Here is a 70946-nt window from a genome sequence, read left to right as displayed (position 1 = left end):
TTGCGCTGTGACAGAGCAGGCTGCGGTGTAATTTTTTCTTCATCTTCTCACATGCTGGAAACAACAGCCTTTTCCAATTGGAGTTACGGGATCCGTTATGGGATCATTATGTTCAAGGGGAGAAAGATTAGGTCTGTCAAAAGTGGAGGAGGGAGGAAAGGGAAGACAAGAGTTCATCTGCACTTTACCTACCCTTGAAAACCAGTTTTCTCTTTTTTTTCTCTTTCTTAAACACTTTAAAAAAAAAAAAAAGAGAGAGACAGACAGAATAGAAAAGGCTTCCTGCTTCATTCAGTCATTCTTCCTTCAGTGCTACAATTAATGTAAATTAATGTAATTCAGTAAAGAGTACCCTTCCTTTTCAGTTCTTAACCACTGTCGACAAGCAGGGGCCCCAGCGCTGGAGCTGGGTCTGCACTGGTATGTGCAGAGACAAGCTCTTCTCTCCACTCCAGGCTATGAGCTGGCGAGACAAGAGCCCACCTCGGGCCTGATGACGGTAACGCGGCACCGTGCCATGCGCCTGCTCGGGGCCGGAGGCTGCGGTGGCTTCCCCAGAGCTGGCCTGGGCAGCGGGCAGAGGGGCTCTCATCCCTCTGCACCTCTCGGTGTAGACGTAGTCTGAAATTACTGCTGCTCCCCTGGGCAGGAATCATCTGTCTGGTTGGACTCTGTCCGGGAGAATCACCTTTCTGGTTTGGCCATGTGCGGTGCAGCCATGGCACCCTCAGCCGCGGCCAGGTGGTGACTGATGGCTGCAGCCCACTGCCAGGGCCAGGCTGAGTGCTGCTGTGATTTGCCCCCACTCAAATCTGGCATGATTCTATGGCTTCAGTAGTAGTTGTTCTTAATTTAAGCCGAGGCAAGCAAGAACGTCCTTTAGAGGCAAGATGAAATCGTTTTGGGGCTTGTCAGAAGAGTCGAGACTTCAGCAGTGGAACCTTACCTGCTTGGCTCATTGGCATTCCCAGGGCTTTTGCTGTAGTGATTCAGCTAATTAAAATTCCTTTTACCTACATTTTCCTTTACAGCTTCAGGTGGTTATAAGAACCTTCATTTCATGTCCCAAACTATTATAATGTGCAAAACAGATGCTCCGTTCCACTGTGAAGTGGCAGCATTTCAACAGTAGATCAAGTAATCCTCCTGCATAACACCTATTACTGCTTGTGCCTTCTAAGATCGTAGAGAGAATTTTAATCGAATGTCTAAAAAGAATGTCAAGTTTTCAGGTGACAAGCATTTGTGAAGTATGAAGTGCTGGTTTTATTTGCTTTTACCTCCTTTCCATTCCACATGTACGTGTGCATGTGTGTTTGTGTGTGCGTATCCACGGATTAAATCAGGAGCTCTTTCTAAGTATCTGGCTGGTTGATTCACACATGAAAAACAGACAATCCCAAACATGTGAGCTGTTAGTTACCATAAGATTATGAGCCCAACCTTATTCCCAGGGAGGCTGGTTTAAAGCAAGGCCTACGTCCTTAATGTTTTCCACAGAAAAGCCTGAGACAGTAACCTTAGGAGAATGAAACGTGAGACCCCCAGGGCAATTTAAGTAGGGCCGCAGTTGCAAAGCAGCAAGAACAGGTTCCCTTTGTACTTCTCCAAGCTCCACTTGGCATCCCTTGGGGCACATCGGGAGAATTTCAGCCTGCAGCGTCTACACAATCCCTCATTTTTCAGGAGCAGAGGCTTGTTACAGAAGAATGCTCTCTGTTCCCTGTAAGCCTAGAGTGGAAGGAGATCACTGATTAAAGCAGAGGCATTTGATTAAATGATGAGGCTATTTCCAGTGATTAAACAGAAAAAGGTATTTTAGGGGCCACTTTCTGCAGAAGCTCAGGCTAAAGTAGCCAGCTATTAAAGCACACAAAAAAGCAAGCAGGTCAATAGTCATTTTGGAGGTTGGGAAGGTGCATAGCATGGAGGGGGAAATAACAATTTCAGGATTATGCTAGTATTCATCTGTAATTGGATCTCTGTTTATTTTTGTTTCTTGAGATGCTGTCACAGACATGTATTGTATTTACCTTACTAACTCAAGACACACAATGCTGTGTCACTCAGCACAGATAAAAGGCTTCAGTGTCCTCAGATAATTATGGAAATTTTATTAGCTATGATGGAGCAATGATAAAAGGTATCAGGGCTTTGATTTCATCTTTTGGAAGTCAGCCTATTTTTTAGTCTGTATCTTCCATTTATTGGAACAACTTTTAAAGCGCTGGTGATCTTTTAAAAGAGTCAAACTACCCACTTCTATGAAGCTTTTACCTACATTCCCAAGGCACTGGCTCCTATAATCATAATACTTAGTATTACACACAGCCCCACTGCTGCAAAATGATTCATTAGCGGGCCAGGACTGAAATCTCATCTTCCTTCGTCTTAGTCCATAGAGTCACCGTCTGTCTGTTCACCCAGGACAGGAATGCTCTGGTTTAGATGTAACTCTGCTTCGGTTTGCGTGTGCAATCCCAGATCTGTGGAACTCCTATAAAAATGTGGAAAAGGTTGTTCTGTTAACATTTGTTTCTATGTTATTTCACAAGAGTTGCTATGCTTGCATTTTTTAGTGTTTACATGCTGCAGTCATGTAAAAAGCAGAATGTTATGGGGAAAAGGGCAGGGCTTGCTTCAAATTATCATTGAAAGACATAAAAAAATGCAGAGAAATGTCAGGAGATCTTGATGAACATGTTTCTGCGGGAACTGGAAAAGAGACCAAGCCACAAAATTAGGAACTAGATCCAGATTCCATATCCTTCAGCCTCACCCCTAAGGGGATGGAAAATTCAGAACTGAAATACCACAAGTCTGGATTAAGTTTTTAATTTCAACCTATCCCTCCACAGCCTGGTTATACTGATAATCTTTTATTCAATGTTAATAGGAGCAATACTTATATCTGATTGTTACACCTAAGCATAACAATAGCATTTGCAATCAGACTACTCATAAATGCAATTCCTTCCTATTTTTTTCCATTATTTTAATGCATTGTTTGAAACTGGAAGTTCTGCTAAATATTACTGAGCTGCTTACAAAAACATTGTGAGATGTTCCCTGCTTTTCAATTAAATCTAAGAAAATCATTGAACTTGCTTCCACTCCAGCCCTTAAACTGATAAAAAATAAATTACTGGTTGCAAGAGATGGGCAAACACGTCGACTTTTGGACTGAAATGTAGAGGTTTTTCAGTTTGAAAAACTGATCTGATTCCAAACCAAACCAACCGCAGGTTAATACCAGAAGCTACATTTAAGTAAATAATCCAACCCTTCATCCTCACTATTTAGATTTCTGTAACAATTAGTATTTATGTTAGAAACCTGTGATACTGCTTTTTATTTCTAAATATCACAATGACATTAGGTGAGAGCAAGTTGTAACGTATCTCTTTGGACTACCACAGTATTTCCCCTTCCTGCACATCAACTTTTAAGATAAAATTAAAAAATTCTTCCCGTGAATTGTAAGATTCACGTTAGTATTCTTACAACAATTAAATGAAAGCAGTTATCAGTGGCAATATATCCTGCCTGTCTTGAGTTGGCAAGAAGTATATGCACTATATAAGAAACTGTGTTTATGCCAGAGGTATCCGTTCGTGATACAACTCCGGTTACCTGTTGTGATTTAAGTAGTGTGATTAAAACACAGAGAGATTTACACGTTCTTGTCCCTCAGTATTATTGTAAGCAAAACTGTCTGCCACTGAGCACTTAGTGTTCTGCTGGGTCGGTCACCTTTTAACTAAGGCTTTCAAAAGCTTTAGTCATTTAATTTATTATGTAAAACTGTGCTAATTATCTTCAAATTCAGAATGTTCTCCTTCCTGTTTCCTCTCTCCTGGCAAAATTCCTCTGATAAAATAGAAGCAGTACATCAATTTAAACTATATGATGATGGGAAGGAGGAGCCACATTTGTTAGTGTAAAGGCAGCCAAGATATAAAGGATGAGATAAAAAGACTCACGCAGAAGAATGCATCACATCAGCCTGAATCTTAGAATCTGGCTTTCTTCCTTGTGTCTTTTATTCTCACTCCTTTACCACATTGGTACCTCCTTGCCTCTCCTGATCTTTTTTAAGTCAGAAGTACTATATCATTGTTCTTCTGCCAGCTCAGCTATGATGGAAGATGGCTTTCTTTGTGTAAAGAGAAAGTAACTATTGAACAGGCAAAATTACATATTTTAGAAAAATAAATTTTATAGAGAATATTTTTATCAGAATTATATGGTGGTTGTTACACTATTTCAGTTGCTTCAACCATAGCTAGCCATTGTAACTGCCCTACCTTGGCATTATAAGTGGCTTTCAATAACAAGTATTTGTTAAAATGAATCCTAGTTCATCACCTTGACATAGGTCAATTAATTTATCGAATAGGACTAGGAATATTATAGCCTTTGAGAAAAAGACTGTACCTTGCAATGTTTTTGCTCTGTTCCAGTTTTGCAATGCATTTAGAAGGACCAAGGCATCATCTAGCAGATAAGGCAGGTAAATTGAGCCTGATTCGAGTTAGGCAAACTACCTTGTCTTCTCAATCATTTTGTCAATCTCAAAGCAGGAATACAAAACTGTCGTTGCATCAGACCAGCAGCAATTGAATTCTGAAACACGTGAGAATGGTAATTACCTCCTATCTCTTTCTGCAGATTGTCTGTATTTTGACAGGACTCCCACTAATATACGGAAGCTTTCCCCTAGTGATGAAAAATGATCAGGATTTGTAAAGGAATTTTGGGGTTTTAGTGATGTCTGGTTTGGTTTTGTATTCTATTAGAACTGGCAGATGGGACAGTCAATGGAAGTATGCCCTTCTACTTCTGTGTTCAGAAGACCCCCAAGGCAGAATGTCCGAGATGTAGGCTCCAGGCTATAGGCTTTGTGCAGCAGGAGGATACCATTTAGATTGGACTGTGTGAAGTGTAGCTAATTCCGAAGTTAACCCATCAGAACTACATAAATTTTAAGCATCTTGCGGTGCCAAATATTGCTCTCGGGGGAAGGCTGGCCCCTGCCTGCTAAGGTATCGTGCCACTGTTGACACTGAATGTCACCCGCCAGAACCTATCTCTTCTTCTGGCTGTTGGCTCTGCCACAAGCCCATCCACTGCCGCCAGTCCCTGCCTCCTCTCTCAAGGCAGGACCAGCACCAGGGGCACAGGCACATCAGGCTGGCACCTCTGCTTTGGCTTGGTGGTGGCAGCCAGGGAAGTGGCAGCAGGAGGCAGGAGGGAAGAAGGACAAAATGCAGCAATCTGGGAGCAGGCAGGAGAAGGCTGCTGGAGGAAGAGCACGCTGGAGAGGCAAGCAGGACAGGGGCAGAGACGACGGGCTTGCTGCTCTTAGCAGCAGCCAAGAGAGAAGAGTAAGATCCAGTTGGTGGGGCACAGGAAGTGAAACGGCTAAAGGTGTTCGGAGAGTTAAATCATCACAGCTGCCTTTTTCCATCCGTTTTTGTTTTGCCTTTTCTGAATTCCGACACCTACACAATACTCTGTCTTTTAAAAACAATGTTGGAGTTCCCGACATTGAACTCTGCAAACAAGTGTGTTCTCAATTAAAGGAAGAACTTCTCCTGCCCCCCCCTCACTCGATACGAGTGCTTGGCTCAGATGTGCTGGCCTCTAGAGGAATCACACGAGCACATTTTTCAGAAGGTTTCCCCCTCCCAAAGTCCCATCGAATGGCTGTTTCTTATAAACCAATGGAGATAATTTCATGGCTTTTCCCTTTCAAGGCCACCCACCTCCTCTTCCCAGCTAGCTTTGATATAAAAAGACAAATCCTTTCCTATTCACATCAAAAGCAGGAGGGTCGCTCCGTGTCACCTACCCTGGGATTTTGACTCAAGCTATTCGGAAAAAAAATAATGGAAAGAGCAGCTTGGTTTTAACTCAACCGCAGTGCGTGTCACTGAGAGTTTTCAGGGTCATTGACAGATCAGTTTCATAGACCAAACAGATAAATAGGCACAAGTTATTCTTTATTATTATTGTTCATAATTTGTTCATGCCATAAGTGTGCTGAGTGCACTACAGAGGATACCAGCCCTTCCTCAGGGAACGTAGGGTCTAAGTTAGACATATGTTTTGTATATTTTCAATGTGTATTCAAGCACCTCCAGCACTGGAGAGGCACTTTTAAAAACAAATTTCAAGTAATAACAATAACATGCTGAGTGATAACAACAGGCATGGGGGTGAGAAGAGGACGAGGGTTACAAAAATAAAGATCATGTGAATTGTTTTCTTTATGGCACACATGAGGCTTGGGATTTCTCTGTTTTTCTTTCTCTTTGAATACTTTTGTCATTCCTTTCTCTTTGGCAAGAAAAGATGACAGACTTCAGAGGCAGAGGAATTGCTGCTGGAGTAAAGGAGGAATGAGGCAGAGGAAAGGGGCTGTTCCTGGTGGTACCTGAGAAACCCCTGGCCCATCAGGGAGAAGCATTGCTGCAGGCAAAAGGACTGGCTTAAAGAGGGGAAAGAAGCAAACCTGTTACAACTGCACAAAATTCCTGCCATCTCTGGTACGCGAGGCTGTGCCTAGTAGAAGGCTTAACACTGGTTTTCTGAGGGTTAGATCTTGAAAAGCCTTTCTTAATTCTAAGTCCATCTGTCTTGAACCATAGCAGAAGTTTGTGAAAGCAAGAGGAAAATGGAGTGAAGTTCCCAGGCCTCAGCACTTAGTGGAATGAGATTTCTATTTAGTTTAGTGCTCATTCGCGTCAGCACATTTCCCTGGCTCTACGTGTACCTGGTGCCTTTCCCTTAAACCGCTTGGTGGACCCCTCAATGCTTGGAGCAATTGCTACGGACGGTGGATGTTGCTGTAGCGCCTTTCTGCAACACCTTTAGCCCCCAACAACTGTTTGAGCTTCCTGCTCTTCTGAATAGTTTGATTTTTATCAGCTCTACTCTCGAGCATCCTTTCTGGTGAATCATACCAGAACCATTGTGTAAGCTCCTGGTTGTTACAGTTTGCTCGGGTGTTGTTTATTGGAAACTTGCTGAAAGGAAACCGCAGTAGGCTTACTGTTACACCGAGGACTTGGGTGATGTCTCAAGTATTACACAGCAACCAGGCTTCTAAAACCAATTCAGCAGCAGACTTCATTTTAGCGCAGTGTAAAGAAGATTCACTGTGAGAGTGCTCCAGATTTGAAGCAGTCCTTCTGAGAACACAGTTTGTAGTGCCTGAAAACTTCCTGTTCTAGGGAGAACCCAAGGGGTTTTAGACCCTCTCACCCTGTGTGGCATATGGGGTCAAGAGACTGAAGAACTGCCTACAAATTGGAGATCTTGTGAGGAGCATGAACCTGGCATGGCCAGCTTCACACTTACCCACCTCCTGGCCAGTGCCAGAGGGAAGGCTGGACACGAGCACAAATTTGGGCTTGCATCTGCCTTTGCCCTGGCTGCTGGAGCAGCCCTTCGGGTGACACCGCTGGCTGCCCGAGTTAAGGAGAACCAGAAGTTAGTGGGACTTATGGTAGGAGTCACTGGCTCTTGTTTTATCTCCAGAAGTGGGGTGCAAATTTACTACTTTCTTCGATCTAAATGTAGAGCGATGAATAGTTTGAACTTAGAACATGGCCTCTTCGGCGCTGTCAGTGCATCTCACAGCAGCCCGACAGCAAGGCTTTCATTAGCACAAGTGCCTTCTCGCCTGTGTTTCACATCCTGCAAATCCCTTCTACTTCACTGTATTTCTACCCCTGCATTCCCAGTGCCACATTCTGTGCCTGCCAGGAGATGTGGTCTATATGTGCTTTCGTTTCCAGTTAAATCTTTTTCTTTCCTGGTAAGCACTGGAGAAATGCTGTGGCCTGCAGAGATAGAACAGATTTTTGCATTTTCTCCATTGTGTGGATAAGTTGGTTGTTAATAAAGCCAATTCCTTTATCAGATGCTGTTTGCAAAAATATTTATTACACGTGCTGGAACTGATTTTTCATCAGTTATTTATTTCGTGTGAGGATTACAGTGGGCTGCGTTTCATCTGATAACTTTTGCAGCTTATTAGATGTGAATTTACTAGCTGTGAACAGTTGAATAATACGAAAGTCACAGAAGAAACAAGCTGCACCATCCATAGTGTAACGATCTTTCTAAATTAGCTCTGGCCAAAGTTCGTATTTCACAATCCACTAAATAGCTTTCTTATGGATTATAAGATGAACATATACTGAGTGAGGCAACTGAGTTTATAATATCTTCGGTATAAGGTGAACACTTTCTAACAGATCATGACATTATCAAAGTGCTATTTGAAATTAGCTCCATATGCTGCAGCAGTGCTGTAAGATTTCACCCAGAATTTCATTTTCAAATGTTTTTCATTCTAGTTCACTGAGGGTAAATTGGAAACACTTGGGTATACCCCAGTTACAGATCTGTTAAGACCCACCTAATTTTAACATGTGGATGTGTGGAGAGAGAGGAAGGTGAGGAGAGCTGTAGGATGGGCTGAGCAGGAATAACTCTATCTACTGGATCTTCTGAGAAGCTGAACAGTGTGTGTTTGCTAGTGATTGTACAAATACTGCTGTGCAACTCGCACTCTCCAGTCCGTAACTTTTTATGAAAGATGAGATTTTCCTATCGAGACGGTGAGAGTCAGCCTTTCGACTCTGCCTGCTTGTAGCAGAGGGTTAAGCGAAGGAGCTCAGGCTCTGCCTTGCGGTGGTGCGGGGAGCCAGCTGGCAGAGGCCACAGCAGAAGAGCCAGTCTAGAAAGGCACTGGGTCTGCACCACTGCTGGGAGGCTCCTGGCTGGTTTGAGAACCTGCCTTGCCAGAGGAGTTCTGCTCAGGGTGGTTTGGGAGTCTGGGGGGGAGTCACTCACTTTGCTTTATCAGGCTCTGCAAGACAAACATGGTGGGGGTTTTGTTTTGTTTTGCGGGTTGGGGGTGGTGGTGGTTGTGATTGTTGGGTAATACGTGCATCAGAAATTCTGATTGGCTTTAAATTCTTTCCTCCCTTTAAAAGAAACTATATGAGGGAACCGGATGTGGCAGTGAGGGATTCATGTTTCTTTCTTTAACGACTTGAGGAGCTGGGTAAGGGATCAAACTGCTTCAGCTCTCGCTGGCTGCAAGCGATGAGGATGTTCCTGGGAGCTTTGTTACACTTGACTTGTAGGCTAATAGTATCCCTTGTGTAAACATAACTGCATCTGCTACTAGGAATGTACAAAAAAAATGGGGTTTAGTTGTACTAAGTAGTCTTCTTAACTATTTGTAAAAGATATTATAAAATACTTTAATTCAGATTGTGATAATAAATCCAAATCAATGGGTCATTTGGAATAATGTCTGGAGGGGAAAAATGCAATTTTCTTAATCCTAGTTCAGTTCTGCATTTACATTTATCTATAAATATTTAATTATGGGCAGAAACACTAACTATATTACTTGTGTTAAGTGTCTTGGTACCCTTCTGATCCTATTAAATATACTCAATTTAGTGGTGCTGGTAGTATTTTTGTAGGTTAACCAAGTTCTCAAAACCTGTGGGTTTTATCACACTATTTCTAGCAGGTTTTCTGTGCTAGACAGGGTATCTGTCTCCGAAGGGGGAACTGTAGGAGAGAGCTAGCTGCGTTGGGAAGCCCCAGGAAACGGTATGCAACAGCGCTCACAGTTCCAACAACACATCAACTGGCAGAAACAAGAATGTCAGGGGAACTGATTGCATAGCTTATCCGTGTCTAGAAAGATATGGTTTTCATTTTGAAAATGCTATTCATCTAAAATCTCAAATTCTTATGCCCACAGCGTGAGTGTTTCTGAGTTTTGCATCAGAGCCTGGAGTTAAGAAACACACGTGCACACCTTTACATCTGGTGCTTTTATGAATCGTTTTGAGGAACTGTTACTGAGCAGCAGCTATATCGGGGCTCCATTTTATAAAGAGGAAGGGCTGTGTTACTCATTTTGTTTCCAAAAAATTCATTTGTTTTGCATTCCCAGAAGGTACTTTTATTCTCCCAGAAAGGTCAAGCAGAAACATTGATGTAAGTCCTGTTTATGGCAATTTTGTTAGATTTCCAGCAATTGCAATGGAACATATTTATAACAAGTATGTTTCTCTCTAGGGTGACACCATTAGTCAAAATATGCTTTCTCATATTTCTACTACATAAACACAAATATCTTCTAAGATTCAAACTTACTGGGCTTGAGGATTCCCACAGCCTCATCTCATTAGTGGTTCAGAAGGCTGCGCTAGCCATGGTTTCAATTTGGGATGAAAAGGTTTTGTTAGGAGAAAGAACTTCAACCAAACTAGAAGGTTGAACAACGGGGTAATATTCCATGTGTGGGCTGTTGTCCTGAACAAAACAGCAACTACAAGAAGTCGGATACAACTTGTGATTCAACGTGTTAGGGACCCAGGCAGGGCTGCCTTTGGTGCCCAGGTCTCAGCTGGGCTATCGCACTGTGTCCGTGGTAGCTACCAGCATCATACAAACTTAATTACACGCAATGTGCTAATAATCTATCTGTCATCCCTGATGCAATCTAACAGTGTAACCACTGACTCTGTGTATGGTTCTCTACAATTATTCCAAAATGCAGTGTTATCCTTGCAGAAACTGTATAGAACCAGACTCTCCAGTGACACAAATGTCAGGAACAGGCTCGACAAATAAAACTGCATTGCTGGGAAAACAGCCGGCAGGGAGCTGTAGGTAACACAGCCATGGTGATACACGAGGGTTGCACCCCCACTTTCATTTCATTTCTTCATTTGCAAGACAACTGCTGAAATAACGTAACGGTGTTAATCTAGAGAACTTCCAGATAGAGGCAAATGTCAGTCAACTTGAAATGACATTTTAGATCTCAACATAATAATGAACTCGCTATGAACTAATTATTAAAAGAAAAGCAACAGGCTCCTGGCTTTGTGTGAAGCCTTAGGACTACAGTGTGTTTCAGCTGTCTTCTGCCACATCCATCTCGGTACGAACACAGCTTGGTACAGACACAAAACCTGGTTTTATAAGAATTCTGTAAATAGGATACCTTGAATGCTACGTTGATATACATGGAACAAAAGTGAATAAAACTTGGAAGTACGAAAATTAGTTTTCTTCGTCCTGCTACAGTTGAAATGCAGCTGTTTGAAATGCAGGGCACCCCCCCCAACCCCCCCTTCTTGGGGTCTATCAGCAATTTCATTAAATATTTTTTTGGCAGCAATATCACTAGTTGATCTATATGTTCTAGGACCTAAGTGAGTTGAAACAGAATTTCAGGACGAGGTTCCAAGGAATAGAATTAAGGGCGTTGTTATGTATCACTATGTTAAAAACACCAACTACAGTTTAGCAGGGAAAAAACTGGCAAAATACTACCTACTTCAGTCTGCCAATATTTATGAGTACTCTTGGGGCTCATCGGCATTACAAGAGAAGAGCGAATCTAGTGGTTATATTATGTTCCGAAAATTTTGGGCCAAAACTTGTTTTTCACACGGCATTTCAAGAAAAGTATTTTGTTTTTCCCACAGATTATAATGGACAATTGACAATAAATTGCATTTTTCTCAGGGCCATCAGCTATAATTCACAACCCCCATTACATCCTTAGCCGTCAGAATCTAGACTAGCTGAATCTTGTATAGGGCAAGTGAAAACAGACGTGGACTGTCAAAGGTGGGTTTAACCAGCAGCAGTCACTACATCTTTTTTTTTTTTCTTCTTTTTTGTACATTGAAGACTAAAAGTGACAATTGTAGGTATTTTAAAGTGTCCTAGTTTTGTATGAAATGGATTTATTGGAGATTCATAACAATACGAACAGAACATCCATCTCTGATGGACTCTGTTGTATCCCAGTGAATAGAATTTGCTGTTACTCACGGCTAAAGCTAAAACAGGTTATGTGCCAGATTAGAAGAGAGGAATAGTCTCTGCTAGGAATAGAGAACAAATTGAATTACGCAATACCCACCAAATCTTCTGTACTACCTGATTATCAACGGGGCGGTGGTGGGGTGGTGGTGAATGATGGAGAAACAGAGGTGAAGAATTAAAATCATGATTTTGGAAATCGCTTTCAGTGCAACCAGACTTTCATCAATATTTTTGGCACTTGAAAATAAGTTTAGGAATAAAGCCATGTGGATAACACGGTCTTCTCTTCTGATTGCTTTAATTACATCTCATCATAGACTTCTCTGTACCTCCAGCTTCTCTAACCCAAAGTCTCTATCAGGTAATGAAAGCAAAGGAAACGTACACTGGAACTGAAGGCCAAATAGTAATGAAGAAAATTGATGTTATCTCTAAAACATGGTAAAATTACCAATTTTATCCATTAGAATAGTATGTAGAGAGCAATGCAGTGAACTGAAGGAGTCTGTTAAAGAGAGCTGAGAAGACACGTCTCTAGATGAGTACTAGAAAATGATTCCCTGAATCTATCCCAGCTCTGCTGGAGTCTGTCACTGCTGAGGTGGTTGAACATTGTGAAAAGAAAAACAGTAAGGAAGAGCTCAGGACTGACTTTTGAAAAGAGATTAAAGGATTAAATAATTATAACTTGGATAAATTACAATTAATGATGAGAAAACCTTCGAAAAGTAGTTGACGTTGAGCTCTGGAGAGGGACTGGAACTATTCAGTGTATTCTATGGAGCCACAGGTAGGAAACAGAAGAAGAACTCGAGGGTAAAAACTGAAATTTGGTCCAGTTGTTCTAGTTAAGGTGGCACAAGCTTCATCACTGAGTCCTTTATATTTCAATGTTACATATTTTTTATGCTGTAGAGGATGATTTGTTACTATCGGACGTACAAACTATATATAAGATACTTAATAGATGTTTATTGTCCTCTGTGTGTGCAATGCCTTCTGTATATATGCAGCTCAGATCGGCTAACAGAGGAAAAAGATCATGGAAGTAAACATTCCTCAGCTATAACATGCTTCTTTTTAGGAATATATGCGATAGACATATTAGTAGATTCCTGTGGGGTTTTCCATACTTCTGAGTCAAGAATTAATATATTACTTATATATGAGAGCACCAAAAAATTGTTCATAGGACCAACTAAACTTTCGTATATCTTGGATTTAGAAAGGCAAATATTTTAATAGATTTTTTTTTCCAAAGAATAAACAATTCCAGTATCCTAGCAACAGTTACATAGCTGATTACAAATATCAGACTTCCCAGGGTATTATGGAATTCATTCTAGCAATCCAATTTAGTTAATTCTGTCTTCAGACTAACACAGGTTCTGAAGTTTGGAAGAAACATCAGATATAAATGAGGCTGGAGCATCCTTCAGGAGATGGGTATGCCTCAGTGGAGAAAAGAGTAAGAAAATACATCCAGTCAGTAATTATGGCACTGATTTTAAAAAAAAAAAATGCCTAAAAATTAAGGGTTTTTTTCTTACAAAGCCTCTGTTGGCAGCTTGTGGAGGAGGTAGCAGTATGTTTGAGAAACTTCTACAGCACTGGTATTTATCATGTATTTGAATGCAGTGGAAGATTTGAGGCAGTTAGCTGAAGTACGTACGCTACTGCTCAAGAGGAGTCTCTTAGGAGTGCAAAACCTGAAAAATCTTTCCAGCTCAGAAGGTTCAGTTTGTGTTTTACTTTCAGAGGCTGAACACCAGTGCACTGCTGGGGTCACACCAGATCTGTTCTGTGGGATATGTAGGGGTTTCATCTCTCTGAAACCATTTAAAAGAAAAAAAAAGGGGGGGGGGGGGGAATCCTCCAGTAAGATAGACAAAATTACATGAATAGAAAAAGACAGTTGCTTTTTCCATGTGAGTGGTTCTGTAGGCAAGAGAACATTGACTTGAAAGTTGAAAATGCTTCCCTCTCAGTTCATTAAAGACCACTCCTTGCAGTGATTAGTCCAAATCAGTGTGCATTCTGTGCCAGTGATCGTTAATGGGTCCTCATCAGAAAGACCTTTCAAAATGTTGGATTTCTGGTACCTTGATCCTGTGCAAGTGACAGGCTCTTCTTCAAGCACTGGCTGGTAAACACAGTGCTTTTGATGAGCTGCCCCTGGACTAAGCTTTCATCGTGAGAGTGCAGGTGCTCCTGACTGACATAAACTTACCTTCCGTTATTTTGCAAAGGAAAATAATGCAAGGACCGTGAAGAGTGTTTTCAAGACCATACCTTCAGCAGGAACTAAAAGCACAGTCATGCCGTTCTTCCTATTTCTTTGAGATGTGTCCTCTTTAAGTGCCTCAGGGATGAAACCAGTAATTTGAAATTTGCATCCATATTATCTGTTGCCTTCCCCATCCATATGCACCGTCTCCAAGAGCCCAGGGCAAAGATGCCATCATACTCAAGTCACTAACAAACCAGGTGCAGTCAAGAGATCTAACAGAATGTTAATAAAAGGTCTGATGAAGAACAAAAAATAAACAAACCTGCTATTGTGCCTGTAAGAACTGCTGCTACCAGGAAATTAAAAAATTACACATGGCATATGCTGCCTGCCTACACTCAGCACTGCTGTTCAGCTTTGAAATCACGTCCACCAGGTACAAAGAAAATCAAGTAAATTGATGGCAAAAAATGAATTTGCAAAATCGGGTTTTACAGATTACAAAACTGTCATTCTCTTGTGTGCATCTCTAAGACTACATGGTTATTTTTATGGTTTAAAACAAAACTTTAAAGAATCACATAATGGTGTACATTTCATTCTTGAAAGATGGTATGGACTTAAATTAAAAGAAAACTGAGTTTTGCTGAAGCTTCACCATGGTCAGAGGAATCAAAGCTCCACAATGTGTTGTTTTAAAAGATAAGGAAATAATGAATTGGCTAGAAGTGTGTTTATCTGGTTTCAAAGTTCAGTAGTGGGAGGGAAGGAAGATACTGGACAGCGATTGAAAAAGACATAGTTTTTTATAAAAGTAATCACAGAACACAGCTATTTTAGGAACCAGAATCTGTGTATCCTGCTACACTACCTACATAAGCGTTAAGAACTGGATCCACACAAGAACTGGGGATCAAAAAGGCCATACTCCCGTTCAGAGATCTGCTCTGTCTGTTGTTCCCACATCTGTCTGCACGTCAGAGGACAGACCTGGGCTGAGGTGTGCAGGGCCACCAGCCAGGGTCGCGTGGGCCGGTCCAGCATGGGATGCTGGACCTGCTGGGCATGTTCGCTGTCTGCAGCAGGGCTCTGGCTGGTGAAGCCTTCTGCCTTGGGAACTGCTTCTGTGCTGTTTTAGAGAGCTGCGCTGACCCTTAGCTGATTCAAACCACCAAAAAGCAGCATTTTCTTTTATTTGTCTTCCCCTCGTGAAATCTGCTGTGCTGCAACCGTCCCGCGCACACGCGTTTTGAAGACAGAGGTTTGCGCAGCGCCAAAGGAGCAGCAGCATGTGCTGCAGGTGGGATTGCCCCCCGCCGCTTGGCCGAGGCAAAAGGAAAAGGCCAACCCATCTGGTTAGCACACTGAGTTACTGCCAGCTAACCTGGTCAGTCCAGCAGCAAACAGCAAATGGCTGTGACAAACGTTCAGGATTCACCTGATAGTTGCAGCAGAGGAGCAGGGATGGGGAAGACAGGTTTGCTGTAGGTGTACAGAATGAAGTTTGTTTTCATGTTTTCCCTTTAAAAGACATGGGAAGATATATATCGATTGTCTAATTAGAAGGATGTTATTTAGGGTGCCAAATGAAGAACTCAGAAAATAGAAAATGTCACGTTTATGGTACTTGGTGTGACTTTTTACCCAGGTCTGCACTGTAAGTGCATTGGATCAGACTTCCAGTCTCTCTGGAGTATATGGAGACAACGGTTGTGGGGAAATATTTCGAACAGTATTTGGGCAGGGGTCTACATGTGACAAAACAAGATTATGGGACCTACCAGCACTGAGACTTGCCTCCTGTCCCTACAGGGACTGAGCAGCTCCTGAGCTGGGTGGGCTGGGATGCAGACCAGCATTGTGCGGGCTCCAGCACCCTCTAATGGCGCAAGCACTTGCTCACCATATGGTCCTTTACCCTTACAAACTGCTGCATTTGCAATAACGAGACAAATTCTGCTGCAAATGGCCACTTTTTCACTTGGTGGCAATTAAAAGTTTCGTAATATTCTAAACAGCTTTGCTTGCAATCTGTGCTGACAGACCTTGCTACATACTCCATATACCCTGCCCGTATTTCCACATGAAGTTATGATAACATTTGAAATTGGGGGATGGGACGACCAAGAAATGTGAGTGAGCAGGAAGCAGGTGATGACTGTGGGCGATAACACCGTGCATGCAGGTTGCAGTTAAAGGCAAGGCAGGTACTACCCTATAGGACAAAGAAAGCTGGGAAACCTATTGGGGGGGGGGAAGTCAATCCACTCCAGTTTCAATATTAGGTAGGATAATTGTTTAAATCTAACTTTTGTCCCAGAGTTGTAGAGAGAGATCTTAAATCTGCTACGTACAAACACAGCTCTACTCACTTGGTTAGAGTTTGGGGTTTTTTTTCTTGGGGTTTTTTTTTGCATCAGGTGATTTTTTTATTTTTTTTTTTTTGCATCAGGTGAGTATGTTCTAGCAGTTTCCTTAATTTACTTTATCCACTGCAAGATAGTATCATGATGTTGTATGCAGATTATGTGGATAAACGTATGATCGGACCACAACTCATGTAAAACGCAGGAGTCCCAGTACAGAGCTGCAAAGTCCTGCTGAAAGTAATGAAAAATAGGTTTTCTTAGGGTTTCTGGGAAGGTGCTAATGTGCAAATGTGACAGCTTATCACATGTAGTGAAGAGTTCTTACTGAATATAACAAAAATACAGCTCGCTTGTAGGTTAGTACTGGTCAATCCTCATTATGCTTTCACCATCTCCCAGAACTTAGCTGGAAAAACAGGGAAGAGGAGGGAAAGCTTTTATAAACTATGACTCTGAGAAATCACCAGTAAAAATAACAGGATCTCTTGCGAAGTCTGAAGATGATCAGTTGCATCTTTTTCTTTTCAAAAGTATTCCCTAATCCTGATTCTTTGGCTTGTTAGTCCTTTGAACTAGCTAACATGACAGCAGTGAAACAAAATTGCTGAATTCCAGCCTGTTGGAAACTAACCATGAAGGCTACCGAACCGCTCCGGCTACAGCAAAAACTGCCACTGCCATTGAAAGCTGTGTCAGCTGCGGTTCATGCTGCAGGAACGACACAGAAAAATCTGGAAGATGGCCAAGATGTTAATCAGTAGTCAGTAGTTACAAAGCTGTGCATGACCAGTCTCTGGACCAGCTCTCTCTTTTTTTCTTTTTTTTTTTTTTTTTTTTCTCACCTGCAATCAACTGCTTAATTTCCATTTTTCTGAAGAAGCTTGGGCTAACTCCTCTGCATGAGCTGGGCGCAGCATTTTTGATACCAAGCCCAAATCTGATATGATTAGATTTAGCATGTGTTGTAAGATTTATCTACTTACCTACAAGTATGGTATGTGATAGGCCAAGATATGATCAAGGTGGGGAGGGCTGCTGTGTTTTCCTAGAATAAGTGACAAAACGGGCCAGCCTTCAGGCCCACAAGCCTTTTTCACATCAGCAGGGAGGTCGGAAGGCAGGGCGCTCAGCTGGCGGCCGGCGTTGCTTTGGGTTCTCTGTTTAGGTCATGGATTATCACATCTTCTTGGATATCTGTCACTGATAAGTAAAACCATGTGTAACCTACCCAGACATAAATATGTCTGACAATTTAAAAAAAAAAAAAAAAAAAAAAAAAAGGTTACACCTTTATTTTACACACAGTAGGTTAAAAGTAGTTTGAAAAGTTAGATCTTCAGAAGGTTTGGCTCACTGCTGTTTACGGCTGCTTTGTAGCCGTCTTCCCACATACCTTCAGGGCTTGCATATATTACAAGCTTAAGCAAGATTTGGAAATGAACAGTAGGGAAAGTAACTTGTGCAACTTTGATTTTCTTAATTAGAATATAATTTCAAAATGCATACTGTGGTGTGTGCACAGTTTCATGTCCAGCACTGGAAATACAAACTGCATTTTCCAGTTGTGTCCTTTAACAGGAAGACACAATTAAGCCATTTTCTACCACGTGTCATTTTTTAAGAACTTTTTCTCAAATGAGAGACAGCATTTCAGTGAAATTGGTACATGTGGTTCTTTGGGGATTTCTGCAATAGGTAAATCGTCGTAAAAGCTGGCACTTGTTTCCTGAGTTTATATTGTTTCCTGATGTATTTTAGCTATTTTTTGGACCAAAGCTAGTGCCATCTTAGCTGGTGTCAGTCTTGCTCCAGTCTGCAGACTACAGCTCTTTGTAAAGATGGGTTTCCTGATGCCCTGGGTCTCTATGGCACTGGTGAGTCACCACCACCTTCCTTTCTTGGAGCACCCAAAAAGTTGTGTTTTGAGAAAAAGCCAATGATTATGATGATAAGTCTTATTTAAATTACCCTAAAGCTGCTAGTACTTGATTTTCTTATCTGCCTGCCTTAGTGCTGTATGTAGTCTTTGCCAACAGTTTTATTAAACAGTCTAGTTACAGGTGTAGATGAAATCACAGCTTTCTGATTTCAGAAGGTTGCTGCTTTGTTTGAAGAGTTGTGTGTGATGTGAATTAGCAGGAAACTGCTCATGGTCAGAATGAAACTTAAAAAGATACAGATACTGCTTAGGATCATCCCATGTCTTCCTAAACCACTCTCTTTAAGTGTTGTAGTTGCAACACCTGTGTGTAGCACAAGTGCTGTCGCCGCTATGGAGCCCAGCAAGGCTATGCATCCAGAGAGGAATCTCTTTACTTTGTAAAACTGGCTGAAGCTCAACTTGAGATTCAACACTGATTTTGAGTAACAGCTGTAGTGTTATTTTCTGAAAAGGATACAAGGTACCTTATACCAGTTATACCTAACTCCACCTGGCAATTTCAAATGGGGAGCTACCATTTGAACCACAAGTGCAAAAAATACCTTATAAGAATCACAAGATTTCAAGGTCGCACGATTATTTTTGTTTTAAAGAGCTGTATTTAGGAATCTCTTACCTCAGATGAGCTCATGTTTATATGACTAAGTCTCCCCTGGAAACCCATGAAACAAAAGAATTTTGAAGATAATCCATGTGGATCTCAGAACACAAAGGAAAACTGGCAGTTGAACAAAAAAAATAGTCTTAGAATTATTTACAGAGGTAGTATCTGAAAATGTCTGCTCAGTTTTAGTGTTCCATTGCTGCATGTCAGATCCTGCTTTATATACACGCATGCAGGAAAGATGTGTCATGGCTGTGCTGTGCCTCCCATCTATACCATTAGCACTCTTGAGATTTGAGGAGAGGAGATCCTCTGAGTTGTTTCAAGTAGTGATTTAGCTTGCAAGAATAATTTAAATCTTACTGTTTGTAAAACATATTGCTGGCAAAAATGTCGGCTTCTCAGCTCTACACAGTGTGGGGAGGGAGAAAGCAAGCAGGCATTTCCATCTTCCACTTCCAAATCCTCAAAACATCGAGTGTACGTGTCCTGAATCCCCTCCCTGAACGCCCCAGCACGGGGCATTTCTCGTTCCATATATACCTGTATATAAAAGACAGACTGTGGATCTCACAGTCGAAGTCAGACATCTGAGATTTTGTGTTTAGGGTTACAGGCAGCTCAAGCCAACACATGTTGTGGTATCTGCAAAGCACTTCTGCTACAGCAGGGCCTATCCAAAAGCTTGGTTAAGCTGGACCACACAGAGAAAATTAAAACTAGTGCCAGAAATGTCAGGTTTTGTATTAAAGAAAGAGTTTAGTAGCCTGAAGGAGAACAATGACTGCATAGACACTGAGCAGGGTAGGGAAGAGGCTGAGCGAGCCGCTGCTTCATTAGTCTACAATTTTTTTTGAGACAATCAGAGGTTGTAGACCATCTCCATTTTAAAATATTGGAAGAACTAAAGATGGAGTTACAGGTGCGGCCTAAGGATTTGTAGGTGATGCTTGAATTCAGGGGCTTGGGCAGGAGAAGGGCCAGTGTGGTACCCGCACTCATGAAGAGACGGGCGGCTAGGGGCAGTACTGCCTGCAGGCTGGCACCGACAGGGAAAGTTCTAGAACAAATTCTGAGGGGAAAAAACTGATGGACCAAGAGGTGACTTGGAAGCGCGGTGAGTTACACCAGGGTTTCATCAGAAGTACGTTCTGTTAAATATAGCGAATAATCTGCTAGATAAATTGTTCTCTTGATGAGAAAACTAATTGCCTTAACAGAGGCAATCTAGTGGATTTAATTAACTGAAGCCTTAACTCAAAACACGTTACTGAATTGGAAATGAGGGAGGTTCCTACGGGAATTCACAGGGGGTTGTGAGCAGGCCCGAGGGAGCGGGGTGGCCGTTCCCCCCTTCATGTTTGACATTAGGTACCCCGTTATCAGCGGAGGGGGGCGGGAGGGGTGGGGGTGGTGTCGCTCCGCTGCACCGGGGCTCCCAAACCTGGCCCCCCCGAATACACCCACCGGGGCCGCGGCCTTGGGGCGAACCCGGGCGCTGCCAGCGCAGGGACAGGCTGGGCCTACGAGGCGAACGAGGCCGGCTTAACGGAACGGTGCGAGATCTCCCAGAAAAACACTTTTCGTATAAGGCTTCCCCAGCCGGCGGGGACGCGGGGCAGGGCACACGGGGCCCTCAGACGGGTGAGGTGCCCGGGGCGCTGCCGCGGGCGGGGGGGGGCCTGGATCGGGTGTGGGCAGCACCGCGGGATGCCGGCCTGCGCCCACCGGACGGGGGCTGCGGAGCGCCCTGCAGCAGGCGGGCACGCCGCCCTGGGGCAGCGCCTGCGCCGGGCCGAGGGGGCTGTGCGAGGCCCGCCCGGTGCGGCGGGGCCCGGCCGCTGTGCCCGGGCCGAAGCGGGAGGGCGGGGACCACCCCCGCCGCGCTGCGGGGGGCCCGGCCCGCCAGGGGGCGCCGCCGCGCCGCGCCCAGTCCCGCCGCCCGCCAGGCCGCTCAGCCGCGCTCCGAGACGCGCCCAGCCCCGCCGCCGAGCGCCGAGCCGCGCCGCCGCCCGCCAGGCCGCTCAGCCGCGCTCCGAGCCGCGCCCAGCCCCGCCGCCGCCCAGCAGGCCGCTTAGCCGAGCGCCGAACCCGCCTCTCAGCCCCGCGCAGGCGGTGCCCGCCGCGGCCGCGATGCGGTGAGGGATGGCTTTGTCGCGGGGGCTGCGGTGCTGCCAGCGGGCCTTCGCCTGGCTGCCCGTCCTCATCATCGCCCTCGTCGTCCTCTGGTCCTACTACGCCTACGTCTGCGAGCTGTGCCTGGGTGAGCGCCCCGGCCGGGCGGCGGGTGGGGCCGGGGGAGCGGGGCCCGGGCCCTCAGCGCCGCCCGCCAGAGCCCGCGGCCCCGGGGCCTGGAACCCCGCGACCTCCGCGGCGGGCGCCTCCTGCCCTCGCCCCCCTCCTCCTCCTCCTCCTCCTCCTCCCCTGCACACTAGCGGCAGGGCCACCCCCCCACCCCGGCCGCCTTCTGCCCCCACACGCTGGGTGCCCGGCGGGCGCCGCGGGCTCCCTCAGGCGCTGCCCCGGTGCCGTGTCCCGGCCCAGCCGCCCTGCCCGGGGCGGGGGATGCGCCCCGCAGCGAAGGCCCTTTGCTGCCCCGCGGGAGCGTCCAGGGGTGGTTTCTCCTGTAAGCGGACACATAAAATCAGCGTGTGCCCCAGACACCCATTTCTTTATAGTCTGAAAAGAAGGCGGGAAAAAACAGGTTACGTTAAATCGCATTCATGAGTCAGGTAACTTGTTATAGTAGCGTGGAAAGCTCTAAAGTTTAGACAGAAAATTTTTGGTATTGGCTGGTAATTGTGTAGTTTAATGTAGCGATTGAACCGTACAGTAGTTGCGAACTTGTGTCTGTCATGTCCCGCTGTAGCCGGTGTGCACAGCCCCTGCGCCCCGCGGGGGGGGGGGGGGGGGGGAGCAGTGCCCACCCAGGGCAGGTGTGGGGGGGGGGGGGCAGTGCCCACCCAGGGCGGGTATGTGGGGGGCAGGTGTGGTGTCCCCCCCCCGGGCAGGGCCGGCCGGGCACAGGCGGACGGGGTCTTCAGGATGGTGGTCTGAGGCGTTTCTGTGGAAAGCGCTGCCTCTTGGATCTGCACGGCACACTTAAATCACATTTTTTGTTAGGGGTGCCAGTGCAGTAAGATGTATTGCTTTTTCTCGATAGGGACTAAAATGAAACACAGCTTCTTTGATCTGTTTTAACTGGCAGCTAGGCAAAAACCCCAAATAATTAATAACATTTTATTCTGTCTCTGAGATCATGGGCTGCTGCTTTCTAGAATTCACACGGAACGGTATCTCCAATGTGCGTGTAACTGTCAGTTACACCGCATGACAAAAAATTGTTTTTGTGAAATGCTGTTAATCTTTTGAAATACGCTTTGTTTGCAGTGCTGTGCAAAGTCAGTAACATTTAACACTGATTAATTCCAAGTCTCCGTGCAGGTCTCAGAAGAGACTGCTGATTTCAGTGAGGGTTGGATGGGGCCTGTGTTGCTCTGCAAATGCTGGTTAAGCTGGCAGGAGCTTGCCTTACTGCCTAAAATCACAGCTTAAAATCACTCCTTTGCCCACACCCTTCTATTTTTTTGCCTTATTTTTTTCTCACATGCGTTTTATTTGTGTGTGGAGGCGTTTATCCGTACAGAAGTTGAAACGACTAGATTAATTATTTTAGGATTTGAATATGAAGTGTTGGCATATGCAGTTACTTGAAAACCAGCTCTCGGGACATTCTGTCTTGCCCAGATTTCTAATGTAGCAAGGCTTTATGTGTTGGCTTTGCTTTTTTTTTCTCATGTTTCCATTGTGTATTGCCATTTTGGCTGTTCCAACGTAAATAGTAGATGCTTTGTTTGGATTCTTGATTTTTATCTTTAGTTGTGCAGACTGCTGATGATTAAAAGTAGCGTGGGACTGATGTCCTAGAGCTATCTCATGATACTGGGTTTTAAATGTTCAGTGACTGGTATGGCCAACAAGTCATACTCCAGAGGAGGCCTTGGTTTCACGTCTGGTTGGTGGTTGCTGCTGCAGTGGGAGCAATGGCCCAGTGTTATTCGATAAAACCTTTTATATAATCTTTCTTTAGGAGTGTGCTCTTTTCTCAAGTAAAATCCTTAGAAGGGCTATGCTGCAAGTCCAGCGTACTTCAGGAGGAAACCAAGGAGTATTTGTGAAAAGCTGATGTACTTTTCATAGTTTGATTCACAGCAAACCAAAGGGAAACCTAAAGGTTTCCTAACAGTCTTGTTCGTCTGAAATTGAGTGTGTAGAGACACAGCAAATACTTGGTCTCTTTTTTCATCTACGTTGTTGTGTGTCACAGAGCTTGCAGATCAAATTTTTTTGTTAGCGTGGTTTTTTAAGAAATGCTACTTTCATTAGTAAAAGCAGAACCTCTCGGTTTCTACTCTGATTGTCGTTTTCCAAGTTTGTTATTCAAGTAAGATGATAAAATGAATCCTGGAAGAGCAGAGTCTCTTTTCAGGCGCTGGCTGTAGGCTAGAAGTAAAAGGCTCCAATCCTTCAATTGCTGCTTCTTCTGTACAGCCTTAACAGAGTCACTTAAGGGGTGACCACTGGTACGTGTAATCTCTCAAATCTTTTGAGAGTCTTCCAACAATATGATCGTACTGTTGTAAGGTTACTGTGCCTCTGGGAGATGATCTGTGGCCACTAGTTTCCTTTCATTCCTCTGTTCTTCCAAGGAGCAACACGTTTCAGTTGCAACCGTTAGGTTGAAGACTATGAACTCGATATAAGGGGCTCCCACCCCATGAACACCTTTGTCCTCCAAGCAGTGTTCTGCCAAGATATCACAGAACTGCTCTGTTTTCAGTTAACAAAAGATGTCTTTATCATTTTCTGTTAAACTTGGATGACGGCTTTTAAAATAATGAATGTATTTTAAAATAATCTGTAGAAGATGGTGTTAAGCAATGTACCTTTTGCAGGTTCTTCTAAGTGGTTCTGTTAGTAGGGACTGCTCCTATGGTAAAGTAAGGAGGGGTTGTAAAAGCTCTGCTAGTAGAAAGTGTAAAAATAATTGAGTCATTGCAGTGTATTCCATCTTGCTGACTAGGCCAAAGCTGAGACAATTTGTAATTTTTTATTTATGCTGATGCAGAAATGCATAGGGCATTGCTTACTGTGGAGGATCAAGACCACCTAGAGACTAGTGCAAAGCAGGCTACAAGTACGTGCTTCTAAGTACGTGCATAGAGATGCTGTTTGCACAGTTGCTAGAGGAGCCCTGGTGATCTTGTCACGTCACTGTCACCAGTGGATTTTGGGCATATTTCGAATGTACAAATATGCAAAATATATTTTATAACAAGGGAAAATACAGCATAAGTAGCAGTTACTGAACATCTTGTTGTGGGTGTCATTTGCGTGAGTAAGCTGGGAATTGTTATGGATGCTTTAGATTTGATGTTAAATTGTAGGCTCTCTTTTTGTCTGTTGAATTTGAACTTTTTTCCCTAAAATGACTGTATTTCAAATAGAAATACTATTTGTCACAAACTTTTTGGGGAGCCCTATTTGCTCTGTAGACATTTATTTTTTTTCTTTTTCAGTGACTCTGAGTAACCCTGTGGAAAAAGGTATGTGCATTCAATTTACCATTTGATATTCAGTCCTTGTGTAAAAAGATTTGCAAATGTTCTAGTTGAAATATCAAAAATGCTTTCCATCAGTTTTTTTAACCTTGCATACTCTTTCAGTGTTTTCTTCCTCTAATTTCCCATTCAGGAGGTATACAGCATGTGTTGTTATACGTGCTGTAACTTTTGGATGTATTGGGAAACGCCCGTTTAGTCACAGTGTAAGTAGAAGAACATGAAAAGGCTTTGATCCCTTTTACACTTTCAGAAAAAACGACATACCACCCACGCACCTTTTCTCCCTTTCTGTTCTTCGTTTTCAGAGCTGATTGTACAAGCTAAACACAAAAGAGTAGGTCTGTTCTGTGGCTCACCTATTTTTTTTCCCCACTGTTTTATTTGATCTCTCAGTGGAAGCTATTTTAAATGTTTTTTTATGGGGAGGCTTTTGCAAAAGACTTTTTGCTCAGTTCTGCTGTTGACTGCTAACCATATATTGAGTTGCAACACAGTAACTTTCAGTTACTACCACAGATGAGGTAGAGCAAAAGTTTTTGTCTCGTTATTATTTGGCTTGAACACTTCCTGGATCCGTTGGGTAGTACAGGCTGATGGGCATTGTTCTGAGCTCCCGGGCACAGTACTTTGAGGCCGCTGAACGAGTGGGGCAGAGCAGCAGGATCACTGGATGAAGCTGATGCATTGCTGGAGGCCACAGACATGTTCTAAGAATAAGGAGTTAGTGGCCATTTTAGTATTCCTCTTCGTCTTTCCTGGAGGTGCTTTGGAGGCAGGCTAATATGGGTGGCCTCTTACCTCCATTTCTTCTTCCAGGGTTATGAAGGATAGAAGTAGGTGTAGTGGTTTTCAGCTGGCAAGTTGTTTCCGGAAGAAAAATGCCAGCTGATACTTTAAAGATCCTCCAGGTTGCTACATCAAGTAAATTGTTTCCTCCAAAGACCTGTCCTAGTGTTTGAAACTTTACAGAGAAACTACAGAAAGCATGATGTTAATGATTACTCAGCAGAAGAAAGTTACTAGTTGCCTAATCTGTTAGTGTATCTCCAGGTCAGCTTCCTCTAACATGCTGCTGTATTGCTTTATCCGTAACATTGAACCTGTTGCAAGATTTATCTCCTTACTTACTAATTTAAAAATGACTGAGCTCCATCTGCATGTAGTATAAGGATAACGTGTCAAACAAACGTAAGATCATAATAATGAATTATCATTGATTCATGGATCATTCGCACAATCCATCACGTTCTTGTGAGGTGTGTCAGATCATTTGTCATCTCATTAGAAACTCTCAAAGCTGTGTTTGGCCTTTTTACCAATTACATTTTCACACAGTCAGCCTTGTCTAAGAAGTTAGGAATTGTTTGGGCTTTAGACTTCTCTTTCCACTAGCAGTAGTTACTTTAATCTTAGTTTCATTTAAGCTTTGAATTCTAGAAAGGGGGGAAATGAGGTGGTTCTTATGATTAAATGGTGTGTTTAAATAAAACTCTTTTGTAACCGTTTGATAATGTCTTAAGTCAGTCAAGTATTAAAGAAATAACAATCGAATAGTTTGTGTAGCTGAAGGATAGCTGTCCTTTGGCTCTCTGAACCACAGTATGCCTGCTTATGCCCAAAGGCTTGGAAATAAAGTTTGCATATTGAAATAAGATTACTTTGATGCATGCTGGATTTCACGTGATAATGTTGTGTCTAGTGGATTACAATTCTTTCTCAGTAATCACAAGGCCGGTTTTGTTCAGTTTGAGGGATGTTTTCCTGATTTGTTTTACTGTATCAACTGTGGCAAATCTAAAAGATGTTTAATAAGAGATTTGATTTTTTTCTGGTGATATAAAGCTATGCTAGAGCATATTCTCTCTCTCAAATCTCAATGCAAGTGGTGAAGAATGCGTTGCACAAGTGGATGGTACACTGATAATATGGTATTGAGATTTTAAGTGCATTTACTAGCAACTGAACCCAAAATGTGGTGATGCTGGAGTATTGCAGTATTGACTTTATGCTGCTCAGCACCAGCCAGTTCTGCTTTACCTGTGCCTAGGAATCCTGTCATTCCCAGTGACAGAGGGTTGTCACCCGTCCTGTGGGTGAACTCTTACAGCTGTGTCCTTCTTCACCCACCAAATTGGATCGTGTAAGAAGGGGAGGCTTGTGAGATAGGTAACCCCTAACTGCAGCAACAGATCTCTGAAATTTTACTGGCCTGTTAACCAGAAGGTTTAACTGAATTGCAGTACCGGTTGGCACTGTAAATCTTCCTTTTTCCCTTTTTTTCTTTTTTCTTTTGTCATTGTTGTGCAAGATTGGAATTATGCCCGTCATGGATGAAACTTTTGCTTAAGAAGTCATTGTTCTGCTTCTGTTTTTTGTTTTGTTTTGTTTTTTAGTGGCCTATCTTATAATATTCCATATTCTCTTTGTGCTCTTTGTGTGGACATATTGGAAGTCTATTTTCACTCTCCCGGTGCAGCCAGGCAAAAAGGTAAGAGTCCAAGCGCTTTTCATTCATTGCAGAATGCAAACAGGAATACTAAAGAGAACTCAAAAAACCTTCAGTCTAGTTGATCTGGGCAAATGGTTGGATTTCTTAAAGAGGTGGAAACTGACCTAGAGTTGTCCATAAAACCTGAGTAATTTACCATTCTGACAATCCTTTAACTCCCCAAAGAGCATGATTTAAATCAGAGATGGTGTTAGCTTTTAAAGGTGCCTTTTCAGGTGTTCCAGGAGCCAATAGGACTTGTCATGTTGAGCATAATAGGACTGATGACTATTAACTTACAGATTTATAGTGTCGTTGATCTCTAAGCACTTAACAAGTTGCAGGCCAAATCCTGAGGACCTTCCTTAACCTCGCCTTCCTGGAGTCTGCTGAGTAAGGACCTTCAGATTTGTTTTTCACTTCCCATGGAAGAGGTTGGAGGTGGAAATGGGTGCATCTGAGATGATGGTGGGGTTTCTTGGTCCCTTGAGCCAGATTGTTGTGGTGCGTATGTGAATGTTCAGTGTCCCACCAAAGCCCGGCACTGCCTGCTCTGCTGGGAGCCCTTTGCCGGCTGCAGTAAGCCTCTTTGTGGTGGGGAAGTCTGCTTTGTTTGTCAGACTCTCTCTGGTGTCAGTGAGGGGTAGAAGAATAATTTTCCTTTTAAATGTGGTGAGATTCTGATGTCGCCTGCCTGCGGCAGTGCGGGCTGTGGCTATGTGCATACCATATGGCTTTTAATTTGGTCCTAGATACACACATAGCTCCAGTCCTTGTACTGCCCTGCTCAGCAGCATCATGAAAGATAAATACAGCAATATACTGTGGTGAAGAGAAACAGGGGTTCACTGTGACAGCGGTAGATTGTTTCATGAATAATACTGGAGTTAAGGGTTTGGTATTGTTTTTTTAACATAGGTGACATTTTAGGACAGGAGTGTGACTTAGTGGTTTGAGCACAGGACAGTCAGAGGCAGATACTTGTTTCAATTCTTTTTCTGCCAAATACTTACTTTCTTGTGTTGCTCAGATTTATTTTTTTTTTTTCATTTGGTTTTACCTCTCTATGCAATACTAATAGAACACTATATTTGGAGCAATAGAATGAAGTTGATGTTTGTCTGGCACTCCAAATATACATGTCCATAATAGGATCCTAATTACAAGACTGTAACTTTAAAAATAATAACTAATCCCAGTTTTAGAAATATAAAACTGTGGCTGGGACAGGTTCTTACACACGAGGGAATTGCTTGAAGTGCCCTTATCACGGTTAGTAGTGTTATTCGTGAAAAATAGTAATCTAAGGCAGCACTAGTAGCAATTATAGTACGTTGATTTGTGATCCTTAATTTCACTTTTGTGTTTCTTACTGATGTATTGCATTGTATTCTGGCTGTTCAGCACTTGCTACCTCTCTTTGTCTTCTTAACAAACATGTTTTCACATTAGATAAATCTCATGAGAAGGAGTGGGAGGTAATAACGTTTCCAAACTGGTCTGTGTTTGAAATATAGACTCTGCTGCCCATGGGTAACTGCTCCTCTCTGCTTCTAGTACCATATGTCCTATGCTGACCAAGAACGCTACGAAAATGAAGAAAGGCCAGAGGTACAGAGGCAAATTCTCGCCGAAATCGCCAGGAAGTTGCCGGTGTACACAAGAACAGGGAATGGAGGTCAGCTAAGCAGAGAGCTTTGTTCCTCTAAAGCTAACCAAGCACGCTAAAGTAGCATATGCTGGCAATCCAGACGATACTGCCGATCAACAGGGCGTTCCTAACGCCACTGCGTGCACGGAGTAACTCTTGTACAAGTAATGCCAATGCCTTTTCTCTCGGGTTTTATGCTTGGGAAAACAAAAAACCTTGAACACTTCTGCTCATCTCCAGTGGAGTGCCAGGTGCTGCCTTTGAGAAGCAATATCTGCAGTTCAAAAGCCTACTTATGTTGTCTGCTTTTTTATTTTATATTTTATCTTAATTGCAAATAAATTGCACATAATATAAAATTATGTATATTATATTATATGCAAATGACTATTGTCTAATAGTAATAGAATGACAAAATCCGTAGTTGTTTCTACTTAGAATGGATCTAGCTTAGAGATGCAGGGCATAATTCTGTGAAAAGATTTCTGGACCTTGTTTGGTGATTAAATGCGTACGGTGCCTCTTTCAAAGCTTGAAAGAAATCGGTGTTAATACTGGAGGCTCTGCCCTGTTCATGTCTGTCAGACAAGCCAGAGCATTCTGAAGGAGAGACCTGCTGTCCAGGCAATTACCAACATGGAATGCTTGTAAAGTCTGAGTAAATGTGGAGGCCAGAGGGAAGTGTACACTTGTGGTTTATCGCTTTTAAGCTGGTTGTGTGCTTTGCAGTGAGGATTGTTCCCCGCACCTGCGAGTCTCCAGAAGAATTATGAGCCTTGCTTATCTGATTGTGACCTGGCAGCAAAAATCAGCTGCAAATGCACTCCTCTTTTGAAGTGATAGAGGAAAGAGCGTGAATAGTTGGGAAGTGAGTGGAATCTTAACTAACGTGTGAAAAAAGAACAGCTTTCAATTTTTGGTATTAATGTGTCTTTCATTTCAGGTATTCGATTCTGTGATAGATGCCTGCTAATAAAACCCGATCGCTGTCACCATTGTTCCGTCTGTGCCATGTAAGTTACTGGACAGTTCTTCACTGAAGTGAGTAGAGTCACCATGAAGTGATGCGAAGGGGCTGGCCCTTCCCGTGTCTTTTTACACAGGAAGGTACCCAAGTACCTCTGCTCCTGCTGCAGGCACCGGCGCGTGCTCCCATGGGGCAGCACCAGCAGTCACATTTCTGCTCTTTGGGGCCCTGAAGCGTTTCCAGTTCCCACACTTGGAAGTGTATCAGTTCCTAGAAAGCATGCCACCTAGTGAAAATTAACTGGTTAACCTAGGCAGGGTAAAATAAATGATGATTTTGACTTCTTTGGGTTTTTTTCCCCCCTTAATATTCCAGGCCTTTACCTGTGGTATTTTCCAAAAGTTTTAAGCCTTCTAGGGCAGAAAACATTTCTATGTCTCTTTATCTTGCAGAGTACCAAGGACATTGGTTGATCTTGAGCAGTAATAAATCTTCTGTCTTAAATTGATACTTACCTTAAGAAATTAAAAGAGACAGTATCATCTTGAGCTTGTGTCATGTGGAGAGCTCACAAAAAAGAGGCTTTTGATGTTGATCTGCAGTTGGCAGTCAAGTACCAAATAAAAATCTTCAGTTTTCCTTTTTTGTCCTTTTGCAGATGCGTGCTAAAAATGGATCATCACTGTCCGTGGTACGTCCTAGATACTGGTTTGTAGTTTTCTGAAAAGAAAGGCCGTTAAAATACATTTCCTTCACAGAATAGTGTCTGTATGCCTCTTTCATTTTAGACCATGCATCTCCTTATGTTGGGAAATACATAAAACAATTACACTTTGAAATTGCCTGAAATGTTTTACATTTTGAAAGACAAATCATTTGTGTTTGTTCCATAAACTATGTGTAAAAAGCTGTTACATAAACATAATCTGTAACCCAACTGCTAATCAACTCTTCGACTATTACTCAAATTTTAAAGGGACTTCAGCTTAGCCTTTAATTTTGGGTATATAATATTTCAGCATGTAGTTGGTGGATGCTTTCCGTGGTAATATTTGCACGTAGATTGTTTCTGAAATGATGCCTGCCACCTGTGCATGGTAGAGACACTTAGTTTAGAATCGGTGCATGGATGAATTAAGCTTTACACTTTTTGAGAAATGCTGCCACTAAGTTTCTTAAACTCCTCCTTTTTTTAAAAAAGGAAGATTTCAGAAATCAGAAGCAGGACAACATTTCCCCACCTGAACCTCCCTAGTAAACCTAAACTATTAGAGGATTTTTCAAACCTGAGTTCTGAGACAAACGCCTGCTATTTTCTCCAGCACTCCCTTGTTCATTTTTAGAATTTTTCTGTGCATGGAGAATTATAATCCAATTTGGGTTTATTTGGTTTGTATGTAAGCAAACAAGTAGTGGCGAATCTGGCTCCTGAGTTTTGCAAATGAATTAAGTAACACAGAAATCCCAGATCTGATTACCTTTGCAAACAAGAAACAGCCATGAGTCGTTAGAGCCTGTCTCCGTGACAAATTTACCAGTGGTACCAACTTCAAAACAGATTCCCAGACTATGAACTGTCCTTTTACCCGGCATAGCAAGGAGTCTGCCAGAGAAAAGCAGAGGCTGTAGTTATATTGCACTGGGGCCACTACGGGGAGCTCTTGATTGATGAAACTGTCTTGTGTAATCAAGGGGCTGAATAAAACCAAAGATTGTAGTACTCATTGTGTTGCAACCGTGTGCTTTACACATCCTGATTTCAACTTTGCTTTTGTTCTCTAGGGTGAATAACTGCATTGGATTTTCTAACTACAAATTCTTTCTACTGTTCTTAGCCTATTCTTTGTTGTATTGCTTGTATATTGCTGCAACAGTCTTCAAGTATTTCATTAAGTATTGGACAGTAAGTTGTGAAATCTGGTTACTTCTGCATATCCTGTGAGTCTCGTGGGGTTTAGTCACTCTTGTTACTTTTTTGCTTTTGGTCAGTGGAGGGTCTGCATTTCTTCTGTAAGGTATTTTCCTGTGCCCTGTTTTGAGTATAACTCCGATTATATGTCTGAAATGCACAAAGAGAGAAGCAAACCTACTTCAGGAATTTCAAATTGCAGAGTTAGCTTCTGGCAAAGAAGTTATATCCTTTTCCTGTTCTTGTGTTTGCATGTATGTATCTCAGAATCTCCGGTATCAAAGTATAACATCCTGGCACTGTCTGTACGTATTTACTGAACATGAAAAAAAGTATCTTTTAGTCCACATATGACTCCTTTCTCAATTTAAAAGCAGACTGAAATAAAGGATGCTTCTTACTCCGTTATCGGTTACCACTCATATGCAAGCAATGCCAACTGACAGTCCCAGTAAGAGGCTGGCCTTTTGTCACTAATTTGTTTATGTCCCCTCTGCTGCTTGACTCTGACTGTGTTTAAGTAACTTAACTTTGCTGTGCATTAATTTATTAAAGATCTGTCGGTTTAATGGCTAATCACTAAAATGCCTCCCGAGATGCTCGTGGGGCATGCGTGGGAATTGTCGCTTGTGCTAAGAAAGGTGCAGAGACTTGAGCTCTGTGGCTGCTTATATGGGATGAGCAAAGGCCGAGATGTGGTATTTTACTCTGAGGCCCCCACAGCCTCTCTGTAGATGTACGCGTACGAGGACCTCTGGCACTTGACTCTTCTACTGTAGCAAGGAGCAAGGGCTGCTTCTGCTTGTAAGGTCCCGCTTGGCTTTTAGACTTTCCCAAACCACCTGGCTCAGTTCTAACGCTACCTGGTTGCTGTAGCTATGCAGGCTGGGTTTTCTGGGCGTGACTTATACTGCAGGAGGTGCAGGGTTTAATGTATGCACAGGAAACTCGGCAGAACGTAAACACGGCTTCAAGAGCGCGTCTGCTTATTTCCCCGTGGGCATGTTTCTTGTGGGAAGCTGGGACTGTACTGGCTCTGTTACGCACAGAAAGCTAGTAGTGAGACCCCCCTCTTTCTGCTGGGGTTCCTGGAGGGGAAATGTACCCGATCATTTCTTTGTCTCTTCTTGCACTTTATAGTGAGCTGTGACTCTTGTGTATACCAGTTTGAGAACTCCAGATAGGATTTTTAGAGGATATCTTTCTTCTCTCTAGGAACAAAGAATTTCCAGCTTTTATTTGCTCCTGTCACTTGTTCTGTGGTGCTTTTCCTTCCAGGGTGAGCTGACTAACGGACGTTCCAAATTTCACGTCCTTTTCCTTCTCTTTGTGGCGGTCATGTTCTTCGTAAGCCTTATGTTTCTGTTTGGCTACCATTGTTGGCTCGTTAGCAGAAACCGTTCTACTTTAGGTAAGGCCCTTATATGTAGTCTTTAAGTGAGTGCCACACACTAAAAGTGCCATAGCAAGAAAATAAATAAATAAATCAGGCATTTGTGTTCTACATCTGTGCTTTCCCACTGCCTCATGAGGGGAGGAAGATTTAAGATTTTGGCACAGTGCTGCAGATATTTGTCACTTCAAATAAGCTACGTTTATTAGCTGGTGTGACAAAAGCTTTGTTAGGGAAACAAGAGCCTTGAAGTGTAAAAGTCCAATTATAAAAATGTTATGCATATGTATAGCTACATTTGCTGTGAAATGAGTGCAGCTTTTCAGGAATAATGGTTCTTTATGCTCATATGCTGGAGTGCATCCTAAACCAGCTTAGTAAGCTTGGGAAAACAGTGCCCATCTTCATTGACAAGGCAAAGAAGTTACGACTGTGAAACCAGTGAAATGAAAATCTGAAACTGCCTGATCTTGTCAAGTGATTTTTTTGTTTTTCCTCAGATACATGTTGTTCAGTTTTTAAAGCTTTTTGAATAAAGTTTTCTAACAGAAGACATACTGTCATGAGTTTGAGCAAATATTCAGATTTTATACAGTTATTAACTTTAAAACCTATTCCCTGGGGTGCTGAAGCTGATCTATCCTGAACATCAGATCTCTGTAGCAGCTTAGAAGGTAGATAAAATTGTTTCTAGTGCACTCTAGGTTCTCCTCCCCTCTCTTTTTCATTTTATGTCTCACCATAACAGAGGGTGTATTTGCATATGTTTGCTTCTAATTCCTGTTTATTATATCATTAATTGGATGAGGCAATTGAAATCTCCAATGCCACTTCTGAAATACGCATTGAAGACCAACCTACTTAATTCTGCAGATTTTTTACTTAGAAATTTCTACCTGTTGAATTTCAACAAGTCTCATACAAAGGTCTTTTGATGCTACTCTCTAGATTAAACAGTTTGTACTTCAGTTTGACTGTTTTGTATGGTTCAGTTGCAAAACCAAATTCCTACCTTCGGTTTAAGTCTTTACAGGCTTGCAAAATAAAAAAGCTATTCTTTTCAAACTTTATATCTTTGTAATGCTAGCTCATAATCTGTGAAATCATGTTATCTTTAGATGGCTACAACATGCATAATCCTGTTTCAGAGTGTTTGGCATTGATTTTAATTTTTTTCACTGAAATTGCATCTGTGTGTAGAGGCTTTCTCAGCTCCAGTGTTTCAAAATGGCCCAGATAAAAATGGATTCAATCTTGGCTTTGTAAAGAATCTTCAGCAAGTGTTTGGAGAAGAAAAAAAGCTCTGGTTACTACCTATCGCCTCTAGGTAAGTAATAATCAAGTCAGTGCTGAAAGCTTACACAATTAACTGGAGAGACTGACTTCTAAATGTCTCCTGTAGCCTTATGTGTTACACCTATTATTGTGTGGCTTGGCTGGGTATTACTGTGCATCGTTGTAAATGCACAGCAGACATCTTCTGCGTTAATGCTGCTCACCAGAAGTCTGGAAGGGAAAGGTTTGTGGGGGGTGCATGGGCTGCACAGGGTGTATGAACTCAGCCTGCACTCCTGGGGCACGTACGTGGATGGGTGTGAACTTCAGAGATGCTCTTTTCTTCATCTGTCGGACTCCTCTGCCTGAAACAGACTTTAGGTTTCTTAATGTAGGGGAAGGTGTTGTTTTGGCACTTAGACCAATAGTAAGGTACGCTGGAATTTAATTCCTTTAGTAACTGGGTACAATTTAAAATAACTTCTTGGCAGCACAGTGCACAACGCTTGCAAGCAGCAATGTACAAGTCTGAGGCCCAGCTGGATCCCCACTGCCATCTGTTTTTCAATCTTAAGTATAGTTAGAGGGAACAGACGAGCGCAGAAAGCTTTTTCCACTCCCCAGTGCAGTGAAAGGGAAGAGACTGGCACAGAAAGGCCGTTACAGCAAGGCAGCACTGGGGCGCTGGTCAGAGGCGCGTTACCCCTGTGCGTTGTCGTTGCAGGGAGGACGCTCTGCTTGTTTCCCTTGCATAAAGATAAATCCTCAGAGAAAAAAAGGCACTTCAGCTAGTTTATGGTTCCTCTGTCTGTGCTGCTGGATGTTGGGAAATATGGCATGGCCCAGACCAAGCTAGCACATCTAGATTTTAACTTCATTCGTTTACATGAATTTGAACATACTCTCAAACCCTTGTTTGAAATCCAGATACACATTTCTATTTGGGGAGCAGTAAAGCAAAGCTTTTGCAACTTTTGCAGTGTATTTATTGTATCTGTTTTTCTTTTCTTTTTCCATTTTGTGTACAGGTTTAGGTCACAGGAAAGCGAGTCTTTTATTTGGCTTTTAGTAACATCTAAGATTTGGGGCCATTTTCTACTGGATATCATTCGGAGAAGTGTAACTTCTGCCCTGAAGAATCTATGGTGTAAATGTTAAAATTTATACCTGTGGTAGTATAACAATGGTAGAAATTGCTCCTTCTACATAAATGTTTTCGTTAGTTCCCCTCTCACTTCTAGTTGTCCATGAGTTAATTTTTTTCTGGTTTTTTTTCTGTGTCTAAATGGCTCGATCAAGTTAGGCACATTTAAGTTCTGCTAAAAATGGCTTAATTCCAGGCTAGAGGTTTGAACTTTCATTCGTTATAGAGGAAGAAGGAATTGAGGACCAAAATGACTTGCTAGTAAAACTTGCTTTCTGAGCTGCTTTTTTTTGAAAAGCTACTTTTCAAAACTTAAATAATTTTAAATAAACATGGGAAGTACAGGCAACAGAAAACTTTGCAGATAAACTCTGTAGAACTTGTTGGCCTTCACAGTCACTTGCTGCTTTTTGAAGTGTCTTTCTCTGCCTTTTTCCGTGCAGCCAGGGCGATGGGCATTTTTTCCCCATGAGAGCTTTGTGTGAAGCTCAGAATCCTCTCCTAGCAAACGAAGAGCAGTGGGAAGATGATGGGATAGATGAAGAGCCTCATGGTAAGGTAACACTGAAGGAAATGAGTTGTGTCTTGACCTACAGTGACTAATGGATGAATTATAAGAGTTAATCACATAAAAAAATTGTGTTGGCTTAAGTCACTGGGCAGCTCTGACTTGACTAATGAACACAGACTAAAAATCTAAAAATAAGACCTACTTTGCAGTCATCCTTTTTTTTTTTTTCTTAGTAGCTTTCCACTTGCAAGTAAATGAACTGAGAGGTTGTTACAAGTTGCAGAGAGAAACTAAAATTTCCACAAACTGAGTGTATTTATAAATGTTGCTGCACACAGCACAGTTATTGGAGACATAAAGTTGTGCCTGTAAAAATGAAAATACAAAGTTGGGGTTTTTAAGTGCATTTATCCTCTGAGAGTTTTGAAAACACGCACGTAAACACCTGAATGCAGTGATACATTTAGGACGCTGCTTTATACTTTCTTTGTTCAGCTTTATTACAAGAGTAAAGAAGTTCCGTGTGGCTTTGATGCTTGCCTAGCTATGCACTAATCTCCGTAGAAGAAATACATGTGCTGAGAGGAATTCTAGGTGAACTGGGGTGTTTGTACAATAGATTTGATCAGTTGCTGAAATGTAAACATACCTTTTGTGCTACGGATGTCCTATTAGAAGAAAGACTTTATATGTATATCCATTCTTGATGATTTTTGTTAGATGCATCCAAAATCAGTTTAATGATTCTTTATGGTTACATTTCTCTATTTCAACTTGATTATTTTTTTCCTGGCATATTTACCTCCAAGCTTTGGTCTTTGAAGAATACAGTATGTGTCTGAATATCAGGGTTCATGTCAGAGACCCCTATTACCCTGTCTGAGGGTTCAGAAAGCTTGTAATTAAGCAAGGGCTCATACTTTTTTCCCATGGAGCAAAGATGCCATCCACAGGTTCCTTTTAAAAGAAATGTGATAACCTGTCTTCTCCCTTTAAGGAATGGTGAAAATGTTAATTAATTCTCAGGTTACTATAGTTAGTGGATCACGTAATTATACTCGGAGAACCAATATCACTGCCTTACTGTTCAGAGACGTGATTTCCATAGTTGTGCTCTTTATCACTTCAGAATGGTTTTCGGAAACTTTGCTGATAATGCTCCCTTTCAGGGTATACATTTTAGTCATATGTGCTCAATGTATGTTTGGGAACGTGCGAGGAAGGCTATAGTCTTGGTTAAAGGGGGTAACAGAAACTTCTCATGTGAACATTGTGTTACCTGTGCATCATATTGTGCAATGAGCTCTTTAATCCTAACAGCACAGTATTTGCTGTTCTGTCTCTGCTTAGGTCTTACCTGCAGCTGTTTGTTCAAGTTATTCCACTGTAAAATAAACAGTCTGTGGGTTTTCCAAGGCACACTTCACATACTGCTGGGAAAATACACTCCAGGATTTTGTCAGTAGGACTGAAGAGGCTCATTTCAGCTTTTCTCCAGATTAACTGCTTTAATTAGTTTGTATTTGTGTTAGAAAACTACCTGTTCTTCTTTGTTTGTTCCATACATTTTGGCAATTACGAGGTAACACAAATAGGCCTTAAAAAATAACAAAATATGTCATCTCTGTGTATTGTTTTTGATGCTTAAAATAACTCCCTTAGGAATGAGTCAGAACTTCTTCCAACTTTTGCAAAGTATAAATCCTCTGAATAAAAAAAATAATTCTTAAGTATAAAAGCATTTGGCAGGTGATTTTTGGCCAGCTCAGACCCCAGAATCTGAATCCGCAGCTTATATGAAGTCCCACAATGTATAGTGCTTATAAAAGCAGTGACATTTACAGGCAGTTGAACTAGATGATTCTTGTAGGTCTCTTCCAACCGAAAGCTTCAGTTCGATTCCATTCTGCTCTGCTAGTCTTTCTCAGTGGGAAAATATTTGCAGTCTCGTTCCAAGAAGCTGCAGAACTGTAATACTGGTAGGGTGAGAACCCCGTACTGACGTGTAAAAGCCAAACTGAGCCTACACAAAGTTATAGGCACAAGTGACCAAACAGGCTGAGCACGCACGGTGAGTAGACGGCTACCTGCCAGCCCCGGGCCTTGCTCCGCAGCTGGGCAAGTTTTAATTCTGTGGCAGCGGCTACGAGGTAAAGGTGGGAACTACAAGTAAAAGAATGCCCTAGATAAGGAGACTGTGTCACTTTTATGCCTGCAAGTCAGTGATGTGGAGCTGGAATTCAGCTGCTAGGGCAAACCTTGGAGGAAATCCTCCTCTCGGCTTCCAGTCTGAAGGTGTGGATTTTGCCAGATGGAATCCCGCAGGGAGCCTGGGGGGCAGTGTGTGTGGCTGGCAGGCGAAGCTGGCGCCCTTCCCTGCAGGCTTCTGTGGCTGGTGCTGCAGGACCGAGTAAGGCACAGCCTGTGCTGCAGCTTTCAGCCCTGCTGCTGCTGCTGCTGCTGTTTCATGCACAGTGATGCACAGAGCTTTCATCAAAAAGCTCCACAACAGGCAGGGTTGCTGTGAGTTCTGTGGCTCTCCATGACCGCCAGGTAGGGTCCCCATTGATTCGGTAATCATAGAATGATAGGACCATTTAGACTGGTAAATACCTTTAAGATCCTTGAGTCCAACCATATAACACGTGGAATGTTTCTGAGTCAGTAGTTTTGTGATACTTGTGGAGCATTTTTCTCTAAGCTCTTAACTGTACCGTTCCGCTATCAGACGTAACAGATGTCTGTGCATCATTTTGATTAATATAAAAGATGCTGAGGGAGAGGGAGCTGTATAAGAAAAGGTGCCGGGTTTGTCCTTTCTCCTGTTTCCTGGACATGAGGCAGTGGAGTCAAGGAAACGTGGAAGTTGACGTTTTTCAATCCTGCAGCCTCGGGTGATGGCACTGCCAGCCATACCAAGATCAGAGTAACAGCTGCTCTCTTGGGTGTGAGTGGAGTCTGTCACCTCCTGGAGCTTCACCTGGAACTGCCTGTGCTCTTCTCTTATGGAGCAGGAGTCGCCAGGGGTGGTCTCCTCAGCTGAGTCCCTCACCCCGGGCTCTTGCAGGAGAGAGAAATACCACAGAAATAACGAAAAAGGAGGAGCTTGATGAAGTGTCTCTTTGTGCAATGTTACTGTGCTTAACTGCATTATTGCAGTGGTTTGCTTCTGCCCTGCTGATGCTGTGTCTGCATAAAGCTGAGCATTTTTAAGTCCCCACAACAGCAAAATCGGTTTGTGTGTGAACACCTGGGGAGATGAGCATTAAAGGGCACTGGGGCGCTCACGAGGAGAGGACAAGCCCAGCTGAAAGCAAGGAGATGAGGTAGCTTTGTCTAGGTCCGAGGAGCGTACAGGCTCTCTTCTCAATCATCTTAGCCCACAGGGTTGTCCTTTTTTTCTGTGATACAGATGTTTAAATGTGCCATTTGTGGTTGGATTTTCTTCCTTCTTAATCCTGGCTCTGTAAAGGTTTTTTGTTGTTTAATACGGGGAGAAAAATATTATGGCAAACCTTTTGTTTAATTTCTTAGCCAGATACTGAAAACACTTGCTTCCAGATCCATGATAATTTGATTTTTTTTTTTCAGATTTATTAATGCTCATCCCTTATTCACAGGCATCTGTTTAATCTGTCTAGCCAGAGCACTACCCCGAGTCACATGCTGGCAGCTTATAAGGTTATCGGTTTTTTCAAAGAACTCATCTGGAATGTATTTGACACGTTGGTCGTGGATGTGTCAGTACTGTGACTGCTTGCACTCTTTGTCTGGTGGAGCCTAGGACGGGACAGCCATTTCTGTACCTTTATAGCAACATCTCATCTCTTACATTGATGGAACAATTTAATCATGTGTGTCATTTAAACTTGTACAAAAAGCTGCAGTATTAATCAAATCTTTCCCAAATTGTTCTCACCTACAGAAATCTGTCATCTGTACTGAGTAACATCTTTCCAGCAGAAACGAGTATATCCTGAGTAATAAGTGGAAGCTGATATTTCTGTTGGAGTGATGAAGCTTCAGGTGTCTGAAGGCATGTGATTTGAATTTAAATTCAAATCCGTAGGAGTCTAATTAAAGGAGCTTCATGTCCTGACATACCAGCTAATTTGGCATAGCAGTCCTCTGAGTAGAGCAGTGGTCTGTTGTGGCTGTAGAGACTGAATTGCTATCCGTCGAGACGTTTTCAAAGCTGCTTAGATGTTGGAAGTGAGCAGAGACTCCTCAGACAGTACAGCGGTGTATTGGCCAATCCAGTAAACTGAGACAAAGGACTAGGTTTGCATCCCTGGATTTTAGGCATGATATAAATGTGTCTGACAGGAAAAAATTAAATTAAAGCAGTGCTAAACCCTGCATCAGTGGCTGCCTTATAATCAGTTTTGAAACAATGGAGGGGGACCTGTGCAGGAATCTGCATCAGTTCAACTAAATTAATTAGTGAATATATTTAGTAAAAGCAATATGGTTTTGTATGTGGATCAGATCTGCTGCTGCTAAATCAATTAGAAGAAAAAAGTTATTCCATAAAAAATTGGTAGTGAGAGTTCAGTGAGACTAACGTCCCAGAGCCAGCAGGTCTCGTGCATCCTTTTATCAGTTCCCTTTGGCATTAGATTTTGCATGATAAAATTGATTTCTATGCTAATAAATACGAAAATAACCTGATAATGGAAATTGCAGTGATTCTTTTTATACATAATAAGCAAATAAGAGCCCTAGGCAAATTTATTTATTTATTATGTCTGTATCATTGAGTGGTAAGGGGGAAGTGTTTGCTTTTTGTTTTTCTTTCTTCACCTTCACAGAGAAAATTCATTTGCAGAAAATTAGAGTTCTGTGGCAATTTGATACTTGACACTGCTTGATGCTGTTCTTGCATTTTGACCGTCATGTCTTAGAATGAGCTCTCGATCTTAAAACTGAATGGCACAAGATCGATATAAGATGTCTACTGAGCAACACAGTTTTTAAATCCTGTTTTTAGCAGGCATGGGGACAACTCCAGAAGTATGAATTTGGGAACTTGATCTTATCCTATAACTGCTGCAGATTTTAAAATGTTTTTAATAGGACAGTGTGTTTCGCTTAACCATGTTTTCAGGTGGGGAGAAATACAGCACGATAACCTTCCTGGCTGTCGTGGTTTAACCCCGGCCGGCAACCCAGCCCCACGCAGCCGCTTGCTCACTGCCCCTCACCCAGAGGGATGGGGAGGAGGATCAGAAAGGAATGTAAAACTCAAGGGTTGAGGTAAAAACAATTTAATAGGTAAAGGAAAAGCCGCGCACACAAGCAAAGCAAAGCAAGGAATTCATTCCCCACTTCCCACGGGCAGGCGGGGGCTCAGCCATCCCCAGGGCAGCCGGGCTTCATCACGCGTAACGGCTACTCGGGAAGACAAACGCCATCATGCCAAGTGTCCCCCCTTCCTCCTTCTTCCCCCAGTTTATATACTCAGCATGACGCCATACGGTATGGAATACCTCTTTGGCTAGCTTGGGTCACCTGTCCTGGCTGTGTCCCCTCCCAGTTCCCTGTGTCACTCCAGCGCTCTCGCTGGCAGGGCCCAAGAAACCAAAAAGTCCTTGATTTAGTATAAATATCACCCAGCAACAACTGAAAACATCAGTGTGGTACCAACACTGTTCTCACATCATAGCCAAAATACAGCACTGTACTAACTACTAAGAAGAATATTAACTCTATCCCAGCTGAAACCAGGACACTGTCTCTCAGGCAGGTTATGAAGATAGGTTTATGCATATAAATTGCTTTGAGTTTCTTCGGTATTGGTTACCGTAATAATACAGTTCTACAGAAGAGCAGCATGTTGTTGCCTACGACCAGCCAGGGTGCTGTGTCCATTGATTGTGAGTTATGAGCTGCTTTCAGGCCACTTGCCATTTCAGCAGGCTCCATGTGGATGTAGCTGTGTCAGATTGACCTTGAGCTTCCTCCGCATCAGATGAAAGCAGCCAAACTGCCTCTACCTCTCTGCAAGGTTTAAAGTAGAAATTTCTGTGCTGCTTATATATGGCTTAAGTCTTACCCTCCACAGCTTTCCAAGATTTGAGCTGAAACTGCGTGTCTTCATACAAAAATGATGGTTTTATTTTGCAAGTGAAAATGTTTAGGAATAAACTTACCAAGAGTACATGAAATATATTACCTTGTATTTCTACCACAGCTCTATTAACCCAACAGTATTCAGAGAACACGATTTCCTGGTTCATTAAGCTTTGGTACCCTCAATGCCATCTGACAGAAGGGTTTTACAGGGCTGCATCGTAGGCACAAATGATGTTTTACTCTTCCTTGTTTTCTCACCACCAGTTTTCTTTTTTGTAAGGCATCAGCAAATGAAGTGCTCTAAGCTTAGAGTTTTCAGATTCTGTCTTACGCAACAGAAGTAAACCAGTATCATTTTCTAACCAGAAAAGCCTGAAATGTTCCATTAAAACTGAAAGATCTGTATTTGTCTTTGTGGCTTGAAAGCTTGTGACATGGTTATGAAATAGATAAAGCCAATAATAGAGTAATCTCAGTTTAAAAACTGCTGTTCAGTCATCTCTCAGAGAGGTAACTTGTCTATTTTTATTTGGAATGATTCTTAAAAACACACTCCCATACTTAGTGAAAAATACATTCTCAGTGAGGAAAAACAGATTTACTCACCTCTAACTACTTTGTTTTTCATTGTATAGATTCTGGTGAAGCTTCATCCCTTGCCATAGAACAGGAGACATAGCGGTTTGAAAATGCAGCAGTGTAAAGCTGGTTCAGAAAGGTCAGTATTTATTTCTTCATTCCCTTCGAAACAGCCGCTCTGCAGGGCAATCGGCAGGTGATGCTGGGCAGCTTTGGGGTGCAGCAGCGGCGCACCCAGCGTGCAGAAGGCTGTGGCGTGCAGACCTCCACGCTGGCTTTGGGGCGGTGCAGCGGTGGGGGTGGCACACCATCTAGACCTCAGCCCACCGAGGGGCAGGGACCCTCTCACCGGAGCCTTGTGTTGATGCATCTGCACGTGGTAGTGTTTCACCAATAGTTATCCATCTTGTGTTTAGGAGAACCTAAAAGAAAGCGGTGGCCAGCCCGCAGCCCTGGCTGGATGCTGGCACAGTTAAGCCAAGAGCTGAAAGCACTGTTGGTAGGGGAGGGAACAAAGCCTGCAGCTCCTCTGGTAAATGTGGCAGGAACGACTCTTGCCACTAGCATGTACAACTAGAAGGTTGGAGGTCTGTTCAGTGATTCACGAAACGTGTGGGAAGGTGCAGATACAAGAAACTGAAGTTGGGAACAGCCAAGTTGCAGTTGGGAATAAATGGAAGTAACCCATAATGCCCACATCAGCTGCTAGTATCTTAATTATTTCTTTTTCCACCCTGGAGAAACTTGGGTGCAACAACAGATGATACAGTCCGGGGAAGGTGCTGCTACCGGAATGTTCACTGGTCTGTAATTTGTTCTGACTTCCACAGCGATGCGGAGATACCCTGCACAGGTACCACTGCAGCGAGCTGCAGGCTGTCCCCTCTTCGTCTCCATGAAACATTTTCACGGTGCAGTGTAATGGACTGAGATTGAAGGATGGACCTCTGCGCTCTCACTTGCAGGAGGTGGAGCAGTCAGAATTTGCCCCTCTGTTTTCTGTGGGCGTTGAATAAGTGTATGGCAAAGTGCTGCAATCCTAGTTCTGCACACGCGTAGGGCAACTCAGGATTTTTGTAAATGGGCTTCTTGCGTGTTGTAGATGCGATTCCATTTTCTTCCACTGAGTAGGAAAAACCCAAAGTATTTTTTCTGGCAGTAGCCATTGAGGGCCACAAACTGCCGTTCTACTGAAGCAGTAAAAAACCAACATTTTCCCTGTTGTTCTACATGGCTTTAAAACAACACTCAAAGCCAAGATTGGACAGCCATCTGTTGCTCATCACATCAGTGTTTATAGCTGCATGTGTTTCTTTTTAAATTTCAGCTTCCCTCTCAGGAGTCAACATCCCTTCTCTTGGTATGGGCTTCAGTTTCGAGGGGTAGAAAACAAGTGGATCTTCAAGATTAGAAACCGTCATGAAGTATTGTCTGATTGGAATCTGCATTCTAGAGCGCTTCTCCAGAAATCCTGCTATCCAGATGTTCCAAGGCTTTATAAGTTTAAGTCACGGAGTGAACAGAACAGTTTTATAGAGTGATTTTGGCCGATGTTCTTTGGCCTGCTCTCTTTATTTTATAAATAATATATATTTTTTATTCAAAGTAGGTAAAAAATATTGATGCGAGTGCATTTCCAAAGGCCTTTTCATTTTGCAGACATCAGGGATTGGAGTTCTTGAAATTCTTCTAAGCCATAATATTCTTGGGGATGGTATTTCCTTTGAGACTGATTCTCCAACCTTCTCTGACAAGTGAGATTTTCTAATATGTTTGAAGTTCTATTGTGAGTCGGTTCAACTCAATGAGAGACAGACCCAGTTAAATTTGGCACTAAATTGATAGTTGGATGTAAGTGTGTTGAAAGACAAAGTGCTGAACATGCATATATACATGTGCAGCTGTGTATGAAAATAAAATATTCACATTGCCAGTATCAAGATTCAAGAATATTGTGGCCATAGATTATTTTGTTGTTGTTGTTATATTTCTTTTTAGGAGCGTGTAATTGTCTTAGAGTTTGAGTTATAGTGCCCTTTAAGCCTAATCCTACTTGCAGGCACCTAAAATGCAAAAGGGAACTTTAGACAGTACATTTTGCATTTATTCCTAGGACTAAAATACCAACGCATTCCTGGATTAGTGTCTGATGGAAATTTGTGTGTTTATGGAGTCAGAAAGGAAGGTGTAAATTTGAAACACGAGTTGGAAATGTGCACTGAACGTTTAGCGCCAACAGTAGTGTTCGGAGTTTACGCTCCACAAAGGTGGGTTTAGTCCCATAATTCCAGAGACAGTTGATGTACTGACTGTTACCAGACTTCTTCCCAAGTAAATGTCTTGACTGGTAGTTTAACGTTTTTTCAGCAGTGAGAGGTGATCAGATTTTTTTCTTCATTTTGCTCCATTTGCAGTCAAAGGAATGTATCACTTTTTATTCTGTGGAACAGAACTGAGAATTTGCTGGCAGGATTATATGCATTTTTCTAGACCTGAGGTTTTTTATCTGCATGATTCAGACCTGGCAACTCCATCACTCATGTTTGAATTTGGTGCATGCTTAAAGTATTAGTATACTGCCTTTAAGATCATTTGTTAACATTTTCTATCCTGTTTTTGTGTTTATCAGCCCATTTGTGTTGACAGTGACTACAGAAGCAGTTGTGCATGTCATGAGAAATTACCTGATAAGTATCTGTTTGGTGACAAAGGCCTTGCCTACATACTAAATCCTTTTTTCCTCTGTTTATTCTGCTGCTGCTACCAGTGGAAATGTGTTCATGAGACAGAAGAGAGTCTTGCACAGATTTTCTGTCCATAGGAGCAGACATTTACCAGGTATAGACCGTGCCCTGCAGGCAGGTATTTTATACATCAGCCTCTGTAGTTCGGTGTAGAGCAGGCAGCAACTTCTGCAGAATGTCTTATCACCGAAGTTTAGTTGTTAGGAGTCAAGGTGGGCTCTGCCAGCCTTACTGTAGGTCAGTCTCTCTCCTCCTCGGAGCGGGCTGCACGCTTTGCATGTTCCTACTGCAGTCTTTTCAGCCACGTCTGTTGGGTGGTTCGGTCATCAAAGGGCTGTTGAGTGCTGAAACTATTTTTCCTGTCAGTCTAACCCTGCATTTCTAATGTAGATCCTGTGGTGGACTTTAAAGGGTGTTTGATGGAAGATGGCAGTAGAATTAATCACCGTATTTCTGGCAAAATATGTTCTGGAGGGGGATCTCGAGAGGAAGGTGGCAGCTGAACACAGTAGGGCACGTCTAGGAATTCAGCACCATCAGAAGTGCTGCTTGTGCCTTTTAAAACTCTAAATTCCTCATATATAAAACCAGGAAGATGATCTGGTGACTTTCATTCTGTCAACTAAAGCATATTGTTAAGACAGCAGGATCAGAGCTCTCGCTGAAACCATGTGGATTTACAGGAATTTCCTGAGCAGGTTCTTGTATCTGTTCTGGGTTTGGTTCTGGTTGCAGCCACGTCATTCTTTCTGTATTTCTCTGACCAGCAGCAGCAGCAGCAGCAGCAGCAGCAGCGCTGCCTACAAGGTCTGCAGGCAGCATCCCTGCCTGCCGTCGAGCTGCAGCGCTGTTCCTTAGGGAGTATATAAAATCAATTTCTGTCTTCTAATGATGGCTAAACCAGATGTCTTTGTGATATCACACGCAGCTATCCAGCTCCGATTCAGAAACGGCTGTGAAGGTTTCCAAGGAACTTACTCTTACTCAGTAACCTTTCCTGTAAGGAGTTATGGCTGGTCTTTCCCTTTCCTTACGAGCAGCTCAGCCTCACTCGGTTATAACTAACACTTGTCCAGGTCAGAACAGTAAATAGTTTGATGGCTTCAGAACCGCTTCAGGTCAATATTCACGCATCAGGTTTTTAAAAGCTTCAGGATGAAACTTGAAACAAATACAGAAGTTGTGTCAAAATGAGGCAGGACCAAATGTGGAGAAAACGTGTGTCTGAGTGACGGAACAAGCTTCATTTGTTCTCTTTTGCGTACTTAAAGGAGATATCCGTATGCTGCGCCTGGCGTTCGTGTTGTTGGTGCCGCGTTCCCGTGCCACAGAATAGCTGGGCAGGTTCCTCTGCATCCCGTGATTAAAGCCGAGCACAGAAAGCTGCAGCGAGAGGTGGGTGTCCAGGAACACGGTGTCCGTGGGGCGCTTGCTGAAGACATTATGCGTCTGGGTTCTTCAAGGCAGCATGGAAATGAGCAGTCAGATCCCTGCGGGGAAACAGTGTTTCTCAAAATACTGATGCTGAGATCTTTGTGCTCGGTGCATTATTGCAGCTGATGCCGCAAACGTAATTGCAGATGGCCTACTAAGGAGCACACAGTTTTTCCAATTAGTATTTTTGGCCTTTAAAAAGGCTGTTAACTAGAGATCTGGGCAGTGTAAAAGCAGCAATTTTGCCTGCACCCCCTGCTACCTGCGGTTTTAAAGCCTGGCTGCTATTTACTTTTTAAATTGACTTTCTTTTCCCCTTAGCTTCTGAAAGAAGGTCTCATACAAAGCATATGATAAGTGCAAGATGTGTAAAGTTCTGTTCAACATGCTAGGTAAATGCACTGGAAAACAGAAATTCCTCAGGCTGTCTGTACTCACTGCTGCACGTAACAAAGGAGATGAAGCATTCAGCTGAGTGTGTTACATGCAAATAGCTCTTTAAGGGGTACACCCACTACAACATCTCCTTTGTTTTCCACCCCGCTAACCCTCACCAAGGCTCCCCACCACACCATCACTACCTGTAAGGGCTGTGCGATGAAACCTCTCCCTTGGGTGCAGCGTGGCACCTCCAGCTCGCCTGCCCTGCCCACCCCTCCTCAACAGCCTGCACCCTCCATCCCAGCATTCCGGCCCTGGGACTCACTCTGACAAGTCTCACCGGTACTGGCAATACCGTAGCTCCGGGTGCTGACCGGTTTGTTTGTCGTACTGCCTGTGCGGCCATACAAGCGTTTCAGATACACCCTGAGCCCCCCGTGTGCCCAGGAGCAGTGTTGTCATTCCCACTAGGTTTGCTACCTCGTGACATTTACTGTCAGTCTTTGCCTAGTTAGGTGCTGTCAGTGCAGTGGCACCCCAAAAATTCAGTAACCTCCCGAGGTTTGACTCTCAGCTGTGATGCTGGTTTCAGCAATGTGGCTGTAAGTGCTGCCACCCGGTGCAGCGTGGAAGCAGCAAGGCAGCTGTCTTGACCCCTGCCGGGGGCTGTTCTGTCTGGCTTGGCATCAGATCCATGCTACAGGATAAAGCAGAAGCGAAGCGAAGCGCTTTGGGGCTCGGCATCAGAAATGGCTCTTGTCCTTCGTGGATCTTGTACTGCTGGTAGAGCTTGAGGTGTAGAAGCACCTGGTGTTTAGAGAGGAACGGTTTTGTTGGCTTAGCTTAACGTAGCGGAGGGAGGCGGATCTGGCGGCTGCCAGGAGAGCTCTGTGCGTGGCCACGGGGCTGCTCTGGAGCATGGCCCGCGCCTCCCACTGCTCGCCGAGGTGCCCGTCACCGCTGGCGTTATTCCCATGGGACCGTGGGAGCTGCAGTAGGACCACCAGATGCTGTCTGTAATTCTACCGACAGTCATCAGGTAGCAGTAATTGGGGCTTGAGCGGGAGCCAGCGTTGCAGGTGTCAAGAGGCTCACCAGGAGTCTGGAAGCGTGGGACACAGCCGTGGTTTTGTTAGCGTCTGTCAGGGCACAGCAGAGCAAGAGTTCAACCCAGGTGCAGCGCGTTGTACCTTGCCTTTGGCCCATTTATTTGTATTTCAGGATTTTACAAATGCATTTCACGTCTTTTGTGAGTGAGGACGGTCTCTGCTATAAGCAGCTTTTCCAAGTACGCGTTGTCGTGTGAGAAAGAACGCTTCTCGCTGGATTTCACTGCCACTCTGTCCCATCCCTGTACTCCAAAATTAATGCTCTGAAATAACCGACCACACTAACAGCCCCCCCCTCACCTCTCCCCCTTATCTCCCATTTACGTTTATAGAGAAAACATCATATTGATGTTTCTGTGGATAGTATTGTGGCAAGCCCTCTCCTTGGCCAGTGAGTCCTGCCCAAGGAGTCGGGACTTCTGTAAGCCTCACTGCACTGCAATTTTGTTTTGCCTCTCGCTGAATTGGTACAGTATGGTTTTGGGGTGGAGTAAGATGGAATTCCTTTAACAGGGAGCCGTCCTGTGGGGTTTTAGCAGGCTGCACCTGGTGTGTGTAGTGTTTGTCATTGGCAAGAACCAGGAAGCTTCCCAATAGCATTATAGCAATGAATGTTTCCTTCCTGGAACAAACCAGAAATGTGATTCAGCAAGAGCTGTACTAGCTGTAGGGTTTTAGTTCTGTCTGCTGGTGTGGACTGGAAGCACAACTTGGTGTTAGTTACTGAACCTGATGCATAAAGTCTGTAACATAAAATGAATGTAGAACTTCAGGGGAAAAAAAAAAACCACAAACCCACCCCTTTACCTTTTCTTCCCCGAAGTCAGATATTAAGACTGATGTGCTAAGGTGGATTCAGGGACCCGCTGCCTCCCACGCAGTCGTTAGGCCAGCGGAACAGATACTCTGTTTGCATAGCTGGCTGGTTCACAGAAGTGTTGAATTAGCAGGTTAAGGAGGTACCGTTGACCTTGTTTATTAAGCCAGAATTAACTCGAGTCATGTTTTCACTTCAGTGACTCCTGTGGTACAACTCTTTGAAATTGATCCGTAGTACTTGAAAATACCTTGATTTTATTGATACTTTTCCAATTCTATCAGCTTCTGCTTTGTTACAGAACATTTGCAAAAATAAACTCATTCTGAAACCATCCGTTCAAGCATTTGCATGGTAGAGTGGCTTTTTTCATTAGAAGTAATGGTCTGTCAAACAGCTTGGCAGCGCCAGCTTTGCAAGGTTGTGGTGGTACCACGTGCTCTTCCTGCTTTAATGCTTTATTTTCTTTTCTGGTAATTAACATTGAGGTCACACCCACCAGTAGGCAGCTTTGTTCTTCTTGTCCTTCTTCCATCTCCCTTTGAGAGAGTCTTTCCTCTTCCTCCTCAATATGTAGTTAAAATATTGCCAGTTTCAGCTGTCTGTGCCGGGTTTTTGGATACTGTGGAGGTGAGTAGGTGTCGTTTTAAGCAGTTGTGCCACGTATTTTATTTTGTAACTAATCTTAGTGTTTGTCAAGTATTAGTTTGGGTCTCCTCATTCAGGCTCAGCTTCCTTTGCTCAGAGCAGTGGGATCCCGCTTCCTGCGTTGCTTTTCTCTCTTTCCTAAAAATCTTATTTCTTCATTTTCTCGCTTCAGTTTGGAATGTAAACCTTGTAAAATATAAATGCAAGTTTACGTTTCAAATATAAGCCTGTAAGCTGGTTATGCTTTCATGCTGCTTAAAAGATTGATTATTTTTTTTTCTGTATGAGGTTTTAAGATTTACAGCAGCATTTGTAAAACTTTAGTGGATAACAGCAGCTGTTTAAAAAAAAAAAAAAGGTAAAAAAATCAGAAGAGTTATGTTAAGGAGGGGGGAAAAAAAACACCACAAAAAAAAAAAAAAAGGACAAAGGGATCATCTTTGCTTCTTATTCCAGTCAAGCTTAAAAAGAAATGCCTGCTTGCATCAAATGCTGGGCTCAAACTGCTCATGGAACAGGTGGGTATTTTACCTGAAGGCATTCCGGCTGTCTCAGCACTCGTTAGACTTGAACTTTTCTTGAGCTAAACCCTGGGCTGAATCCCATGGGAAGCCTGGAAACAGAAGACGTTGTCCTCCCTGCCTCTCTTCAGAACTGGGGACAGTGCGTGCTACGCCTTCCCGGATCAGCGCTGCTCTTTGGAAGAGAAACAAAAATCCCATGGATTCTTGAAGGTGTTGGTGTATTTTATTTTTTTCCTGCCCTTTGGTGGAAGACGCCGGAGCCTCTAGGGCATGTAGGAGAGAGAAATTCCTCGTTACCAGCACCTGGTATCCTGATGATGCAATGAAAGCCTGGGCTGGTGCAGAGGTGACCTCCCCTGAGGAGGAGGTACCAGTTTTATGACCAAGAGCTTGTGTGAGGAGGTAGGTGGAACCTGTTGTGCTGCCCTGAATTCACCCCACGTGTGGGCATTCTTCTTCGGCAGCAGTGACCTCGATGTGTAGCTTCCTGCTGCGCACCCTGGCAGTCTAAGCAGGAGCTAGTCCAGAGTAATTCCAAATGGCACTGAGGGAGCAGGGAACTTCTAACAGCTTCCCTTCTGCTGGTAACATACGAAACGGAAAAGGTCGTGGTATTTTATAAATTATTCTGTCTGTCCAGCTGGTTTTCGTTGGAGTGACCCGTTTATGTTTGCTGTGAAAATGGGTCTCAAAGGTAAAACAAACCTGAGGATCAGGTAACCGCAGACCTGTCTGTATGTTAGAGTTCAGCATGAGGAGTGTTCTACCTCGCTTCAGAGTCAAGCGCACAGGTTTCGCTCCCTGGTGTTTTGACCAGGCGGGAAGACAGGCAGAGTAGGACGCCGACTGCCAGGGCCGTTCTGGGATCAGTGGGCTCCCCCTGGGAACCGGTACGCTCCCTCTTCAATGGGGTCGGAACTGGAAACCACTGTAGCGCAACGCCCTGTTCGCATCCAGGACAACTGGCTTAGTGGGCTCTGCGCCAATAACTGCTAAATAATTGGAAATAGTAACGTTAATGTCATTGTATTGATTTGTTATTACATTCAGCTGCTTTTTCGCTAGCCAGCACAGCATGGTGTCGGTATTTATCTCGCCTACAGCCAGCTGTGCTGGTCAGCTAAGGGTGTGCTGCCCGAGCCCTGCCGCCGAACACCGATCCCTCACCCCATACGTTAACAGGGAGTAAATGTTTCCCGGCGAATGTCACAGGCCGTCTGCTGACGGCATTTGGGATGTTCCGTCAGGTTCAGGAGTTTACTGTTGCTGCTGGCATTGAGACTTTTGATATCAAATGGATTTTTACAGAAGCTTTGGATACTTGTTTTTACTGTCCCGACACTCTGACTTTATTATGGACACTTTGTGTATGTTTCACTGGCATTTTCCAGGTGCTCGTACGGTTTCTACAGCTGAATATCCTGTACGTTCTGCTTTGTCGTTTTCTATTACGGTTTATACTAGGAAGCCTGCACGGTTTATACTGTACCGCAGGCAAGGACTGCATTAAAACCATTTTTGGCTAATTTGTTATACTTGTGAATGGTTATTTCCTGACTTAGCCTATGCTCAGGCTAAACATTCTCCCTCTGGAAGACTTACACAACTGCAATTAATTGAAATTACTGCTTGGAGTGGGGAAGGTGCTTTATCTGTGTCAGAAAAGGATTCACTAAACACTGCCCCTTCTCTTACACGGTACCGGCTGGGCAGCCCCAGCCTTTGCGTTCCATTCACGCGACAAGAGGCATGAGCCACTCTAGTTGTGACGACATGCAGTAATTCGGCCCTTTTTAGAATATAGATGTATTTAAAAAATTGTAAGACGATGTTATTTTCATATATATTTTCCCGAAGTTACAGTAAGGTAAGGAACTAGCTAGTTTAAGTATTGGATATTCCATACCCGGTGCCAGGGGGTTTAAAGCCAAAGAAAGAATTTGGCTGCAGATTTGTGTTTCATGTGATCGATGCAATTACTGCACTGAGTGTTTGAAAGGGTGCTAAGCCTCGAGGGCTGTATTTGTCTTTTGACTTTAAACCCCCTTGCTCTGCAAACAAAGCCAGAAACGGAGTTCCAACTTTTTGCCACAGCTTCCCTTTCTTTAAAGGGCTAGCGATACAGTTTCAGCCACACAAGGTTTAAGAGACAGACCTCGGGTACGCTGCGTGTACAATTCTGTAGACGGCGCTGCTCCCACCCTCGCTGCCCGCCAGCTTGCCAGGCAAGGCGCACGGCAGTAGGAACCTGCTTTATTCAGTACCACCGAGCAAGGCATCTGTGGACATTTTACTATTTGAAAATGATCCATACAGAGCAAAATTCAGAGAGCTGTATCTTTAATTCTTGGCCACCATCCAAAGACTGAGAATTCTGCCAGAAATTCAGTGTGGCTGCTAAGAATGACATCAAATTCCAAGTGCACCCACGTTTTGGAAGCATTAGGAGTGGCTGTACCAGCTGGCCTGGAGTGACATAAACATTACCACTAGAAATTAAGTACACACCTTTGTGATTTAGTTGTTTTATTTTGCTCTTGCAAGCAGCCACAGGACAGGCTATAGAAGAATAAATAAATTAAAGCAGAATGTGTAGCAATTTATACAACCCCAACATTGAGATGCCTGACTTCGTCATGACAGAGTGCTTTCTTACTGTACCTGAGCCAGTGTCCAGGCAGTAACTGACCGGAACTGATCTAAGTCAGGTATTTACCCCTTTGGCCAAAAATATTTTTAAACATGCCCTCAACCAACTTGACAAAAATAAAACGTAGAAAAAAAAACCTCTTGTGACATCATACAGTCAAATTCATTTGTTCCGAGTCTGTCAGTCTGTTCCAAAATACTTCTGTCCAAAGTGTGTTGGTGCAACAGGATGAACTTCTGTAGTTAAAATGGTGATCTCTGGGAATTCCTGGATGATGGATTTGGCACCTTTGGAGAGAGGGCAGAGGCAATAATGACAACAGCACTGCAGCTGTATTTCAGCACATGTTAAATCACGATTAGCAGAACACAGCAGGTAAGTCAGGCTCGCTTCTTCCATCTCCGCTTCATCTTTCTGCCTTGGCTGACTGTCTATGAGGAGAAAACCTCCTGAATTTAGCGGACTGCTTTTTTGGATTTTTTTACTTGGATTTTTCTTTCCTTTACCATACACGTGTACTCCCATTGCCATAGTGTTACAGACTGCCCGTCCAGTTGACTTTTTTGATAGATTTCTGCCATGGCCAATTTTAAAAACAACACGCAAGACCTGTTCTACTTCACAGAAACAGATGTTCCTCCTTTGGATCCCCATCGCAAGTCAAGGTCCTGAACACGCAGACAGGGCAGTCCTGTAGCTTCGTGTACCTCGCTCCTTACAGAACTGCTGCTCTGGGTGGGCGCCAAGCCAATACCACTCGCAGGCTGCTACAGTCCAGAGCAGCAGCAGGACTGGCATTGCTTGGTGAGCTGCCAAAGCATTTTGTGTACCTGGCAGTGCTGAAAATTCCTGCTTCTAGGAATACGTAACCACTTATAGTTTTGCCGTTAGCTGTAACAGGCCTTTTCCTTTCTGCTAGCCCGCTGCCTGTGCTGAACGTGTTGCTGTTCGCTCTCTTACAATTCAGCCAAAAATAAAAGAAAAAACCTCCTCTGAGCAAAGTGCTGCTGCTGTCCGTATCTGCAAAGGAACAGCTCTTCACCGCTGTCTGAAGCGTGTGACTAACGTCTCCCTTCCCCATTAAAGGTACGTGTGCTCGCTCTGCTGCCCTCCTCGCTCCCCTGCAACTTACCGTGAGGTGTGGAGAACAGGCTTAGCAGGATAATGACACTTGGTTGTACGCCATGTTCTACAAGAACTTTGACAGCCTCAATGACAGTATTACCAGTACCTAAAAGGGGAAAAAGCGAGATTTTTATTTCTCTTTTCCCTGGTGGAAGAACTTGTCCTAGGCCATCCAAAAATATCCGTGTTAACACTGGGGTGTGGCCGAATGATGATATTGTCCTTTCCCACTGGAAAACTATCACCTCTGCATGTCTTAATTGTAGAAAACTTTGGTCTCCTGCTGAAGGAACTTCATCTCTACTCTGAAACGGCCAACTCTGCCAGGTTTCAAGCACTGAAGTCGGTGGATTTTATTAAAGCCCTGAGGCAAGAAAGCTCATCTAAAATAGTAAAATAGCAATTAAGAGCTCTATGTGTAGAACCAGAATTAAATCATCGACTGGAAAAGTTACTTCACCCTGACAAACTCCTTACAACATTTACCAGATTTTTTTTTTTTTGGTAGTATTAACTAAAGTAATTTACTTCTAGGATTACAGTATTAATCCAAAAATGTCTTTTAATAGCATGAGAAAGATACTGTTTGAGTCTTTTCTCATGGCAAAACTTTAAAAATTAAATGTGTATCATGTCTTAATGTTTCTACCTTTCTCACAAACACAGGCATGCCCAAATGATTTGCTCCGCATTCGTGCTGGTGCAGGCTGACTAGTATGTATTCTGGCACAGCCCGATAAATTCCCTGCTATGTCACCTAAACCAAGCAGAAAACTTAATCCAAGCCCCCGAAATTTGGAAGTTTGCCTTTACACTGAGCACACTTGCTGTTCGGATGAATCTAGCTGTACATAATGAGGAAAGGCACTTACTTAGTATTGGGTACATAAGAAGAACCTTTCTCCTGTAGATGTCTGGTGGAAACTTAGCGTAGTACACTTTGGCTCTTTGAGTCTCCTCATCGCTCTGTATCAGGATTTTTCCTATGCGGATTGATCTACAGCAGTCTCGTAAACCTTGTTCCATTGCCTCTCCTCAAAATGAGCAGCAAAAAAACCCCCAAGAACAACTGTTACACGCTGAGAAATGGCACAACTGTAACATGCTGCAATTAAATAAGACAGCCCCAATACTGCATTGGTGAAGAGTTCTAAAAAAGGGGATTTTTTTTCTCAGTTCTAAGTGTTAAAAACACCTGAAGTGATTTTCCTTTTTTTCTCTGTTCTGACAGAAAACCGAGTCTCCTTGATGTTACACAGCTCCTGGGCATTGGTGTTTCCACACACCAGTGCTCAGCTCTCAGAGGCAGGAGCTGGAAACGTCAAAACAAACGTCTGGGGTTTGGAGAACGTCTCTGAGCTCTGCCCAGAGACAGGGGGGTGCCAAACGTAGCGCTGGAAGCTGTGGAGCCGCTGGATTTTACATCACAGATACCAAGGTTTGTTCCACAGCACTGGGCAAAACAACAGTGACTCTGCCCCCACCGAGCGCGGCTGGTTTGGAGACCCCTGTGAGCAGAAGTGTTGGCGGCAAACCAGGGGGGGCAGCCGGCCTGGCCTCTGCCCTGCAACGGCCACGTGAAATCTGCTGCGGCTCTTTGTCTCCTCAAAAGTTAATGGAACGTACTACTCGGCATTTGTGGTCAAGGATACCTAAGCAAGAGTAACAACTGGCAGGTTTGGGTAAAGCTCTGCTGCAGAGAAGTGTTGTTGCACAGTTTTGTAAGGAAGTTGCTTACAGGTTTCCAAAACGTTTAATTTGTGCCCGTTCAACAACCAGGATCTGCCTACCGCTTCTCATTATGCTGACTCCGCAGTTTCCCTTTTCAAATCTGACTCCTTCATACTTGTGTCCTGTGAGAGGAAAGAAACCAAGGCGTCAGTGGCAGTGATTGCTCCCTTCTGCCCCACCTTCATGCCCCTCTGGGGGATGCTGCTCTAAGTGACCTGGGTGTGAATGGACCCCGAATACCCCAGGGACAACAGTGAGCTCCACACCTCGACAGGTGGCATGTACCGGTCTGCACACCGTGTCCTGCAGCCCTCAAACAAGCTGGGGGCTCAGGGCCAAAACTGTAATTGGAAAAGGAGTTGAGCTTCTTCTGCCTTTAGAAATGGTGTCAGACAAGCGGCACAGAAGTGATCCTTTTTTGTAACTCAGGTATTCTGTGGTTATTTTAAACGAAGGACACTATGCAAAGTAACGGTAAATAGTGAGTCCCCTAAGAAGCCAGGTACATGGAGTCCAGTGCTGCAGGTGGAAGAGTTAGAACAAAATATGATGCTGCAATGCTACTGTCACTGTGTTCTTGGTCACTGAAAAAAAAAAGAAAAGCAGGCAACGGTATGCATATGAGAGAGATTAGTACTGTGAGCTCAGGCCTCTTGTTAATTCAAAGAAAAAGACAGCAAAACAAGAATGTCCCAGTGCCAGTTCTTCAGATCTAACCCCAGAAGCTGGTAACGAGCTTGCCCAGCACCACGGCTAAGAAGAACAGGTGGTGATGTTCCTTACAGGTGTTGCAAGTTCCCCTGCCTGCCTGATAAAAAGTCCAAAGGCTTTCTTAAAGGAGAAAGAATATGGTGTGCCACCGATGTCACAGAGGGGTGTTCTGCTGCTGAGCCCAGAAGAACAGAAATCACCCGTGCTTACGGCATCTTACAAATGCCGGGAGGAAAAGAGCTCAGTATAGGTAAGCAGGAATCCATGCAGAGGCATCCAAGTTCTCCAGGGCACCTGCTACTGGAAAAGCTCAGCTGAGGCCATTTGAGCTCCCGCACTGGGCACAGGTTTTGCTGTGAAAGGCCAAACACGCTGACTGCAGAGCTACAGCACTTTCAGACTAAGGCCATCTACAGCTTGCCTGGGACTAAGGGCAAGAAACGGAGTCCTTTGCTAAGGCGCCGTGTGCTCAGCGAGCAAGGTCTGAGCCTCCCTTTGCCCGCAGCCAGGGCAGTGGCCTACTCCAACTGTAGAGCTTCCAAGTGATGTTACCTGCAGGTGACCTGCCAGTCAAACTGTGTGATGCAGCAAGAAAATGGTCACCAATCTGCCCGTCACCGACTGACCTGGAACAGCCATGACACCACTGCTCACAAAGTAGCTGCTGTTTTATTTAAAAATAAACTCTGTCCCTAAACTCTGTCTGCTTTCAGAATTGAGTGTTCAGTCCAGCTTTTCTCTGACTAAAAGTAAAGACACGTCAATGAGGTACTGCGAGAGGGGACAAGGGTGCAAACATACAAAGCTGCTCTCACCCTGCAAAAACTCAAATGAAGTTCTCGGGGGGAAGAGCACTCACCTGGCCTGTCTTAGTGTGCTGTGGGTTCACTGCGCGTACTTCAGCCGTTCCCAAGAAGCTGCTGATGCACCAAGCAGCCACCTCTCAACACATGCTACCTGACATATCTTTACAGTTAACAGGAGCAAACCAAAATTACTGCAATGGGCTTCCCCTGGTGTCAGCACAGCCGCTTTTTCTTTCCTGCTTATCGTCACTCCCAGCTGGCCCCCAGTTGCAAATGGAGATGGATTGAGGCTGGTGTGGCAAAACTGCTTGTGCCAAGTACTTTTTCTGTAATGGGCATGCGTGTCATCAGTTTTAATTCAACATTGCAGCATGGGGAAGTACACTGATCTTGTACATACACTCATAAATTTTCATCACGATTTTGCAAGACCAGTTAAAAACTTTAGGATAATAACAACCCTGACTGTATGTTTTGCTCAATTGTGTTTTACACACCTAGCTTTTTAAGGACTGTTAGGGACCTTAACTTTGTACCCTGAACGTTAAAACTGTTCCAGCCTCAGGCACCAAGCCTGTCAGGGTGCAAAGAGCGCCTGGATGACGCTTAGTCATATGGTTCAGTTTTAGGCAGTCCTGCGAGGAGGAGGGAGTTGGGTTCCTTCCAACTCAAGATCTTCAGTGGTCCTCGTAACAGTTCCATATATTTTTCCATTACTTAAGCTTCCACTTCCAGGCCTGCCTAGGGGAGGAATGATTTCCCACGTACCTGTTGGAGTGGTCACGGTACATTCTGTGTATGGCAGTTGGTTCAGTCCCTCTTCAACTACAAGTCTGATCTGTAGAACCAGAAAGATCAGTCAGCTTAAAGGGATTTGTTATCTATGGAGATAAGATACTCAGTGTTAGTAGTTACTGCAGGTACTAGGTGAACACCTAACAGCCTGATGGGTCTAAAAGGGTCTCTTTAATAGTAGTTAGGGACTGAATTTAGAGACCTTTTGGGGGTGCTGCCTATGTTTTGTCCACAAAACGAAACTGGGTGCAGGGGGGCGGGTCATTGGCAATCATAAAACTGCCTTTGTTTCGATCTGGCAGGCACAAGCATCACAGACGAATTTTACTTAACAAATGAGTGAAGCACCAATGCAACTTCACCACGCTGACAGAAACCACTAGTGAGAAAAAAGGAATATTCACCCTCTCTCGCTTCCCATCAGCTAGGCTCTGAGGTCTATTATCACATCCATATTTCTAAACTCCAGCAAGGCCGCCAGAACAGCCACAGAAGCTGCAGCCATGTACATGCACCACCAAATGCCCAAAGACAAGTCAGTCGATCTAGAAATCTCTTTATCACCTTCTCCTTCTGGCACCTGCCAGCTGTGGTTACTGTGGGATGCTCTGCCAAGCACCTGCGCTTTCACACAGTACAGATGGCCCGTCTCAGCTGGGACCTCTCGGCTGGAGCTGCAGCTGGTCAGCCACGCACCCCTCCAGTGGCCAGCAAACCTCCAGCTCTCCCCTGGTGCTGGCCCTGCACCTGTACTCCAGGCAAGGGTACTGACACGCATTCAGCCGAAGCCAGAATGGTTGCCTATGAAATCATTAGAGATGTAAAATTTCTCTCTGCTAGCAAGCCAAAGATTCACGGGCCAGAACTGCTCAAGCAAAGCTCCTGCCAAGCCACAGATGAAACCTGTTCAGCAAAAGTCACCGTATGATGGCAGAAATGAGGTGATTGCTCCTGGGACTGAGCAAGTCTACTGCTCACTTCAGACATTTCTTAGTTCAGAAACAGGGCAGAACAGACTGGAAGATTTTTTTTCTGTTCTTCCATTCTGCCCTAGTTCCTAACAGTCTCTACTAGGAATTAGAAACAGCCCCTTAAATTGACAATCCCTCTTTGAAGATATTTTTAGAGACTTTAGTATGAGCATTTTTTCCTAGAGTTGGGTTTGTGGCAGCCGTATTTAGAGGTGGTGGTCAGACTAAATCAGGGAAGGGGTCACAGGGTGCAGCTGACATACAACAGGAGCAAAAGACCGAAACAGCAATTCACAGGGTAGTATTTCCACTGTAGCGAAACTGCACATGGGAAACAGGCCCTTCGGAATTGTCGGTCCCCTTTTGCGCTTGACTCGCTGCACGTTTGGTGGCCCCAGGAGCATACATAGAGAAGCCAGCTCTACTACCTTCCTCCTCCTCCTCTTCTTCCTCCTGTCTCTCTGCAAGTAGGGCTTTTGACTCAATCTTTTGGCTCAGTCACTTTAATCCTGAGACTGCAGGCACCAGTGTTCTACTGAAAGACATCTTCTCACATAAACAAGCCAAGAAATCTTTGATTTAATTTTAGGTTTCTGGGACATTCACACAGAAATTTATTTTCTTAAAGCTACTGCATGAAAAAAAGCCAACTTGTGAGCCAGGTTTGGAAGAAACGCTTTTTCTTCTTCCTGCTGTCATGTTGACAGGGTTAGCATCGCTCTACATTATCTGCCACGAGTTTAGAGTAAACCAGTGAAGGTCTATAGTCAAATAATCTCCTTGGTCTTACTACACATACCAACAGTTCATACAGAGGCTGGGAAGGATTCTTCTGTAAACTTGTCAGTGTTGATGCAACATTTATTTTTGCACCACGCTTTCTGCCACCCCCACGCTCAGGGATTATAACTTCCACCTCTTTTCTCTCTGGCCCCGAGAGCCAGCAGCCCTGCTCCTCTCTCACAGAGGTGGTTGCCATGGCTTGGAAGCTAAAACAGGTACTATGGCCCTCACATGAAGCAGGGAAGTAAAGCTTTGGTCCCAAGGTAGAAGAGTTTGACCAGAAATTAGAACCATGAATTAAGGATACCAATAAAAAAATAAAGTCTATTTTTAATCGGGGGAAAGAAAAAAAGCTAAAAGGGATGTTAAATTCTAGCAGGCCTAGTTAAACTGTCAAGGCTTACAGTTATGCTTAAATTTTAGATTAAGCATTTAATGCTGATATCCATAATTATATGTCAGTGTGCTCAATTTATTACAGTTCTATGTTTGAAGATTTACCACAGAGCCTTGGCAGTAAGCAAATCGAAATACTGTTTGCTTCGAACCTTCATTAGTACAAGATCTGTTAGAACTGTTAGCAAAAACAACAGTTAATAGAGGTCCAAGGAGTTTTAGCTAATTACCACATAAACATTTCACGGATATGAAAATGTTAGTGAAATCTACCTTTTCTCAGCCAATTAAGCACATGAATAAAGTCTCCTTACCATGCTCAAATAGCAGGGAAGAAATCAGGTTTGACCAGTTCCTCAGAGTCCATGAACAGAGAAATTTGTACATAGGCAACTACAGAAAGAAGGCTGACAGTACTCTCATTCAGAAGAGGTGCAATCACTAAATAAGGAAACCAGCCTGGGTGCAGTCAGAGGCGGTGGTGCTGTGACCAGACAAAACTGGAAAAACGGGAGCCCTTTTAGAGCCACCCCAAAAGGCATCTGTGATCCTCAGCGGCTGCGTGTTACAACTCTTCCACCTGCCTGCACTTTAAAAAAAGGTGTAGCATTTCCACGCCAAGAAACCAGAATGTAAATAAATTCTGGAGTGACCATTATTATCTTCCCCTGTTTGTGGGAAACCAGTAGTTGTAACTGTATTTTACATGATTGCCACGTGTCACTGAATTTCCAAGACCATAGTAACTCCCAGGGGGATCCCCTCACCCATTCAGGTGTAGCTTTTCTTGGAAGCTGAAGGGAAGGCAGGACAGTGGGGCTGCCAGCCATACTTTGTATCTCTTTGCACCTCAGGATTTCCAACCACTTTTAAAGTATGCATTATCGCCCCCCTGAGAGAGGTAGGTGGGCAGAAAGGTGAAGTGACCTCTTCAGTGTTATGCAGGGAGTTGCTGGTAGGGCTGCAAAAATAATTCCTCAACCTCAGGCCTCCAGGCAAACCACAACATCTACCTTCTGCTGACAAGCACCACTGTACTTGTGAACTGAGGCTGTAGGTCAGTGCTGTGCAAATGACAAACATCTGCCTGACCCCAGCCTGCAAGTCAGGTTTACTTGCTCCTTGCCAAAACTCTAGGCATGGCGTGTCCTCTATGGCTCTGGGAGACAGCTCCTCTTCCTGGTACTCGCCTGGTCTCTTTAGCCCACACCACCACACCACTCAGCTGCTGTGCAGCACCAGCTTAACCTCACAGGGCTGCACCTAGCTTAGTGGGCACCTCCTGCTGAGCAGGCCTTGGGAAAAAAAACAACAGGTGGTCTCAGTAAAAATGCTGTGAGTTTTGTGAGCATCTCACTAGTTCTACAGCAATCCCACAAGGTGACAACAATTAAATGCTTCCACATTGCGTGGGTTCTGCGCAGCACACAGGCAAGGGTTCAGCGCGAGCCTCTTGCACTGACGGGAGTTGTCTGCCGGTGTTTCTCAAATGGGTCTCGCTAACGCCGCTCACTACCTGTCCAGCTATCTGCTACCGCAAATTATGATTGATCGTCTTTGGTGTTAGACGCTTACTTCCCACGGCTGCCTCCTTCACAAACACAACACGGGTTGTCTTCATCCTCCTGACTTTAACCCCCACCTTTCAGCACTGGCAGTGGCTTCAACTCCTTGATAACCTTTACCACCTGTCAAGTCCTTTCTCTCACAAGTATCTTTGAATGTTTCTTTTGTGTCATCCCCTTACACATGAAACAAACTGTCAGAAGAAAAAAAACTGTACCACCAGAAATTCATCAGCTTTAGAATCCCTGCCGAAGACCTCTTCCTATGGTGACCTTAGGAGATATTGCCACTGCCAAGCTAGTAGCATGCTTGACTTCGTTCCCATTTTCCTCTCTGCAACAAGATCTATTTTGCTACCCTACAATCCCACGCACGTGTTTCTTCTCTTCACGTACTGCATCTTGCCACCAAGCTCTCTTTGCTAACTGGGTGGGAAACATGGCAAGTCTTAACCATCTTTGCACCCCTCCATGGCTAGTAGAGGCCACGTCCCACACGACATTGTAACTGTTCTTCGCCACACCTAGGAAGAACATACAGAAAATGAGACAGTCCTACATATTGTTCTGCATAAAATTCCTCCTACAAAATGGAAAATGAACTAGCAGGTTCTGCAGCAAACATCCACATGACCAGCAAACAGAGGTGCTTCTGCAAAGAGCTGCTCCCTATCCGTACAAGTGGTGGCCAGCTTGTAGAAGACAGCGGGACAAGGGCCTGAACTCACTGCCTGGAAGCTGCAGTTTTCATTCTAGCAATGAGGAGGGAAAAAAAACATCAGTGCTTCCCTCAGAATGGCACAGGACCTTCAAGTACAGTGAGAAGGTATGTGGGAGAGGTCCTTTGCACTAATTAATGACAGAAAGGTACAGTCAAGACCGCGAAAGGTTTTCCTGTCAGAATAGCCAGTGTTTATCTCTCTTTTGAAAATACCAATTAGGAATAGAGTGCTTCTCTTTAATTCACAGAAGCTGGCAAGAATGAATGCTCCTTAAACAATGCAGCATGATGGGAACCTAATGTAAGGCAAAATGAGAACGTTAAGCCTTTCTGTGAAAGGAGTACTGGTGGGGAAGGGGCCTGTCCCGTGCACTGGCGACCTACACCCTGTAAATGTGTGGCATCACTGGTGTTGACCTTTGTTGGCTTCCTGAATCTTTCTTGCACATTTAAACACGTGAAGAACCTGAAACCACAAAACCCAGGGGGAACGACACACAGTTGAGCTGGTCTTTCACAGGTGGCGGATGTTTCCTGGGCTGTTCTTACTTGTCCGATGAAGTATAAAGGACATGTGTCTATTTAAATGGTATCTGCTGAGAACTGCTGGCACAGAACAAGCTTGGGGCTGTGACTTTCTGCCTGTCCATTATGAAGTACTACTGGCAAAGGCGGCACTCCAGTCACTTGATCCACGAGTTATGAGTGATGGGATTGGTTGGCTTGGGCCTTTACTGTTCTTGGTGAATGGCAACGCAAGAAACATCCTCAAGAAGGGAAAAGCAGGGGGGAAAGTGGTAAAGTAACAAAGATTCAAAGTACTGCAGTCACAGTCTTAGGTTGTGGTCCTATCTAAGCCCTGAGCAAGCCTGGATAAGGCACGGATTAAGACTGGGCTCATCGCAGGAAACCTGCCTGCTGGTGCTGGCAACTGAATGGTCTCTGGACTCTGCTAGAGGGGAAAAGACAGACTTTCCTTGCTAATGAATGTGGATTTGCAAACAGCAAACACCCTCATGAATACAAGGAAGTATTATGTGTGGGCGCATTGTGGCTTTCTTTAAGCATGTAATTTAAATGAGATGAATGTTGCATTCCCAACAGTCCTTGTACTGACTTACTAAAATCTGTAAAAAACTTCAAATTGCTTTGTCCCTGCTGGTAACTAACATACAGCTAAAAACAAATTCCCAGTGTGGACGCACCCAGAGCTACTAATCTAATACACAACAAGTGCCAGGAGGCACTTTGTGTACAAGCAATTGTTAACATCTAGACTGTAGAAATTGTGCAGCTCTGTTCACAAGATCAAAAGTACTGTTTCAAAGTAAAACTGAATTATCTGTAGCCTCTATGCATCTGTCTTTAAACAGTTACTCTCTTATTACTACTGCTCTCCATCCTGAAGTAGTTGTGTTTGATAACAACATGGTTTCTGGAACGGTTTGAGATGAAAGCAGCCCGTAACAGAGAACAGAAGTCTCTACACAGAACATTGTCAAACAGCAATTCCCTTTGTATAGAAAAGTTGCTCTCACACCACCATTATTCTGCTATGAAAGACCCGTTTTATGGAAGAGTTACAAAGTACAATACCAAGAAGAAGAAATTCTTTACCTACCAGACGATCAGCAGAAAATACGAAGTCTCCTCTACTGGATTTCCTGAAAAAGGTAATAATTTATATTTTAAATTGGGGAATAATTTTAAGAATATTGATTTAATACAATATTAATTCAAAGACAATATATTCTAAAGGCAGTTCAGAGAAAAGCCTTCTACCATATACAAAATTTAGTCCACAGAGATTCTGCTTCATGGGTTTCCCGCTTGGCAGTGAAGCCTGAGACACAGTGAGCTAACACAGGGGTCTGCCTCTTACTGCTGGCAACATTGCTGCACTGTGCCAGTAGCAATCAAAGCATGAAAAGATAAGGATGATATCCTGTAGGTTTTCCACTGTTCTACCATTCCAGCTGAGTTCCAAAACCCCTCACAAGCTCAGATGTGCACCAGCCTGGTACGCTCCCTACAGCTCTGAGCTCTGCTCTGCCCGTTAAGTCAATCAGAAACCATGGGACAGTGGTAATGCGGTCCCCTAGCCCTGGGACGAATTAACACACCTGGTAAGCAGGATATGTACCCTATCTTATCTGGCATTCACGCACAGGATGACTAGATTGGTGAATTTGAGACTACAGTGAGCAGGGATGCACAAGTATTCCCATGAAAACTCCTCTCTGCCGGCTCAGTACCTTGGGTGCAGCTGTTCGCTCCCGTGGCTGCGTGGCTTTGGGCCCATTCAGGAGACGGAATAAGCTCGCTTCCTTCCGCCACACACTAAGTATGCCACGCTAAAAGCCTGAAATTTAGAAGCAGTTTCTAACACCTCACTTCCCACGTCAAGACCAACTGTCACTACCCAAGAGTAGAACAAACTGCCAGTTAAGGAGCCAACACTTACAGTATGCCAGCCTTAAAAACAGGCAAAGCATCAACCTCATAGGCAGGTACTTTTAAATGAAATGTGCCATTAGTCACAGCAGGCATACGCCCCTCTCGTTTTCAAACCATGATACTCTGGGTTTCTCCTTAAATACCATAAAGAGAGTTTTGCATTTAATCCCCTAGATTCTGCAACATCTCACATGGGTGAAAGTCAGCAGGTTTGTCTGCTTTTTTCCTGGGCAACTGGTAACTTAGCCATGCTAAAAGAAAAGGACTTTTAAAAACAGTCTAATCTAATTTCTTTCTGTGTGCTAATAACCCACTAATAAAAATGGTGTTTGCTTTTATTTCTTCCATCTTTCTGGTAATGACAGGATATTAATAACTTTCTGTGACTCTTGACATTAACCAGAAAGGCGACACTCAAAAATAAAAACCCCAATTTCAAAACCGCAAAAAACAACCCCCAAAACCCTACAATTATACAAACTGGTTTTATTAAGATTTTTGAAGAGATTTGTATTTCCATTGGTGGTGTGTATAAATATTTTTTAAAAAGAGAAGTAGCAAAGTGTGTAGGTGGCACACCTATGTTCTTCCACATTATGGCATGTATGGAAATGTAGCCATTATTTCATGAATGAGTGGTAAGACAAACCCAACAATGCCAGGACTGTGGGTTTGACTGCAGTGACACACGTTTAGAGTGAGTACCATGAGTTATTAATACAGATACTAGATTAATACTAGAATACTAGGTTTTAAATTAACTACTGCACTTGCAGAGAGACACAGATGGTTTTTATGCACAGTTCACTGAACACCCTTCGCCAGTTACGCCTGGTTTTTTGAGGGGAGAACAACAGAAAACAATGGTGCATAAAAATGAAAGACAAATACTAGTAATGCTGAATATGACAGACCTCTTGTACACCAGCAGCGGGAAAGCTGTGACCAGATTTCAAGCCCCACATCATATGAGAACTGCTAGGGGCCAGAAAAAAAGGCTTATGTGAAAACACCATTAACTGTTCACCTTAAATACCAGATAGAACTATAGAAAGTAACGATCAATGGCAGACTAGAAACTTTTTCAGCTGCTCAATCAAGTAACAAGACAGCATCTAACAAACCAAGGTGTTAAAACTTGACTTGTAGCACAACACAAACATGTTAAACAATATAAATGTTTTATTTTGTTTCTGAAAGTATGTGAGTATGGCTGATGTACAGTTAAAAGTCATGTGCATGTCTTAAGAGATGAGAAGAAATGTTTTTGGGGAATGTACTGTAGTACAAGCTAGCTGCTTTCTTCCTGCTTTAGCACCTGGTAATAGTTACAACCACCGATGTATGGCTGTAGGCTATGTGGGTTGTGGTCTGACCCGCTGTAGTAATTCCTGTTTCTCTCGTTACCTTACAGAAGAACTTCTTGACAGACACCCAGGGCACTGTGAAGCCAAAAAAAAAGCTGCTTCCCTAAACAGAATTTGTAAAAGGCCTTTATAAGAAAGCTTAAGGCACTGGACAAACTGTTGCCATGAAGGGGAAATGATGAGACACAATAACCTTTCAAAATTTACATTTAAATAATCAGGTCTGTTGTTAAATGAGGAGTTAAAATGACACTACCAATGTAAGCTAATGAATTTACTTCTACAGAGACCAGACCTCTACATTACAAATAACTGCAGCACTCATTTAAGCCTCCAGATCCCTGGTTCTAATCTGTGCAGGCCAGAAATTACTTTGAGATCATACGCTCCCTAGAAAGAAGCTGTAACTGTTCATAAACATGCAATACTTAAATGCATCCCAGTAGAGGACTCAAAATTTATACCCAACATAGAGTGTAAAAGCCAACTACCCGCCCGTTAAGCATTTGCTGGACAGAAAAGTGAACAAGCCAGTGAAAAAATGAGCAAACCCGCACACACTCAAGTTGAGGTGATCTATCCATCTCCCCAATTCTGGCACACAGACGTAGTTCTTGTTAACTTCAATGAAGCAGAAGAAATACCTGGTCATTTCAGTTTACCAGATGGACATTACTGATTCAGCCAGCTGTCTCTGAACCCAACACAGGACAGGATGACCAGCCACATGAAGTCTTCTATTGCAATTTAAAGGCTGCGATTTATTTCTCTGAAGCCTCTCAGAAACAAGAAAAGAGCCTTCTGCTTTCCTGAGCAGCTCACACCGTGGACAAAATGGAGTCCCTGAGGTCTTCTGCACCTGGCCTGACCATCTTTAGTTCCATGCAGCATGCCTGATTCTACCTTGCATTGCACTGGGAGTATCTATCCCTTACTTCACAGTAATATTCCTAAACTGACTGTTTTTTCCTACTTTTGTTCTGTTTCTCTCCCCGTAGTAGCTTGCATTTTAATATCTGCCCTTTTCAGGTGATCACTGTACCTGGAACATCCATTTCCTACAGCATTAAGTAATGCAAATATCCTCCTTGTGTTAAGACAGCTCTTAGCCATTTGTTTGGGTTTTTTTCAATCCAGAAAGATCAAGTACAAGGTATCTAGCTGCCCCACAGATGATACAAGTTCTTCCTCTTCACCACGCAGTGTATGTGAATGCACCCTTTTGTCAGTTTAAGTCAGATTTTTTGACCGATGGCTCCTCTTTGCAGTGCAGCTTCTTATTCACAAATAGGGTACTTCTGAGGAGTCTCTTTTAGCACTTGGTTTAATACTGCAGTGGTCATAAAGTCGTCTTAATGCAGACTGCACCTGCCCAGGGAAAGGTTACTGCAACAGTTTCTAACCAGTGCGGAAGAAATCCTCTCAAACTGACCACATTTTAGCATCATTCTGAATGACAGGCACTAAAATAGGCCAGTCTGAGGCCTGTTTGCTGAGATGCAGCTGACTTCCTGGGACAGAGCATAAAAATAACATTTCCCTACTTTCCTAACATACAAAGCCTACACCTGCCTTTCTGAGCAGACTGTTGTCCCATTTTCCTCGCTGGTTGGGAAGGGAGCTTGCACAGGACAGTTCCATCTCCACTGCCAGGGCAGCGCCATGCTCAGAATCAAGCACGGTTTGCCATCACTGCAGCTGTTATGAGTAATTCATATTTACAAGCCTTAGTCTATACTTCTCCTAACCAAAGTATTGTGCAATGAAGCTGATGCAATTCCGGAAAAAAAAACTCTTTACAGTTAAAATAGCAGCTGCTGGCTTCTGGATAAGCTCACTATAACCAGAAATTTATTAGATGTATTTGCAAGAGTTCAAAACCTACTTACAACAAAACAGGAATAAAAACCCTAGCTGGGTGCAGTAACCACATTGCTAGTATTTGCCTAGGTATCAAAACTATATGCTGTTTCCTTTTCACTAACCTCAAAACCTTTTCTAGGCCATCACCAAGCCTAATTTGTATTTTCTCTCTCTCTCTCTGCTTAGCCAACTTACAACTTCCCTTTCTGCTCTGCAGGAAGGCTGCCAGGTAGATGTTCTCACCTGCAGAGATTTTTTGTGTGGTCTTGCCACAACTGCCCTCCTCATATCGAGACTGCGCTACCTCTGTGTGCTCCCACCTGCAATGAGTTTTTGTTTTTCCACAATGCTTTGAAGACTAAAAACAATATAAATTAGTTTAAGGTAACAAGGCGTATGTCAGCTAACGAAGTTAATGCAGGTATTGGCTTTGAGAGACAGTGATTAGTTTTGCATAATGATGTGTTAGTGTTATTAGCTGCAAAGCACCCAAGAACCAGGAAATACAAAAATGTGGCCTAGGCAGATGGACAGACAGGAAACAAAGGGAAGAACTGTGTCCCCGCTGTGTGTTAGTTGTTGTAGATGTTAGAGTGTGCTGCAGGAAAAAAAGGTTTTGTTCAGAACCTGACCCTTCTATTACTAAACTTGATTTTGCACCTCTGTGTCTGCTGGTGGTTCTTGCACCAAAGCAGGCAAATTTGGCCTTTAATAGATGGCTGCTACCTACGTCTGTCATATGTTGCCTGCTAAATTTAAGGCAGCACAACAGTAATCGTGTCAGCACTAATGTTGTGGGAATCTTGCACACACTTATTTGATGTGGGGCTCGTAAACTGGGCTGTGCCCATGCGGCATGCCCATGGGCATGTGCCACATGCGGCAAGCTCCCTGCCAGCATGGTGGCCACCAGCACCCACAGGAGCGAGAGGGCCACCCCCATCCTGCGCGCACCATCCCTGCAGTGGGAGCAGAGGCAGCTCCTGCCGGGACACTCGGCTACGGCTCCCTCGAGGTTTCGCCGCCCATGCACGGTGTTGATGATGATGATGTGGCAAGCCAGCTCCTGAGATCCGCGAAACCTCCCATCAGGGCGCGTAAAAAGCCCGGTAAGAGCCGCCGACCGCGTGCCTTTGTCCGCACCGGCCCCGAGGCGGAGCTCCGGGGCGGGGCCGGGCCGCTGAGGCGCGGGGCGGGCGGCCCCGCCACCCCTCCCCGGCCCTCCCCGCCGGCCGCGCGTCAGCAGCAATGGCCGCAGGCGGCGGCGCTGGCGTTCGGCCCGGCTCGGCAGCACCCCGAGCCCCGCGGCCCGCCCGCCGCCCCCGGGCTCCGCGGGGAACACCCGCCCGGCGGGCTGGGCCGTGCCGGCAGGCGGCAGTGCGGCCGGGGCCGCGGCTCCCTGAGGGAGGGGGGCCGGGCCGCCGCTCCCCTCACGCTGCCCGCTGCTCCCCCTCGGGCTGCCCCGCGGCCCGCCCCGCGCTCACTTGTCCCTGATGATGGTCTGCAGCTCCCGCAGCTGGTCGTTCATCGGCAGCAGCTTCAGCTGCGGCCCCAGCGGCGGCGCGGCGCCCTCCCCCGCGGGGATCGCCGCCGCCACCCCGTTGCTGCTGCTACTGCTGCTGTCCGGGCTGGGGCAGCCGCTGTCCTGGCCGGGCTCCGCGAAGCGGATCAGGCGGGAGCCGCCGGGCGCCGTGCCCGCCGCCTGCTCCTCCGGCGGCCGCGGGCCGAGCCGCTGGTTCTGGCAGGGCATCGCCTCCATGCGCCGGGGCGCGCCCCCGCCCGCCGCCGCCACGCGCCGGCCCCGCTGCGCCGCCGCCGGGGGGCGGGCAGCGCGCCGGGCCGCCCTCGCCCGATTGGCCGCCGGTGCCGCCACTCAAAGGCGCGGCGGGAGCGCAAGCGAAGGCGGTGGGCGGGGCGCTCCTGGTGACGTCGCGTCCCCGCCGCCTGCCCGCGCTTCGCGCCTCTTCGCGCGCCGCCTCAAGGGCTCCCGTCAGGGCCGCGCCTTGGCTCTCCCCCGTCGCCTCTGGCTCTCCAGCACGTTTCCCTCAGAGCCGCCCTATCCTGCAGGGCCCTACTCAAACAGGAGCCGAACGCCGCCTCTCCCCACACACTGTATGGCCCAGATGTTCTGCTGTAGGCTTGTTGGCTGTATTTCTTGTTGGGATTTTTGGTTTGTTTTAGGGGGACATTGCAAGGTATGAGGAACTATAATACACATAAGCTTAGCGCAGGTTCACATTCTGAATATGTACTTGTGAATTTCTCCTGGCTATAAATGCTTCGTTGCCACACTTGGGTGTGTGCAGACACATGCATGGCCCAGCCCTGCAGCGCAGGCTCTTGGCCGCGTGATACGTGTCCAGTATTTCCACTGCCTCAAGCTCTCTGGACATGCGCAGCACCGAATACCCTGTTTGTGGGGAAACGAACCCTGAATTGTGGTGTTGCAGTAGTTGACTTGGCTCTAATGCCTCTCTAATGGAGACTGGCAAAATCACTCGGCAAACGTGTACTGCTAAACCTCACGGTACCGCGCTGAGGCAACTGCACTGTTACGCTCTTGCCTTCCTTCAACAGGGAGAGAAGAGCCGGTCCCACGCGACCAGCAACAGAACCGCTTACCTACTTCCAGCAAGACCCTAAACCTGAAGACGGAAACACGCATTTGAGCATTCAGGTCATACTGCCTTTAGGACAGAGC

General features: G+C 44.2%; 2 protein-coding genes across 2 annotated transcripts; one reads left to right on the top strand and one right to left on the bottom strand.

Moving 5' to 3' along the window:
* The first annotated feature begins 21068 nt into the window (after window positions 1-21068).
* On the top strand, window positions 21069-49475 carry ZDHHC15 (zinc finger DHHC-type palmitoyltransferase 15). Its single transcript, XM_055727789.1, has 12 exons — window positions 21069-21294; window positions 24611-24637; window positions 27049-27143; window positions 28701-28821; window positions 29738-29807; window positions 30420-30452; window positions 31544-31664; window positions 32949-33081; window positions 34264-34390; window positions 35926-36035; window positions 42704-42786; window positions 43975-49475. The coding sequence occupies exons 1-11, from the start codon at window positions 21177-21179 to the stop codon at window positions 42745-42747; spliced, it is 999 nt and encodes a 332-aa protein (XP_055583764.1). The 5' UTR covers window positions 21069-21176; the 3' UTR covers window positions 42748-42786; window positions 43975-49475.
* A 3338-nt stretch (window positions 49476-52813) lies between these two features.
* LOC102057785 (uracil phosphoribosyltransferase homolog) lies at window positions 52814-70076 on the bottom strand. The gene is made up of 7 exons (XM_055727790.1): window positions 69730-70076; window positions 64180-64222; window positions 58096-58165; window positions 55870-55932; window positions 54952-55113; window positions 54087-54185; window positions 52814-53241 (listed from the first exon to the last, which is right to left on the bottom strand). Exons 1-7 carry the CDS (start codon window positions 70002-70004, stop codon window positions 53135-53137), a joined length of 819 nt encoding a protein of 272 aa, XP_055583765.1. The 5' UTR covers window positions 70005-70076; the 3' UTR covers window positions 52814-53134.
* Window positions 70077-70946: the final 870 nt, after the last annotated feature.

Source organism: Falco cherrug, chromosome 15 (genome assembly GCF_023634085.1).
Source record: "Falco cherrug isolate bFalChe1 chromosome 15, bFalChe1.pri, whole genome shotgun sequence".
Classification (NCBI taxonomy): domain Eukaryota; kingdom Metazoa; phylum Chordata; class Aves; order Falconiformes; family Falconidae; genus Falco; species Falco cherrug.
Note: the sequence above shows the minus strand (reverse complement) of the source record. Positions and strands in the feature narration are given on the sequence as shown.

Excerpts from the sequence above, each read along its gene's own strand:
- ZDHHC15 (XM_055727789.1), top strand. The coding sequence starts at position 21,177 with ATGGCTTTGTCGCGGGGGCTGCGGTGCTGCCAGCGGGCCTTCGCCTGG. Across the intron at positions 28,822-29,737 it reads CACAAGAACAGGGAATGGAG|GTATTCGATTCTGTGATAGA; the intron begins GTCAGCTAAGCA and ends CTTTCATTTCAG. Across the intron at positions 29,808-30,419 it reads CATTGTTCCGTCTGTGCCAT|ATGCGTGCTAAAAATGGATC; the intron begins GTAAGTTACTGG and ends GTCCTTTTGCAG.
- LOC102057785 (XM_055727790.1), bottom strand. The coding sequence starts at position 70,004 with ATGGAGGCGATGCCCTGCCAGAACCAGCGGCTCGGCCCGCGGCCGCCG. Across the intron at positions 58,166-64,179 it reads TATTTTCTGCTGATCGTCTG|ATCAGACTTGTAGTTGAAGA; the intron begins GTAGGTAAAGAA and ends CTGGTTCTACAG. Across the intron at positions 53,242-54,086 it reads CCTGTTCTCCACACCTCACG|GTGCCAAATCCATCATCCAG; the intron begins GTAAGTTGCAGG and ends CTCTCTCCAAAG.